This window comes from Eucalyptus grandis, chromosome 5, assembly GCF_016545825.1.
Source record: "Eucalyptus grandis isolate ANBG69807.140 chromosome 5, ASM1654582v1, whole genome shotgun sequence".
Classification (NCBI taxonomy): domain Eukaryota; kingdom Viridiplantae; phylum Streptophyta; class Magnoliopsida; order Myrtales; family Myrtaceae; genus Eucalyptus; species Eucalyptus grandis.
The window spans coordinates 44479571-44551659 of NC_052616.1; the positions used below are offsets into that span (position 1 = coordinate 44479571).

At 39.4% G+C, this 72089-nt stretch overlaps 1 protein-coding gene across 1 annotated transcript; it reads left to right on the forward strand.

The window, feature by feature from the left end:
• The first annotated feature begins 37504 nt into the window (after positions 1-37504).
• Positions 37505-55099, forward strand: LOC104446866 (glutamate receptor 2.9). Its single transcript, XM_039313753.1, has 5 exons — positions 37505-37811; positions 38407-39674; positions 39973-40282; positions 40375-40772; positions 54713-55099. Exons 1-5 carry the CDS (start codon positions 37505-37507, stop codon positions 55013-55015), a joined length of 2586 nt encoding a protein of 861 aa, XP_039169687.1. The 3' UTR covers positions 55016-55099.
• Positions 55100-72089: the final 16990 nt, after the last annotated feature.

Below are 72089 nucleotides of genomic sequence, written 5' to 3' on the forward strand. Positions count from 1 at the left end.
CGGAAGTTGTGCCCTTCTATTTATAGGCAAGGAGGTCCGGTCGACAGAGGGACTCGGCCGCCGGTCTTTGGCTTGCCGAACGGACTCCGCGACCAAACCGGTGTCTCATCTCAGCATTAAAGGCACGCATTGAAGGCGCATGCACGTCGTCCTCTCCTTCGACAACCTACCTCCGTGCCTCTCTACCGTAGGCTGCCCTTGAGCGCGTCGCCAGATGCAGAGCCGTCTGAGGAAGAAGAAGACAAGAGGAAAAAGAGAGGGGGCTTGCAAGAGAGAAAAGAGGGGGAGGGGCTGGGCTTGAAGGCCCACCCCAATGGGCTGCTTCTTTTTCTTTTGTTTTTTTTTTTTTTTTTTTTTACTGATTTTTTTGTTGTTTTTATTATTTATTATTTATTATATGAAAAAGGAAAAACAAAGATTAAAAGAGACTAAGGCCTAATTAAAAAGACCTAATCAAAATTTAGGCATCAACAACATCTTCGACGAGACACATCATTTATTCTAAAATAGCGCCACATGTGATTTTCAGCAACACAAATGGCCGTTGTCACTTGAATAATCAATTTTAAAAGTTATGGTACTTAAATGGTTGTTTAAAGAATTACAGCACCAAAGTGAGCAACATCAGAAAGTTATGGAGCATTAGTGTCTTTTTTCCTAATACATCTATGCAATAACACTTTGGTTAAACGTTTAAGGACTAATTAAATGATTTAGTCGAGATGAATCAATTCAAGACATTATAAGGTTTGAGCTCAACTGGACTCCCGCTATCCTCAACTCTTCTCTTGCTTTTTTTTTTTTTGGTCGGAAAAACTGATATATTATACGAACATGTGCATACAACCAGCAAGTAGTGCATCTCGTAAGGACAATATTCGGGAAAGCAAAAGGAGTAAAAACAAGCGGTTTGAAACAGATCCATTGGCCCGATGGGCTTTGGCGGCCCGATCTGCAGCTAGGTTGGCATCGCGAGAGACATGATGAATCGAGGCATTAGGGCATTGAGAGAGTAGTTCGTGAAGAACGGCAAGAAGATGTCGCTCTGCCATGGCTGCGGCTGGTGATGCCGAAGGATCTCCACCAAGAAAAGGCAGTCCGATTCAACCAGAACTCGATGGTGCTGATGTCTCGCTTGATCAGGTGCTGAAAGGCCCGAATCATCGCGAAGATCTCCGCTTGAAAAGCCGATGTGGCCGGAACAGTACTGGTAAACATATCGGTAAGCTCTCCTTTAAAATTTCTGAAAATACATGCGATAGCGCCCTGTTTACTACCTGGAATGAAAGCCCCATCGATGTTGCATTTGATTGTGCCTTGATCGGGGTTTCAGCGATGATCGGTACTAATATATGTGTGTGAAAACCTAGGTTTCGGTGGTTGAATACTCGGAAGATCTGTCTGGGCGAGAGCATTATCCCTTTGCTTGGATCGGGTGGAGTTTCTTTGTCGGAAAGTAGCATTGTTTCGTTGACGCCGAGATCTCCCATAATAGATTGGCAATCGCTTCTAAACTTGGGGAAGAAAGATGATGGGTGGCACGGGCCGCCAACCAGGCATCCAGTCTCTTGATTGAGGTAGGTGAGATGTAAATTCTGATCCTGTCATTTGCCCAGATCGCTTTTGTCCATTCACAGTAAAAAAATAAGTGTTCAATGGTCTCCGGGGTATGCTGATTACATAGGGTGCAGTAGGGATTCGAAGTGATGTGTCTGGAATAGAGATTTGCTTTGGTTGCGAGGGCATTTTTACAAGCTAGCCATAAGAATACTCGAATTTTTGGAGCTATTGCCATGTGCCATATTTTGTTCCAGAGTTGATGAGGAGGCTGATAGGATGATGAGGCACTGGTGGGTAGGTGTTGTTGCTTGGATAGTAAGTAGTAATAACAAGTTTTAACAGAAAACGATCCCGATGATGTGGCTGTCCAAATCAACTGATCGGAACAAAGGGAGGGGTTTATAGGGGTGTTTAAGATTGCTGAGCATACTGTTCGCGTGAAGAGAGGAAAGATAAGCTCATGTTTCCATGTGGCCGTAGGTAAATCAATAAGTTCAGCAACTTTAATGGGTTCTCCTGCAGCTGCATTTCCTCCGATTTTTCCAATTGAAAGCCAATAATCTGCTCTGATGTCAATTCACGACCCATCCTTCACCATCCACCTAGTGTTAGGAAGAATAGCATCCCTGCCCTTTAAAATACTACGCCACCCCCATGATGGTCTATAGCGGAAGTGGCTTGCTGAAAGGAAGACCGTTTAAAATATAGACCTTTAAACAAGCGACTCCAAATTGCAGTAGGTTGCTGTAATAAACGCCACGCTTGTTTACCGAGCATCGCTAGATTAAAAGAAATAAGATCTCTGAATCCCATACCCCCTATGTTTTCGATTGTTTGATCTCGACCATTTTATCCAATGTATGCCGAATCACTCTTATTTTTGCTCCACGAGAATGCTGAAATTTTACTTTCCATTTGCCTGCGAGAGAGATAGGGAAGCATAAAGAGGGACATCGCATACCGAGGTAAGGCTTGAGTAACTGCTTTTAATAAAATCTCCTTGCCCCCTTTGGATAAGAACTGTTCCTTCCATCCAACTAATTTCGCATCCATTTTTGCCAGGATCCAAGAGAACATCTCCCGTTTAGATCGCCCCCAATCTGATGGAATGCCCAAGTACTTACCATATCTTCTCACCACAGGTACTCTCAATTCCCTTTGTAAATTATCCTGTAACTGCATTGGACAATTCTGACTGAAGAAAATTGCTGATTTATTTCTGTTGAGAAGCTGACCCGTTGCCGAGCAGTACTGGTTTAATAGATTTGATAGGTTTTGACACTCAGAGATGGAAGCTTTGAGGAAGAAGACGGCATCATCAGCAAAAAATAAATGGGAGAGCTGAGGACATGCACAATTAAATTTGATCCCCTGTAAGTGACCTAGACTGATAGCTTGATTGATCACTTTGTTGATAAAGCATTAGCCATTAAAATGAATATGTAAGGGGATAGGGGTCACCTTGACGAAGTCCTCTAGTAGGTTTAAAGGATGGTAGCAATTCGCCATTGAATCGAATAGTAAAGGAAAAACAGTTGTGATGCATGCCATTACTAGCATTACCCATCTATCCGTAAACCCCAACTATTTTAAATAAGCTGCAATAAAGTCCCATTCAACACAATCATAAGCTTTCTGCATGTCTGTCTTGAGAATGAGATTGAACTTTTTTGATTTGGATCGGATCTTAAACTGGTGTATTACTTCCTGAACGACCATGATATTATCTTGAATCTGTCTTCCACTAACAAAAGCTGCCTGTTCTGGAGTGATTAGTGTAGGGAGCCAACACTTCAATCTATTAGCCATAACTTTAGAGATAATCTTGTATGCGAAGTTACAGAGACTAATAGGTCGATATTGGTCAATGCTTTCGGGACGATGAACTTTCGGAACCGAGTCAACACATTCGTTTAAATTCGGAGGCATATGACCAGATTCAAAGAAGTCTTGCCTTGTTTTGATAATGGTGTGTTTGATGGTGTTCCAGTGGTGCCTGTAGAACAGACCAGGGAGGCCATTTGGACCGGGGGCCTTTGCGGCTCCCAACTGAAAGGTAGCATCATAGACCTCTTTTTCAGTAACTGGACTCATAAGATGTGTATTAATCTGAGGAGTCACAATTTGTGGACATTGTAATAGGAATGGATGAAAAGCTCTGTGTCCAACTGAGTGATAAAGTCCAGTAAAATAATCCATGGTCATTTCTTTAAGCCGCTCTGGCTCTCGCTGCCAGTTCTGATTTGCATCTTTTAATATAGAAATTCTGTTTCGTTGTCGCCTTTGTACCGTGCAAGCATGAAAAACTTTAGAGTTCTTATCTCCCCATGATAACCAGTTAAGCCTAGAGCGCATCGCCTAGAATTGCTCTTCCTGACTCCACATTTGCTGTATTTCAGTTCGAATTGTTGTTGCTAATTCTTTATCTCCCTGCTGATAGCATTTTCTATTTGTAATGGTCTGTAGCTGTTGCTGAAGACACTGAATTTGCTGCCTGGCATTTGTGAAGCGAGCTCGACTCCAGCTTGATAACTTATGAGATACTGCTTGCAGTTTAGATGGTAAGGAAGAGTGATTCCGTTCCCATACTGATTGAATTACTTTAGTACATTCACTATGTTGACTCCAGTAAGCTTCATAATGAAAGTTCTTTCTTGGCTTGACAGATTGAAAATGAGAGTTCAGCACCAGAGGGCAATGATCCGATCCGATCGAAGGGAGGGCAAACACCATGGAGGATGGGTATGTAAAGCTCCAATCCAGGGAACAGAAAACATGGTCGAGCTTCTCTTTTACTAATTCATCTCCTGCTCGGTTGTTTGACCAGGTATACTCACACCCTTTACTATCCAGTTCAATTAAAGCACAATCATCAATAATCTTCCGAAATGCTGCCATCCTGGAATAATTTGCTGGTCTTTTTCCCATATTCTCCCAGGGATGAAGGAAGTCATTGAAATCCCCGATACACATCCACGGAAGGTTAGTAGATGCGTGAATCAATCGAAACGTGTTCCAGAAATCCTGCCTTGCAGAGAAAGAAGCAGGAGCATACACACAGGTAACGTGCATAGAGGTACAGAGCCTAGTATCAAAAACTGATATATTAATAAAATTCGACCGAGGACGGAATAGTAATGTCAAGGAGGTCGGTCGAACGAGCAAGGCCGCCGGAAAACCGGCGGGAGTCCTCAAAAGAGTGGTCAAAATGGCAACGACGCTATAAGTTACTGCAGCCAAAACTAAATCTGCATTCTTTGTTTCCATTAGAAACACTAGGTCGGGCTTTTCAGAGGCTATCATAGCCTTTAGAGATTGAATTGTCAGGGGAGTGCCCAACCCCTGACAATTCCAACTTAGTATTTTCATTTGGACTGTGGGGGTTGTTTAGGGCTAGCCGCCAAAGCCCAGGAGGAATGATCAGGAGCTTCAAAGACAGGTGTGTCGAGTAATTGGGTTTCATCTAATTCAGAAGTCTGATCTGTGCGAATCTCATAAGGGGAGTAGCGTTTAGGTTTCTTGCTGGAGCCCACTACTATCTGTGATCGGGGAGTCTTTTGTTTTTTTAGTTGCGGAGAATCATGGGAAGAACGTTGAATACCCTTTAACTTGGCATCTGCAGGAACCAAATCAGTGGTTATAGTGGCTGTATTAACAGGAACAGGAGAGATAACCTTGGACCGTTGGGGAGTCTCAGGAGCAGGAGTTATTGGAGGTAAGGCTGGCAGAGGGGGGTGTGTAGGAGGTGGAGTTTCAGGTATAGTCTCTTCCATGGGTTCTGAATATGATGTGGGTTTATAAAAGGCATCCCAATAGGGACTATGTTGTTTAATCTCTGCCCGTAGCCAAGGTCCATATACCATTGTATCACGTCCCTCAAATTGTGATTCATCATAAGGGTAGTCCTTGCATGATGTAGCATAATGGCCTAATTCCCCACACGAGTAACAATAGTGGGGTAGTCTTTCATACCTAAAATCAAGCCATAGGGGTTTTCCAGCAATGCTAATGAGTTTCCCTGATTTTAATGGTTGATGCAGATCAATTTCGAGGCGAATTCTCCCGGATGTATCTGTTTTACTTCAAGCACGCGACCCATCTCGGCTGAACTGCCCGACTAAGAAGTTGAGGAGTGTTCCATTCCAGAGGTAATCCTATAACATGCACCCAAAAAGGGCATTTGGAAAAGTTGTAGCAATGGAGAGGGGTATTGGGCTTCCAAGGTTGTAAGTTAACGAGATGACCGGAGAATAACCAGGGGGTTCCATCTAATGCCCGTTTTTTTTCTATCTCATTTCGAAATTTAATAATGTAGATGCCATCATCGCTAGGCGATATGTCCAGATAATCAACACGCCAAGCTTTCTTCATTGCAATCTGAAAAGCAGGTAAATTGATAGAAGGGTTTGTATAGATATTACCCACTAAAATGAGGCGACACTCTTTGATATTGTCCGTTCCTTGTAGATTTTCCCAGACTTCCAGTTCTTGGTCTGAACAGAGCCGTCCAAGGCGGTGGCACAGAGAGGCAATACGAGAGGAATCGTCTGTGTCTTCCGAAGCCATGAATAAATAGATGGAGTAGAATCAGTGTTCTAGAGATATACCCAGACGATAATTCAGTAATTCAGAGGTTGCATGTCCATGATCGGCGACATGCAAAGGTAAGGATTGTTCAAGAGAAGCAAGCGTGACCACTGGAAATCGTAGAAGTGACGACAATTGAAGGAAAGAGGAAGCGAGGACAGTTGAAGAAGAAGGGAGAAAGTCTACAAAGAGAAATGGACCCGAAGGTCCGGAAGAATCTCGAGCAAGTCGCGAGAGAGAAACTCTAGCATAAGCGAGAGAATAACCGATAATTGCCGAGCCATTGATCGAGCAAGAAGGCTGCAAATTCTCACACCGACTCTTCTCTTGCTTGATTGACCGACTATCATATTCTATGTTTGATTCTCCATTCAAAATGATTAATAAAGATACTTGGTCTCAACTTGGTTCAATTTCATTTAAAGTGCGATCCAATGTGGTCATCTCATTAAAATCATTGATGGAATCTGCTGACATGAATGAAATGCGCCATTTAATTTATGACATCACTATCTGTGTTCAATTTTAGATAATAATCAGCGGAGTTTATCTTTAAAATATTTATGACCGTCATCATGCTTAAGCAAATGCTATTAGAGAGAAAGAACAAAAATATAATAGTTTAAGAACGAAACTGGACAAACAAAAAAAATTCAACGATGAAAGTAAACGATAAAAAAGAAAAAAGAAAAAAGAAAGATAAGTTAGTAACTTCAAAGGCTATGTCAGCAAATTACATTCAATCTTTAATGGAACGACCGCATTAAACAACATTTAAAAACTTAAGGGACGACATTGAAAAAGAAAAGTTCAGGCATGTCATTGAGCGATGAGGAAAATTACAGTGACTACTGATGTAACTAGCCCTTATTTATATCCCAAAATTGTCAAGTCATATCTTTTAAGTACATAAAAGAATGAAAATAATCTTGATAACAAGTGTGCTCGAGGCACTAAATTAACCATATTTAATAAAGAAATGTTTTCATTTTTAATTCACTGCTATACAAAATGTGAGATAGATAGTGCATTAAAATTGACAGATTTTCTATACTAAGATGTTTAACTAGTGCTTCTGTTGACCAAATTCAAAAGCTTAAAATGAAAAGGAAAACAAAAGTCTACATTTGAGAACACATTTCATAGAGAAATACTCTTTTTCAGTGGACTCAATGGTGAGTCAATCTACCTACTTTGATATTGAAGAGATTTGAATTGACAGGAGAGTTCAACGAATCTAAAAAGTACATGTACCAACCCGCTACCTTCTAGTATAGCAGGAATATCATCTTTGGAAACTTGCACCCAAATCTTTTTAACGTGAAAGAAGCTCTAGGATGGGAAGACTCCGTGTACTTTGAAAATTTGAGAGCAATTATTTTTTTTCCGGTCAAATTTTTTAGAGCAATGTTTAGTAATCTAACAACTACTTGGTCTATCCTCAAAGTCAAGGAGAATTTTAGAAACTTCGTATAATAATATATTACCAGGTGAGTGGAATATATGCTTTAAAATGCATTTGGACCGTCGGATATTTATGAATTTCAAGTAAAATGCGTTAGATTTTGATAAATTAAATGTTTTTTTATAACAAAGATCCCTCCCATAATCATTTTCCCTCAGCAGGGATGGGTTTAGAGGTCGAATCTTGAGGAAGCCACAATACAATATCGATCAATTGTTCAAAATACATAGAATGGAGAATTAAATTTTGTTCCGTTTTCCATTTACCCGTACAAGAATTCTTTCAAATACATAATATGAGTTTACAATTTATTTAAACGAGTTTCATATGAGATTAGCTGGATTTTGCAATGGCTTAAGCTTCTCTCCATTTAAAAAAGAAAAATTGTTCCGCTAGACACGTATTTTTGGGAAAATAATGAAGTGCAAAGCCTATAACGCCACACAAAAAAAAAATGTTACAGGATCAATAAAAATTCATATTTGCGAGTATTGTCAATAAAGCGTAAATGAAATTCAAATTTGAAACGATAAAGAGATTTTTGCCAATTTTTCGTTTCCTTTCTTTAAGACACAAAGAGAGTAGGTTACAGATTGCATTAATATCAAACCAAGAATAAATTATCATAGGATTAAGTAACTCCACACTTGATAAATTGATTGGAGATAGATAAATGGAATTATTACTAGAATCATCAAATGTCATAATCTCCAAAATATAAAATGTTAACTAATTTAGCTGATAAATTACTGCTGTAAATTGAAATGAAAACAGAAGACGCAAATGCGAGCCCGGGGGATTCTTGGTATAGGACTCATTTTATTTCACTGAAAACATTTTCTCATTTTCGGGTCTTCGGTTCGTTTAGAAAAATAAGCCAACATAAAATATTTTCCCAATTAATGAAAAACCCATGCGTAAATTCAAGAAAATAATTTCTTCTTTGAAAAATCCGAAAAAACATTTTCCAAATTATCGGTGATTGAAACCGAAACTCTATGCTTGGGTACGAAAACTTCAACATTGGTTCCCAGGTCCCTGGCATTCAAGACTAGGTCTCCGGTGCCTGGCCCAAGTCCGTGAGGCCGAGCTTGGGACCCGATGCCTAAATCGGAAGCCCTGGTGGCTGTGCTTGATGTCCTAGCACTCAAGCTTGGGTCCATAAATGCCATGGTTGAGCTCTCAATCCTGACACTTAGGCCTAAGTTTACAAAGGCCATGTGCGACTTCTCAACGCTCGGACTCGAGTCTTGATTAATGAAACTTCCGTTCTTACAAAAATATACTTTTAAAAAATCATTTTTTAAAATTGTTTTGACCAAAATACTATTTTTATTTTTTATTTTTCCCTTATTTCTCAGCCAATGGCCGACCATGATGATAGCTAGCAAATGGCCACAAGCAAGGGATGAACTCACCCAAGGCTGGCGAGGCTTGAGCTCGTGAGAGGTCAACAAAGTCGAGCTCGCCTCAACTTATGAGGCGGACTAATTCAACTGCTCAATGCCTTTCCCACTTCTTGCCCTCACTCAACCCATCCTTTCCAATCGCTCCCCGTCTAGTTGTCGAATTGCAGTGCAGATCGGATACCACGAGAATCACCTTCCTTCATAGCCAGAGAGCTCCATTAGCAATGAACTCTCGTGAGGTTTGTTCGCCACTCTCCCGAGGCCGGCGAGCTTGAGGTCTAGTGAAAAATTCATTTTTTTTTTTCGGTAATTTTCATATCAAATGGCAAAAAAAAAAAAAAATCTAGTTCATTTTCAGGTTTGAACCAAATATTGAAATATATTGTCATTTTTCTAAAAAATGGCTTCCTGAAAATAATTTCCAAAAATATCACATTTTTCACGAAATAAACGGAAGGATATATCTATACCAAGAGTGAGGGGGCCAAAAGATTGATTGAGATTACCTAGTATAGATAAAAGTGTGTACCTATAAAAAGATTGTTTGAGGAGCTGCCAAAAGATTCATTTGTTAAGCGTACACTAAATGTGATTATTAAGGTTCTTATAATATGGAAAAAGAATAAACTGGGTAAGGCGAGCGTGCCCTTTGGCCCTATCCCCTTTTGTGTTGAGAAATTATTGCATGACTTTAGTATATGTACTAAATTCAATTATGAATCATTAAATATTAATAAGTCTCATATGAATCCCATGTTGGTTGTACATACGTCCTACCAGATTCGACGGTCCAGATTTAGTTCAGTATTGATGATATCAGAGTTTGCGTTTGTCTGATTAAGCAAATATTATCTGCTTCGGCCTGGGGTCTCACGATTAATGATGTGGAACTTATCGTCCCTTAACACAATTCCCTGGTCAAAGGATGATTATGACTTTTAAGAATGGGCAGACCCTCACCTTACGAGAGCCCTTTTGATGAGAACAAACTTGAGGTCTATTGATCAAAACGGGCAATACATCGTTACGGGACCGGCACAATTCTTTGACGTCATCAAGCGTGTAATAACTAATAACTACTCCACCCTCCCTTGCCCATGGAGAACCTTCGTCTCAGTCCAAGAAAGACCAAATCGACTTGACTTTTTGTTACACTATACATTTCCCGTAGCCATTTTCTCATCTTGTTTTCATGGAAAATCACTTCATGTCACCAATCCCTCCCCACCCCCCAATATGACAAACATAAAGCAATAGTGGACCTCTTCAAAGCTTATTTACAACTTAATATTGAATTTGGCATTGGTAAATTCCTCAAATTGTGGGTAACTTGCTATAATAAAAGCGGGTGTATGTTGGTCATTTGCTTATTTTAATTGTAAGTTACCCAGCTTCTATTTTATTTCTAATAGCAAGTTTCTTACATTGTTGGTAAGTTATTAACTTGCAAGCAGACTTACGCTGGTGAGTTACTAATTTCACCGCTAGATTTCATATTGAGGGACAACATTTAGGTTAATAACTTATGTTCCACTTGAATTTGGTAATTCTTATTTTGTATGTAATTTACTACCTCATAAGCAGAATTAGTTATTTCCGCTCAAACTTTCTAATTTCGCCTCTACATTTTTGCTTGAGCTGCAACTTTCTAAAAAGACCGATAACTTACTATTGCATTCAACATTAGTAGATAGCTAATGTCGTTGATAATTATACTATCAAAGTACTTGACCTAACAAGTCACTACACCGTTACATTTTTGCAAACAAGACTTAAACTTTACTAATCATATTAGAAAATTGCCATGCACAAATTTGTTCCTTTTTTGGCAAACAGATAATTAGAATTGTGCTTTAGGCTAAGGAATAGAGCGAGAGGAAGGTGGACACCACTATTTTTATTTTTTATAATTTCAATAATCTTTTATCAGAACTTGCCTAACCGAACTCTCTGGGGATCGCTTTATATCAAACTCGTGACTCAAGACCATTGTGGTTAAATTTTAGATTCAACTCAAGAGAGAGAACGACGGTAGCAAATGTGAACAATAACTTGTAACGTGAAGGTCATGTTTCCAAGTGGTACGATGATGGTGGCAGCCGCCAAATTGACAACAATTATATATAAATGGGTTAGGATCGGAATACTATATGAGAGAATAAGGAAGTATAAAAATTGACAAATCTAAGAGTACGAGAAAACTTAGTTAATATAAACATCTATATTTGTTTGGACGTTTGTTTGGATTATATCTGATTATTAGATATTGAGTAGATTCAGATATAAGAGCTAAGAAAGGTATAGGTTCTATATCTTCTAGATTTACTTCTACTGGTATAATAAGATTTATTATTCTAAGGAGTTCTCTGAATGTCCGTAGAATATTAGAGATTAACTATATAGTTAAGACTATGACTATGAAGTTGAATAAAATTTCGAACATGTATGAAGACTAAATAAAGTCTCGAGAATTAAAAATAATATAAAGAGCAAAAGCAATATATGAAATATAGTGTAAGAGTATACAGAAACAAAAACCAACCATGTAGGAAGTATGAACTTGTATTTATATAAACTAGAAGTTACATGTATTAAAAAGTGCAGAAACTAAAATATCAAGTCATCCACTAGAGCGGTAATCTACACTCTAGGGAGTATTAAAATCTGTATTTGAATCTAAACGCAGCAACAAGAGCTGCTATCAAGTAGCATAGGAGGAACATACCATATCGCTCGGAAGTTGGAACCAGTCAGCGGCATTCTTAAACGCGAATGAAGGCTCTAGGATGAGAAGACTCCGTGCTTTGAAAATTTGGGTCCAGTTGGAATCTTAATGCCATCAAAACTAAGCACTGACTTGGTCTAGTCTCCAAGCCAACGAACATACAAATCTTAGAAGCCCGCAAGAATACCGTCCGTGGATTCTCCGCCTCGGTTCAAGAATGACTCTGCGATAAAACAAACAAAACTCTAGTCTCGGAAAGACCAAATCAACATTGACTTCTCGGTACACGCACCTCATATACTTTACGTATACCTTTCTCTCCCTCTCCCTCTCTCTCTCTCTCTCTCTCTCTCTCTGTGCAATCATTTCCTATCCCTAGTTTCTTGGAAATTCACTTACATTGCACTTACGTTTTCCTCTCTCTCTCTCTCTCTCTCTCTCTCTCCACTATAAATATGTAGGATTTGTGAAATGGGAACCTTTTATGACAAATACAAAACAACCATTTGCAAGGCAAAATACTTCAACAATTAGTTTAGCTTTGAGGAGTTATTAAGGTTTTCGAGATGGGTTTTGTTCAAAGCTCATTGAGCAGGAGTGCAGGACACATTTTGTCCACTTTAAAGCTGTTTGTCTTGCTCTTGCCACTCCTGGTCCTGAGCTACACCGGTGCAGCCACCAAAGCCGTAGATGAGAGGAACGCATTCAAAGTGGGCGTGATTCTTGATTTGGACTCGCTTCTCGGCGACCAAATGCGTATGGCAATCGAAATAGCATGCCAAGATGTGAACACCATATCATCATCAGGAAGTCATTACATAAAGCCACATTACATAAACTCCCATGCAAAGCCCCTTCGAGCAATTTCTGCCGGTTAGTCTTTCATTACCCTTCCTCAATTCAGTGGCTGCGTCTGCAATAATTTCTTCTTTGTTTGTTGGAAACGTGTTAGTTGCCATGAGCAGTAATAAATAGTCACCCCAAGTCTGCTTTGAGATCATGTACATCTATATTTTCTTCTCAATTTTTCTGCATAAGCTGAATGTTTACTAGAAGTTCTACATTCAGTAATATTTGAAATACACAATGAAACCCTTACAGAAACCTTTTGGGTATCTAAGAGACCCAATGATTATGTTAAATCATCAAGTGAAAAAGTTATGGAATTTCTTGATTCATTTACTATTTCTTGCAGAAAACTAGCAACTCTTTATTCAAACTACGTGATCATTTCATTCGATATTCAATGTAGAAAATTGGCTTTTTGCTAATAAATAAGCAGAGTATTTATGTTGACCAAATAATACTTGGTATCCATTGTGGATCCATGACCAAAAGCTTAAGCTTTTTCATGAACGGTTGTTATAACAACTGTAAATTGACGTTCTTCCATCTAAACATGCATCTCACATAATGAACGTTAGCTGCAATAATCTCTTCCAAGAACCCAACTAATAGGGGTAAATAAGTGCAATTAGTAGAAGAAATTCATAAAGAAAATTGCCTTGAATCCTGAAGTTTAATATCTTCATTTCCTTTATTATGTTTTAACAGCAGAAAAACTGATCAAAAAGAAGAATGTGCAAGTTATTATTGGCTTGGAGACATGGGAGAGTGCAACTTTAGTGGCCGAAATTGCTAATCAATCTCAGGTGCCAGTCATATCCTTTGCCAGAGACCACATAACACCAACAATGATGGTGCAAACTCTATGGCCTTCACTGTTTCAAATGAGTACCGATGAATATGACCATGTTAGATGCATAGTAGATATAGTTAGTTCTTATAACAGGCAAAGAGTATCAATAGTATATGAGGCCGGGGCATACGATACTAAGTACTCCAAGCTGTTAAATTATTTGTCTGAAGAGCTTAGAAAAATTGGCTCGACAATAGAGGACCAGCTGATTCTTCAAGCATTCTCATCTCCGAGTGGAGCAGAAGTGTCTTTGGAAGAGAAATTAATGAAGTTGAAGGGAAAAACATCTCCCATCTTTATTGTCCTAGGGTTGTCAGCACGGGGAAGCGCTCATTTTCTTAAAGAAGCAAAGAAGATGAGACTCTTCTATGGAGATTCAATTTGGATATTTGCTGAAAAACCATTCACCAATCTCCTAACTTCAGTAGAACATCCAGCAATCGCCTCCACCGTCAAAGGTGCGATAGGAATAATCACGTACCATCCCAAAACCAGGCATATAGAGAATTCAAAGCCAAATTCTTGAATATGTTCCATCACAAGTATGGAGAGAACTTCAAGTTCGAGCCCGGAATTGATGCTATTCGAGCATATGATTGCATTATGACCGTTAAAAATGCGATAGATGCAATGCCGAGCCATGATATTATGCCCAAGTTTTTGCTTAATAGAATATCGCGCACTAGACTCATGGGTTTGAGTGGGGCAATACGATTTGAGAAAGGTCAGTTGGCACGTCGACCCAAATTCCAACTTGTAAGTGTCGAGGGAAATGAATATAGAGAGCTTAAGCTTTGGTCTCCCAATTTCAGTTTCTCAAGGAGTTTTGTACCAATGCAAAGTTCAAGAAGAAATACTTACAGAATTTCAGATATAGTGAAGACCCAAGAAGGACAAACTTCAAGTGAGAAGGTGACGTTGGTCATCGGAGTACCTGGTAAAACTCCCTTTGATAAGTTTGTGAAGGAGGAAATGGACGACACAACAGGGAGACCAAAGTACATTGGCTTTTGCATAGATGTTTTCGAGAAGGCTATTTCTCATTTTCCTGATGGTTTGAAGTATGAGTTTTTTCGTCATGATGGAACATATGAGGAATTGGTTAACAAAGTCCATGATAAGGTACGGGACCACATCATCTCTGTTCTTGCATGATTATTGCATCATTGCATTATAGAGTATTAACTATTACTTTCTCTGGTACATTAACCATCAGAGCCTGAGTAAACTAAACGAAGCAACAAGTTCATTTCACACAGATGTCAATTTTGGCTCACAAGATTGTGTTATTTTGCATTAGTAGATTCGTCAAAGTCTCACATCCTCTTGATACAAACGTTTTGCTTCAATGGTGCAATTTCGGTTCCTATTTCTAAAGTGGATTGCTTTGATGTTGTTCCATATTATGACATTGATGAAGACCTACGATGCTGCAGTCGGTGACATAACTATTCTGGCCAATCGCTCACTGTTTGTTGAGTTCACACAACCGTTTATAGGATCAGAGCTTTCCATCATAGTCCCAGCAAAACCAGACACAGACAGGGCATTGATCTTTATCGAGCCTTTCACTCTCGCAATGTGGATTGCTTCTGGAGGCATCCTTATATACACCATGTTGGTAGTTTGGTTCTTGGAGTATCAGATCAATCCGGAATTCAGAGGCCCTTGGACGAATCAGCTCTCCACTGCTCTTTGGTTCACTTTCTCCTCTCTCTTCTTTGCTCATAGTAAGTAACTTCCCTCTCTTGATTGTAGTTCATGTACACTCCTTTCGGCCCAAATTTTCAACAAAAAACTAATGCATCGGTGACTTTGCAGAAGAGAGAGTCTATCGCAACTTCACTCGAATTGTGCTGGTGATTTGGTTCTTTGTAGCATTGATCTTGACGCAGAGTTATACTGCTGGCCTCACCTCGCTGCTCACTCTCCAGAACCTCAAACCAACTGTGACCACCGTTGAATGGCTAAGAAGTTCTAAAGAAAGAGTGGGTTGTGACCCGGATACTTTTGTTTGTGACTATCTGATTAACGAGCTGAATTTCTCGAAGGAAGTCATCGTCCACACAAGGAACACTTCAAGCTATGAAGATGAATTTAGAAGAGGCAGCATCTCTGCTCTTTTTCTGGAATACCCATATGAGAGAGCTTTCTTCACTCAGTATTGCTCTGGATATGTTGCCACTCATGAAAACTACAGATTTGGCGGTTTTGGCTTCGTAAGTATGGCTCAGTTATTCTGCGTAGACTTGATTTTTTTGAAGTGCTAATAGCGTCATAAATTTTTGTGTTGCGTCTCTTTAGGCTGGGTCAAAAAGAAAAAGGGGCTTGAGCTTGACTACTAAAATACCACATCAGAGTATGACATAGGGTGAGGACTATTATATAACTGGACGGATTTAGTCTTTTAAGCTATTGTGAGAATAATAGCTTATTATAAGTTATAAATTCTTGAAGGAGTGGACCTCATAACAATTTATAATTATTTATCAGGATCTCGTTAGTATAACAGTCTTTAGACTACTATGAAAATAATAACTTGTTGCGAGTCACAAATTTTTATAGAAGTGGGCCCAACAACAATATATAATTATTTGTTATTTGATTTTTGTAGTACGAAATAGAGTGTCATTCTTAAAGTAGATTAAAGATTGTTAACTGATAATTTCTCTATTTGTTATTTGGTTTTTTGTAGTCCATAACATACTGTTATTCTCATATTAATTTAAAGATTGTCATCCACTCATTTCTCTACACAAAATCCCCATTAGCACTTGAATATTCCTTCTAGGAAATGAATTGATCCATGTATTTCAAGTTAAGTTTATAAAAATGGTATAGAGGAATAACGACGCTCAGAAGATGAACCCTCGGTATTTATCCACATTAAACTTACTAAATCAATTAGTTCGCGAACTGGGTATTGATGCAGTGGCATCAAATTACTCTCCGCTACAGAAGCAGCACATATGCAATTCCCTAAGGAAGAGCACAATGCTTGATGTTCGACTGCCAAACTCAGTTCGTGTTACTATAGCCAACAAGAGAAAAATGAAAGGAACTGTACGAACATCAAGTAACTAATAGTAGCTATGCAAATGCTTTTCTTTTTTACTTATCTCTCCTTCACTGCATATATGCAGGTGTTCCCGAAAGACTCTCCACTGGCTGCAGATTTCTCTGAGGCCATTTTGGAGCTTTCACAGAGCGGTGAGATGAAAACTTTGGAGAACAAGTGGTTCTCTCCCGAGTGCACGATGAAGAACATCACCAGCGAGAAACGAAGGTTGGGCCTCAACAGCTTCTGGGCGCTCTACGTTTTCACCATCGCCACTTCCACTGGTTGTTTGCTTTTTGCATGTCTCTGCACGAGAAGGAACCGTCAGGATCATGAGCAAGGGAGTAACAGCGACAACATGAGCGTGACGGAGACGAGTATTTTCTAGTGTAAATCAATGTCCAGTGGCATAGTTTCAGGCTCGGTGATAAGGGGGGAACAGACTATTCTTGAATCTTGATCAATTCAAAAGCTGTCTTCTTGCACATTTTCATAGATGAAAAGAGCTGTAGTCATTTGTCTATTGCTATGGGCCATTTGGTTTGGCTTTGGGGAAATGCACTTGGAGAATGCAAATACTTTTGAGGTAAACGAGTTTTCTAAAATGCTACACCGTTTGGTAAATTGTAGTCTCAAGTAGCATTGAAATGTCACTTTAGCTGAAATACCATTTAGCAAAACTCATATTTGCAATGAGCTTTCGCTTATATTTTTATTTTTATTTTAAATCTGAAAATCCAATCCGGCAGTTGGATGGCCAAATCTCGCCGCCTGAGGTCACAGAGGCTAGATTTGGCAGCCTGAGGTTGCGCAAACCCAGGCGGTGTCGTTTGGTTCGCGCGGAACCAGGCGATGCCGCCTAGGTCCGCGCAACCTCAGGCGATGCCATCGCCACCTAGAGGTGTGACCTCAGGTGCCTGAGGTCGTAGAGGCCAAATCTGGCCGTCCGGCGGCCATATTTGGCCTCTGACCACCGGATTTGGTGGCTCGAGGTCGCACGGACCCGGGCGATGTCACCTAGTTCGCGTGGAACCAGGCGACGCCGCCTGGGTCGCGCAACCTCAGGTGAGTCGCGACCTCAGGCGGTGTCGCGTGAGGTCCGCATGACCCAAGCAACGCCACTTGAGTCGCGGGTTGCACCATCCCCAAGCAGTGGTCACTGGGGACGTGCAACCCTCGGGCGCGGTGGCGGCTGCCGAGAAGGTGAGGAATAAGAAGATGAATAGGGAAGAAGAAGACCGGCGAGAAGAAGAAGACGAAAGAGGGAAGATAATATGAACAGTACGTGGTGATATTTCCCAAATGCTCAATGCCCAAAGCAGCCCCTCCCCAGCTTCCAACATTTGGCATTCAGATTGCTCATATTTGGGCAAATGAGCTTTCAAAAACTTAGCCAAACACAAAATTTTTCTCAAGGGGCTTTTAGGCCCGAAAGCCCCTTGGGAAAGTCTAACCAAACGGGGCCTACGTACATGTGCTCATCTTTCGAAACTACAGGATAACGGTTGAGATCTTCAGGCCATTCATGGATCGGAACCCTTCACAGATTCGGCTTTCTAGTCTGTTCATACTGTCGAAAAAATTATAATATGTGTGGGAAATGTAGAATCGATCACAGCAGCTATGGGGACAATCGATGCATACAAGCACAACTGATCCTTGCTTTGAGGCTTAGGATAACAAATGTCACGTTCAAATTAGGCTTTTGAGGCTTTAGGCTCTTGCATAAATTATTGAAGACTGGCTGAGAAAATATACACTAGAAACGTCAATAATAATTTCATTGCATGTAAGCTAATATCGATTCAACATAAAGGACACATAATATGTGGTACAATTAGAAAGTATCGTAGCATTAGGGACACATGTATGCAAAGGCTCACGCAGATAGATTGTAAGGGCCTAACGGAAAAGATATTCCATAAAATAGATCGATGGAGCATGAAGCATATCAGTTACACAAGAAGATTTCAATTGGTCAATTCGGTACTTTTGTACATTTGCACTTACTAGATGCAAATTTTCTCCTCCCAAAGCATACTATCGATGACATTGAAAAGAAAATTAGGTAATTCTTACGGGAAGGAACTGCTGAAACTCACAAATTCCACCAAGTTGCATGGAAAGTAGTATGCTCATCGAAAAAGGATGGTGAACTAGGCTTGCTCAATCTGAAACTCTAGAATAAAGTATGGATGGGCCGCATGCTTTGGAGCCTCATTAATCATCCATCCTCATCCCAATGGAGTACTTGGGTCATCACATTAAATGTAGAGGTACTCTCACTATGCAACTCAATATAAATGGCAATATTTCTTGGGGTTGATGATGTATTCTCAAGCTAAGACTTGCTCTAACACCTATTATCTCTAGCCAAACATATTGTTGCAAAGAGATATATAAGGAATTCAAACTAGAGGGACAAGTGTTGATTGATATCAATTAATTTGGACCAACGGTATTAGCAAACAAAATTTTATTAGCTGGCTTTTTTGTAGAGATAGGCTACCAACAGCGATAGCCATATCATAGTGATTTTCTTCAATAAATACTAAGTATAACTTTTGTATACACACATAAAAGACAGAAACCACTTATTTTTTTAGTGCACTTGGAAAAGTTGTGTGTGGCATAATATTTTGGCATAAAATGAAATTTGGCATTCTGGAAGAGGTTGGAACTCAAAACTTCAATTGATCGGCGAGGCCACGAAGGGCAAAACTTGAAGACGAGACTCCTCTAGCTATCTTTCTTAGCAACTATCTATTGTATCTAGATAGGACACAACCACATATGGTTTCAAAGCAAGTCAATTGAGCCTCATCTTTTATTGGTTATGATTCAAAAGGTTGTAAGAGGCAGGCCGTCACTCTACCAACAATGTAGGCCTTCCCAGTCAAATGTTTTATTGGCTATCATATGGAGACTTCCTTCTTCCATCTTCTCACACAATTAGTCTCTCTAAAATCTTAGAGGATTTCCCTAAGCTTTTGCACCTCATTTGATTAATGATATTCACATAGTTACACACACACACAAAAACAATTAGAGAGTATTAAAATCTCATATTCTAATGCATTATACAAAAAAAAAAAATGAATATTTTCCCATACTGTTCAATTTTAATATGAATTAGTAAGTTACAAAGCATTTGTAAAGAAAATGACAAGATTTTTTTTTTCTAGATACAACAAAATAACCATGTGCAAATGAGCAACTTTTGTACAAATAATCAATTTTATTTGCATAATATACCAATGCTTCAAATTTTACTAGCTTTGTTAACACTTGAATCCCGACAATTTGAACGCACATTTTTGTAAAAAAAAAAAAAAAAAAACATATAAATATAAACATAAGACAATATAAAAAAATAAATAAGAAATAAGAAAATAAGAAAGCACCTAGTCCGAATTCGAATTGACCTGGTCGGCCCAACTTATTAGCTCGTCAAACTTCAGATCCATAAATGTGGCCCACTAGCCCACCAATGGAGATCTGTAATGGCTCTTTAGCCAAGCCTATCCCAGAAGCCCATCAAAGAAGGCCCTCAACTGAATCTACTCTTTCTCTCTCGCCCGCTCTCCTCTAACAAATTTCTTTCTCTCTTCACAATGAGATGAACTCACACACTAAGCTCACATCACAGAGGAGACAAGAAAAGGAAAAAGAAAAGGCCCATATAAAGTTGAGGAATACACTTTTTATATCTTGAGAGAGCATAACGAAGACAAGATGTCACGCCGATCCTCGGGCACGCACACATCCTTCTCACTTGGTCGATTTTATAATGCGATATCCAGGACTATGTATCGACCCTTTCATTTATTAAGCACATGCGGAAGCGGTTAAAATCCCCATACAATAAAATGATGGGATAGAAAAGCAGGGCCATATTTTTCATATTGAAATTTATAACCAAACTTTTATACAAAACACAAACCACTTCATAACTATTCACTTCAAAATGGAATTCTCAAAATAAGATAGACTCTCAGTCCATCCGGGTTGTACTCAAGGCTCCTCTCAGGATTATCTTCTTCTTCCAAAATCCTTCTCCTCAGGTTTTACCTTCGAGTTCTCCTTCCCAGACTTCTCCTTCTCAGCTTCTCATCAGGATCCTGAAATGTTTTCCCCAAATTGGGATGAGACTACGTCTCAGCGAGTTCTACCCCACTAAGCCCGATTAGTAAACCATTATACTATAGGCTGTCTATACACGCACAGGGCAGAAGACGTACCTTGGCCTCAGATCCCCCCTGCAAGTCAGTACAATTCATAATAGGCACCCAAGCAATCATATCACAGATCGAAGCATCGATCAAATCAACCTAATCAATTACAAGCCAACAAGACCACTCCCGGTCATTTCCATCCAATCAATCAATTCACAGCATCATATCAAAGCAATGACCCATTCCATACTTTCTATAAGTCTGATCAACATCCAAGACTACTCACCCTAGGTGATATATAGATAGCATGTTATCTTATCTCCATACGACATATAGAGTCATCGAGCTACCAAATCATACCGTACTGTCTCCAAATGCTCCGTAGAGTCATCGAGCCGGTAGATCATACCGTCCTGTCTCAAGATGCTCCGTGGAGTCATCGAGCTGGTATACACACAATTTATCATACCGTACTGTCTCCAGATACTCCGTAGAGTCATCGAGCCGATATACATGTCATTCCAAGCAAACAATCAAATAACAAGTTTTATCATTTCCGATAAAATGCCATGAGTGGGTACTCGATCGGCCCTAGCCAAAATATAATAATCTCCTTTTTATAAATCCCACCATATTCTGTATTTCACTAAAACATTTCTGGTATCATTAATCGATACCCGGTTAATTTCCAATTAATTTTCCAAGATTACTTAAAATAATTCCCAAATAAATCATTTTCGCACAAAATAAAGCTCAATTAAATAAACGGACTACACGACAATCAAGCATAAAATTCGGTTAGGACCATCTCATTGAATTTTCGGAAAATAAATAATTATTTAATTTAATTCCGAAATTTAATATTTAAATACTAAAAATTTCACTTAGGCCCGAAAAGCCTAATTGAAGCCCACTAAGGGTCGGGAAAAATCCCGAGGCACTTCCAATAATTAGTAGACCACGTCTACTTGCTAAATACACAACCAAAATATCTAACATGCATCACAATTGTCTAATAATCATTAATCTACTCTAATCTAACCACCTAATTGCATTTAATTAAACCTAACCAACCCTAAGGATAATTAGTAAACTAAGCAGGATTAGTGAGATTACTCACTTGATTAAAGATTTGATCGGATCAAATCGACGACCACGCGACAAGGCTCGATTCTCTCCAAAGCGATTCCGACAACCGGGGTCGAGACGGCTCAAAAACGGGCCACGGGGTCTTCAAACCCTTGCTGGAAACTGAAGAAATAGACTGCTGAAATGGGTTGCCTTCTTCCACTCAAACGGACCTCATAGAAATGAATCGGTGTAGACGTGGGTTGGGCCGAGCTACTGAAAACAGAAAGGTCGAAGTTGCTGCCGAAGGGGCCACGACTTCCATGTTGGAGATGAGTCCCACACGCTGGAGGGCTGACTGCCAAAGTGGGGGCGTCCGCGACTTCTGTGGAGGGGCAGACTAAGCACGAAAAGGGACAAACAACCGCACAATCGAAGGAAGCAGCGTCGTCGATTCTGGTGGACCACGCTTCGACTGATTAAGGAAAAAGACAGCACGTGAAGATGGGAGAAGTCATGCGAGGAAGTGGACAGCAACCGCACCAAAGGAGAGAAGACTCCTTCGGTCTTGATGAGGGAGACGGCGAACAGTGCAGAAACCGAATGGGACGTTTGTCCACGTCGCCAAGAGAAAGAGAGAGAGAGAGATATTTATTTATGGGATAAGCAAAGACTCGGTCAAACAGGGAAATTGAATTCTGCAGGGAGAGACAGTCGGTGGGGCATGAACCGAGAGGGAGAGGATGTGCGGATGGTATTCACGCACAAGGAAAAGTAAAAAGGAACGTGCGTGGAAGGGGGAAGGAGAGAGAGAATAAGTGTGCGGGTGAGACGGGGGCAACGTCGGCCAGAGGGGCACACGCCAAAAGAAAAAAAAGAAATAGGGAGATGAGAAAGAATTAAATATTCTTGCTTGAGCTTCGGATGATCAGGAAGCATGCACGATGGAGAAGAGGTATACATGGCCGAGAGTGTCCAAGGGAAAAGGAACCAAAATGCTGAATAAAACACTTTATACTCACCTTCAATTAACATTATTGATTGGTCATCCTAGACCAAATTCTTCATCAATTGTACATTTGAAATCTAATTGAAAGCGGTCCTTTAATCCCACGAATTTTCTTCAAATCTGACTTTTACCTCGCTTTTCTTGGCATTCGATATTCTCGAACAAACAAATCCGTTTGAGGTCCAATTCGAATCTAGAAAAAGCCTAAACAACTTTCATTTACCGATTTGCCTACACCGGATGCCAAATATCTCTTCGAATTGGCCAATCCATATTTTCATTTATTTTCCGAAGCGTCCATCTTGATTTCCCGAAAAAAAAATCCCGATTCTTCAGAAATTCCTCAAAAGGTGAGTCGTCGCTCTTAGAATGACCCATGACACGACAGGACTTCCAATTTTCGAAATTGAATTCAATCGCGGTTATTTTCAATCAAACGTGCTTTTAGTGTGACCTTACCTACCGGGTAGCTTTTAGAGATTTTCTTGTGCAATTGACCCGTGGTTGATTTTCTTCAAACCACAATGAACCCATTCGACACATTGGTGACTCTCGATGTTCGTGAAAATCTCAAGGTTTCAAATACGGGCACAGGGTACCCAAAACAACAGAAAATTGGTTTAGTGCCGACCGATGAGAATTTTGCAATCAGATGGCATCACCCACACTTAATCACACGTCTTAGTCGAATCGACATATCTCCGATCTCTAATCGATTTTGATAATGTCGTAATGACCCTTGCAGACTAGCACAATCGAGTAGTTGATTCATAGTCGAATTCTCAAGTCTATTGCGTTTAAAATCCCTGAATGGCTTCACCGAATAGGCCAATTATTTCATGAGTGGCCAACTCAGAGAAAAACACTATAGTAACATTGACGAAAGGCCCATCTTATCCAATCGAAATCAGAACATGAAATTCAGGATGTCACACAAGAAGTTATGGAGTAGCCTTTTGAATTGTAAGGACCGATCTCTAGCCTCACCAATGATATCATTGGCTTTGGGTTGCAGGACTCAATTGCCCGATGCCCTCACGAATTTGTTCCTTTGAGCTTCGCCTAGAAAATGCCTTGTTGGTAGTTAAGAGTGGTTTTACTCCTTATATATAGCACATTACCTCACCATCCCCAGGAGATATAAGATTCGGTTCATTCCTACCCTCTTGCCATCCTTGAGGCGGAGCAACACTCCCATCCCTCACAGGACCAAGCTGTTACACAATTCCTCCAAGAGTTTGCACTAATTCTTTTGATGATTTGAGAAGTAAAGTGCATGGAAATGGCTTTTATAAAGGGGTGGAAATTAGTGGAAATATTCCCTGAAATGCTCTGCTGCTCCTCATGGCTTTTTGGGGGCCTTTGGAAACAACGTGACAGATGCTTTTTTGATCCCAAAGATAAATCTTACCAGCTTCTAGTTCATCAAAGTTACAAAATTCTGCAGCTGTTTGCGTAGGGAATTGTTGACACCTAATTTTGGAAAAATAAAATTGCATTTTGAAAAGAAAAAATAAAAAATGGGAAAATTGATTTGATTGATTATGCATGGAAGTTTGAAATTCTGATGAGCATTCAGATTTTGATAAATGTAAAAACAATTGAAAAATCGAGCGAATTAAGGGCAATGATTTCGATTCAATGGAAGGAATCAAGCAAAATCGAACTGATTGCGAAATTACGCTCCAATTTGCAAGCTTGATTTAATGCAACGGAAGATGGAAACTCGGAAAATACCATACAAAGTGGCCGTCTGGAATCACTATAAAAGAGAGCTACATTTTTCGTGACTAGGGAGAGCGAATTCAGAAAAATCTTTAAAGAGGTGATTTTCGAAAAATGGAGAGAGAAATTTGAGAAGAAAATTTGTGCAAAAAAGGCCTTCGTCCATCTTGGTCAGAGAAAGCATTTCTCTTTTCTTTCTCTGACCAAAAAGGGAAAAGTCAAGAAAAGTGCAGAAAGAAAAAGCGTGAGAAAGAGTGAAAGAAAATAGGAGACAAGCCTTTTCCGTCCATTTGAAGTAATCATTCTCTTATCCTTCTGACAAGCTGCAGAAGGAAGAGAAGGAAGATTGCGGCAGGAAAAGTCAATATAGAGAGATAGAAAGTTAAAAAAAAAAAAAAAAAGAGGAAAAGGGGAGGGTCTTCTTCTTCAACAATTCTTCGACCGGCGCTCCAGCTTTTTGCAACTCCCGTCCGTCACCGCCTGCACATCCCGCGAGCACTACAGCATCACCTCCGAGCCTCCTTCCGGTGAACCCAGCGACCTCCGCGCACCAGCACCCGCAAGCCTCGCCGCGCAGCAACCTGTGACCCGCAGCAACTCGCGCACACCACCCGACGACCCATCGCGACCTGCTGCTGCCCAGCCGACACCGGAGTTCCGAAGCCTGCCGCTCCCGATCTCACCGCACCAGCAGCACCGGACGCCAGGCGCCCCGACGACTACGCTCTCGCCCTCGCCGACGCCGTGCCGCTGCAACACCCCCGCTCCGCCGCGCCTCCGCACCGCCGCCTCGCCGGTTCGCTCGCCTCCGCCACGCCACGCCTCGCCCACGCCTACGACGTCCGCAGCTCTGCCGCCGCGCCTCAGCCCGTGCCCCGTCGCCGCGACCCTCCTCTGCCCCGACGTCCAGCGGATCCGCTGCCCGACGCTGCTGTTCAGCCCCTCGCCGGCCTGCTGCCCCGACAGACCCCGCACCGCAGCCGACGCCACCACCTGCAGCCGCTCCCCGCAGGAGCCCCGACGACAGACCAGCGCTGTCCACCGTCGGTTTACCCCCTTTAGGTAGTTTTTGTTCTTTTTATTTTATTTTGTTTTATTTTTGTAGTTTAGTTTATTTTTGTATATTATTTTTATTTTATTTGATAGCATCTTTAAGTTTAGTTATCTAAATTGCAATATTTGATTTTAATATTTGTGAATTTAGTATGCATTATCCACAGGGATTTTGTCCAGAATTATTATAATTATTAATTTGATCCGAGAGACATGGGATCATTTTTTTAATTATTTTAATTGCTGGGCTTTTAGTGAGATTTTTAATTGTTAAATCACAATAATTATTTAATTTGATCTGTAAGACTTCGGATCAGATTTGTAATTATTTTGATCTCTTTGTTGTGATAATTAGGGTTATGATAATCGTTAATTTGACTTGTGAGACAACATGTTATTTTTCGATTATTTTAATCCTTTATTTTGTTGATAGTTTAGATTTAATATTTATTAAATAATTACTTATCTTTTAAAAAAACTAAAATAAAAATCAAAAATCAAAATTCTGCATGAGCATATAGGTTTAGTAAATCAGACATGTAGGTTTAGTAAATCGACTTTCTTAGGATTACATTTTTAGGGTTGCATTTTTAGAATAAGTTAGGATTGGACCTAAGTTAATTTTTAGAGAATGCTCGCACATTTTAATTATCTCATTTTTCAAAAAATAGTTTTCTAAGATAAGATAGGGTTTAAGTCAAATTATTCCCTAGAATAAATTAGAAAATTATCCCTTCTTAGATAGATTACTTAGGATCTTTATAAATTCTGAAATTCAATAAAAAAGAATACAAAAATACTAGGTGCATGTTAACTAGTTCGAATAATAGAGGCATTTAATCAGAATTTGCTCATTAGTAAAATTAGGTCATGAGGTGCATGTTAATTAATTTGCATAATAGACCCATTTAATTATAATTTGCATATTAATAGGATTAAGTCATTTAGTTTAAAAATGCATTTTTATAAAAAGAACTCCAATTTTTTTTTTTTTTTTTTAAAAATGATTGCTTGCTTTGTGTGATGCAATTTATTTATTTGAATGTTTTAAATAATGGATGAGCACTCGTGTGGTCACCACATTTGCATGATAGTAATTTAGGTTAAAATAAATCAGCTGCTTGCAAAAACATTTAAAAAAAATTAAAAAGAAATAGTACCGAAAAGGCATTAGAAAATTCTAGTGTAACCAAGTCTCAGTACCATAGTCTCTGGTCCGTAGGAGTAAAATAAATCTCAATTTATTTTACTTAGGTGTCTAATCGACCTACCATAAACCGATTAGTGGCGACTCCTAATTAATAACCTTTTGCATGTTAAATGTTTGAGCCTTAAGTCGTGAATTGATATGGGCTTGGGAGAGCCCGAGCTAAGTGTAAAAACCTAGCAGTCCATTAATCTAGTTTTAGGTGGTGCACCCAAAAATTAGGTCGCGACAGGAATAAGCATAGATAGAAGGGTGCTTGTTATAACATATCTTGGGAAAAACATGTAAAGATGGATGGCACAAGGTATATATAGATTGAGCAGTGAATTGAGGAGGAAAAAACTGCTGGAAAAGGTGTAGTTAGTTGAGAAAACCTCCTATTTATTTTGAAATTGATAAACCTATCCATGCATTATAGTGATCTTGATAAATGCAAGAAGTGTGGTGCTTTAGGTAATACTCATGCCGAAAAGGTTCGTTATGACCAAAAGATCTACATGAACAAGTGGAAAGTTCATATTAACTTGGATGTAGCAAGTTTTTATCTACACAATGTTACTTCACTATCGTTGACAAGAATGATTGATCATATCTAAGAAGTAAGAAGAAACGAATTGTGTGGATATCAACATGTGAATTGCTTGAATATCAGCAAGGCTAACCTATGAATTAGCTGACCAATTGTGACGATATAATCAAGAATTGCATCTGAATTTCAGTGGGACAAATGCTGTAAATTATTTTAAAAGCTGCTTGGATATTACTATGATTATGTGATGACTGAATATGAGCAATACACTTATTCTACTTACAATGACAATTTTACTACAAATTTCAAGATTATTATGTAATTCCTTCATAGCTCATAATTTGGTATGGATTCCTTTTGTAGAAGATTCTAATTGACCAAAATATCATTACATATCTACTCATTCATGATATCTTGATATTTAATCATCCTGGCAAAATACTTTCTGCAACGAAGCCACTCTACTTATAAAAACCAAGATTTAATTGTATGGACGACTAATTCTACAAGATCTCTGATTGTTCTATCTCAACGGCTATCCTAATCTTATCTTCAATTGTCCAACAGCTAAATTTGGAGATTAATCCCAGTGGAGATTGTCCAACGGGAAGTTTTGGATACCAAAGAGTATAAAAGAAGACCAAGGCATTGAAGAGAGAGATGGATTAAGAGTTAATAATTCCAAAGTCGAAGAGAGCTTCATACTCCTTTTATTGTCTTCAAAAACCTTACAATTATAATAATTTGAGAAATGTTGATAGGGTGTTGGAGTTTGAGGAGAAATGCTTCTGAATAAGCAACACTCACCACTATAATTTCTCTTTGAATTTGTTAGGAGTGAGTAATAGAAACTTGATACCTTCAACCTCGTTAAGAGGGAGCTTAAGTCTAAATCTATTAAAATATCTAGTTAGACTCACATTTGCTCAAAAATTTAAGTTAATGAGTTATGGGTCAATTGGAATATATTTACTATTACATACCACATCAATTTTCTAATATAGAATTTTAGCTCCCCCTTACGGGTGAGCTCCAATGTTGAGTATGCTCCTCCTTAATTAGGTATCCTTCTGAATTAACTTATCTCAACTTGAATCTCCAAGTAATTGCAATGCACCCACAACAAAGCACAAGAACCATCTCAACTGCTAACTTGGGATTGCATCACCTCGTGTCGCCAAACCAACTATCCATAGTCTCTATCTCATGTTGCTAAACCAACTGTCTATGGTCTCTTCTCACTATACCAACTGCAATGGCAATTTCCACTATCTTGAGATATTCATCAAACACTGGAGTAGATTAAGAGCCCACCAATTGACCATTGGCTCTAATGCCATTTGTTAAAAGCGTGCAACGGAAGCTTGATAACTTCAACCGGAGAAATTGTCCAAAGGGAGGTCAAGTCCAAGCTCGTTAACATATCCAATTAGATTCACATTCACTCAAAAACTTAAGTCTTTGAATTATGGGCTAACTAAGATATATCAATTGTTTTATATCACATCAATTATCCAATGTGAGACTTCTCTCTAACACAACTCACACTTGCATCCCAATAGACTTACTTGCGGAATCCACCTAATAGGCTGTTAGCGCAAGAGTGTGGTCATGACGTAGGCTTAATTTAAACTGAATCACTATAAAAATTCATATGCAAAATCTTCTATCTCTTTGCTCATATACGCTTATTATTGAATAGAAGCTCCTACATTGTTGAATATTATCTTAATGCATGTATCAACACTCTATTTCTCACATTCACACCATTATTCACTTGACCTTTTTAAATTTTGGATGTATTTGTCAAGTTTGTCTTTAAATCACATATTCACCATATTACTAGTCATCTCATGATCCGCAATTATGGCAGAAACTTGGTGAAGAAATTTCCAGTAACATCAGAGTGCTATGGTTTTACTAGCTAAAACCTATGCATTGCTAGATGGAATCAAAAGCATTAAGAGCGATCTATTAATTGTTTGAAAACTCATTATATTCTATTTCAACGTTGGATTAATCTTCGTCAAATTTCACCACTCACTAAGAGTATCCTAATAGAATGTAGGACATTGCTTCGAAGATTTAGACGATTAGGATCTTTGGTATGCAATAGTGAGGGATTGCTGCTGAAATGATTCGCTACCATGTTTAACCATGTGTGAAGAAATTTTAGTTCAATTAAACCTTATCTTGTTACAAGGTGACGCATGTTTGCTCTTAACTGAGATTGGAAGTGTGTCATTATAATGAATGTTTTTGTCCTTCATGTTTGACTTTTTGGCTGCCTTTGGTAATCTAGATTTAAACACGACAAGACAACGAAGTATCTTATTTGATGTTTGGTGACGTTATTTAGACCGGATAAATTCAGATATATCCAAATAAAATGTCTAATAAGATGTCTGGAACAGGTATGTGATAAACCCAAATTAGATAAATCAAATTAAAAATAACTTAACAAATCTTGTTATCTTCCAATAATGTAGTGATGAAGTGATGCATCTAGCTATTACTTCACCAGCCACCATACGATCATTGTTGCCTCTAACCATCATTGATCGTCGTGGACCAACCGATTCTGGTCCGACAATTGAGGGCGAAAAGGAGTTTAAAGATTATTGCCGTTGCTTCAAATCACAAGGACCTTACAAGCTGCTAGATTCAAAGTTCCTGACTAATGACTTCGTATTAGTTGCTCACCAACGAGTTTCTAGCTGAAGTTGCTCTTTACTGAAGGGAGAGAAAGTTTTGCTGTTGGGGTTGTGTTCCGCTCTTGGATGGTCCACTTTGGTTTTTGCAAATTGTTTTTCAATAATGTTGTCGCTTCTATAAGACGTTCGGATGGGACTAACTTCAATGTATGGAATTCTATTGAAGGTTTCCCAAAATAGAGACTACTTTTAAGTAGATGAAGAGATCATCGAGAGGTGTCTGCACCTAGATTACACAAATAAAAGGGTACCACACTTCTGCTTATTTTTCGAATTCTTTTGCGGGCACTCTTATTTTGGCGTCAAGCTGCATCAGGTGATGTCCATTTGCAAGTCCTCGAGTGAGCAATTCAAAGATGACCCGAGCGAAAGACTAGTTTTCCAACTAAAAAGCAACCTGGATCGATCCCTTCAAACTCTACCACTCTGTCTCTGTGGCGTAGATAGGGGGTCACAGCCCTCGCACAAGATTTTCAGAGACAATGAGGTTTTCATAGACAAAAGCGGCCATAAGGAAGCCGATTAAGAGGGCGATGAATGGGACAGTAGACTTGGGGCACCGTGAGGAGTATCGAAAGTAGTGAGTGTGGGCCAAAGTAGCTAGACACGAAAGAGGATTTTTAAAGGTTTTCAATTCAATCTTAGGTTACACCTGACATATGGTGAGATTTTCTACAATCCAAATGATTTCTATTGCCACTTTAGGTGCGTTTAGGAACACTTTCCTAAAGTCTCTTAACCAAATGCAAATATGATTTGGCACTTATTTTTGGGAGCTTTGGGGAGATGCTATTGCATTTCCAAGGGCCTCTAATGGATTTTAGCTCAAGGTAGGTCCGAATGTGTTTTGAGCATATTCGAAATGCATATATAATTCGTTCTTTCTTTCTTTCTTTTCTTTGCTTTTTCTTTTCTTTTATTTCCTTCTGTGCTCCTCCTTCTTCAACAAGATTTGGCGCCTACTTCTTCCTTGGTTACACTGTTGAATTTGCAGAAGCTATTGTTGCTCGACTCCACAAGCCATTGCCATTGCTTGTCAAGCTCGTGGCCAACAACCGTTGTTGAGCCTCCATATTTTGGCAAGCTCAGCCACCATCCTTCGTGGCCATCAAGCTTGTGGTCGCCGTGATCTTAGGGAACTTGACAATAGTGTATATGAAGAAGAAATGGAGGCAAGGATGAGCTTGTCGCGTCAATAAGCACACTTGCCGACCCCACACAATTTGACCATTTTCTACAACCAAACCGAAACCCATCATTATATTATTCTTTTAGTTAATTCAAATTTAGCCATCCCCACAAACTAGAAAAAGAACAAGAATGTGATATTCTGAAGTAATGGATATAAGGATACATGGTGGGAGAGCAATCAGCAATTTTAGAGGAGAGAGATGAAAAATGAAAGAGATAAAGATAAGTGTATTGAAAATTATAAAACTTGTCACAAAAATACAATTGAATTATAAAACTTACAAAAAAATATAATTAAGTCCAAAAACTTGTCCAATTTATCAATCGAGTCTTTATGTTAAATCCATCCAATTTAGTTAACAAATGCTAACGTGACTGAAACAACATTGTTTTGGTCCACATTTAATTTTAATATAAATTTTATATAATTTTAATTATGAATATGCTAAATTAAAATAATTAAAAAAAAAAAAAAAAAGGAGGTGTGAGGAACAAGCAACAGAGCTTTGCACAACCCTCACCACCACTAGCCCGCCATCACCTAGAAGGGCTAGGGATGGTGGGGTATGGTCGGTGGGAGTTGTCGGCCTTGACCGGTGGTCGACGACCCTCATCAATCATAGGTGAGGGTCGCCATTAGGGGGTGGATCAACTAAAAGTGGTGACCTTTGCCTAATCTGACCTTGCCCGGTTTGGTGAGGATAGAACCTCGCCTATGGTTAGCGAGGGTCATTGGCCACTAGACAGGGCCATGACCTCTACCAACCATACCCCACCGTCTTCGGCCCTTCTCAATAATGTTGGGGTAGTGGTGGCGAGGGTTGTGCAAACCCTCGCTACTTGTTCCTCACACATTTATTTATTGAACATGTTTTTATTTAAATTATATAAAATGTATATTAAAAATTATATTTGGACCAAAACAATGCCATTTTAGCCATGTATGATAAGAAAAATATTGATAAAAAAAAAAAAAGCAACGTTAGCAAGTTCAATTAGTCAAGTTGGATGGAGGTAGCGAAATTACTTAATTTTACTAATTTGATAAGTTTTGTTTTTGTAAATTTTAAAACTCAATTGTACTTTCCTTATAGAACTTTTGGTACACTTATCACAAAAGAAAAAGCAAATGGAGAGCGCATCAAAAAAAGGAGATGGACCAATCCTTGTACGGTTGATTTTGAGATTATCCCATTTCAATTTTGGTCTCTGGCGCTTCCAATTACAACCGTTAACAAATCGAACACTGAATGCGCTTAAGTATCATAATCATTCCGCATTTCAATGATCGAGGTAGCATGCCGCCGAAGGTCTAGACAGTAGTGGGTCGCAACAGACGGGCAATAGAGAAGCTTTGGCCAAGTACTTACGAGGTTAAGGACGATGAACATTAAGCGCGAGATTGAAGATGATGAATAATAAACGTGAAAGAGAAGGAAAGAAAAGATAAGAGGAGAAAAAAGAAAAAAGAAAATCGAAATCAAATGAAGCAGTCTAGTCGCCCACGAAGCTTGGACCACCTTGTTGGAAATTTCATGCCACCCTTGGCCAAGACGACTTGATTTTGTTTTTACTCAAAGGTTTATGATTATACTTATTCACCTGAAAGGTTTAACACTGAATATAATTCCATACAATAAGTTCAGAACTAAAAATGCAATTTTCACATAAGTTCACAACAATTAAATAGATCTAATACATCAGAGAAAATGACATAAATAGTGTCATAACTTTCATATGATAGTCACTCTGGTGTCATAATTGTTTAAAAAAAGTTCCCCCAATTTATAGATGATCACTTGCGTGGAAATCCCACATGGATTGATTTAATATTAAATGATCTAATGTGGATTGTTGGATAGATGATGACAGCGAAATTGTTCTAATAGGACGCCGGTTTAAGTCCTTTCTTGCCTCCAAGACCACCATTACTTCCTTCACAACAAACGTCGACATCTAACCTTCCAACGAAGCTCAAGTTTAGTTTTCTCACCGTCTTGGTTACCATTGGACGATACAGGTGCCTCACTATGAACAACCAGGTCCGAATGAAATTGGAATTCGAAGCTATAGTTTTTTGGGAAGTAAACTAAACCTAATTTCTCGATTTGGCGAAAGATTTTGGGTTTAGGGTTTAGTTTTTGAAACAATTGAACCTATTTTCTCAATTTGGGGCAAATTTCTATTGCCAAAAGATGTCATTTAATTTATATATTGAGTGTACAAATATCCGGCGAGACATGTCATTTTTCTAAAATAGGGCCACACATGATTTTTGACAACAAAAATGGCCGATGTCAATTATTAGAAGTTACTGCACTTAAATGGTCATCTGAAAAATTATAGCACCATTAGTGAGCAACAAAAGAAAGTTGTGGCAGGCTAGTATCCTCTTTCCTAATACATGTAGGCAATAACTCCTTGGATAAACGTTCAAGGACTAATTAAGTGATGTAATCAGAACAGATCAATTCAAGACATTATAAGGTTTGAGCCTAAATGGACTCCGCTATGCTCAACTCTGCCCGACCTACTATCATATTCCATGTTTGGTTCTCCATATGAAATGGTTAATCAAGATGATTGGTCTCAACTTAACTTGATATATCAGATCCTTATCGTGCTGAATATGTGTAATACATGATATGAACTTCATTCATATAAGATGAGAAAGATATCCATATTAATGTGAGAAGGAGATATAACACTCTTATTTTGGCCATCCTTACTTTCTAAATCTGTTTCAAACCACTCTCCTTATAGTAGGGGCGATTGGTTCCCGCTCCAATCCAATTCCAAGATGGAACTGGGAACTGGATCAAGAGTCCAGTACCCAAAATTGGAAACTAGAGACGAACCAATTGGGCCTAGGATTGGAATCCAAACTAAACCATAGATCCGGTCCAAGGAACATATCCCTTTTTTTTTCCTACTACTTGATGCCATATGTTATGAAGAAATAATAAAAGAAAAAAAAATAGACACTTTTATTTTTAAGAAATTTTTTAACCAAAATATATATAGTTGATTTGATCCGGTTCTCGACCAATCCGCCCGGACATTGGTTTTACTTTTAGGAACCAGGACCGGACCGACACTCCAAGGAACTAGATCCAAGTGGCCAATTCGGTCTGGTCCAGGCAATTTTAGGTTCGGATGGTTCATTGCACACCACTACCGCATAGATATTATAAACTTTGCTACTTCAAAAATTGGCTAACCATAGGGAATTAATTTGCTAATTCTACATAAATCACAAATTGCAAAATAAATAAATAAATAAATAAATAATTTGCTTAACAGCTTATTTCAAAAAGTCACAATTAGCATTTATAAATTGTTGTAGGGCTCGTGACCCCAATAGTCCATGAACTTTTGCTTATTATTCAGTATAATCATTCTTTTATTTTTCAATCTGAACTTTTAAAAAGTGAATCAAAGTAGTCCCTTCGTTAAAATCATTGATGAAATTTGCCATTTATGAGATCATTTTTTGTTGTTCAATTTGGTCCATATACTTTGTTTAATTGCTTCTTTTTGTTTTGTTTTTTTTTTTTTTTAATTCTCTCTTACAAAAGCACGATGTCAAATTTCAACAAGAGTATTTATTAGATAATTTCATAACATTTAAATACAACCGTAACAAATTAATAAAATGTATAACACAAAACAAAACATTCAAGGAAACGGTTACTTGTGTTTAAATGTTGTAAGTATAAATGCAAATAAACATTTCATGTTAACACAAGGAATAAATTAAATTGCTTGACTAAATGAATTCTTTTTTCTTTTTTTTTTTTTTTTTTGTCTTACTTAACCAAATGAATTCAAAAGCATTATAAACGGGTAAAGGGTTAAATCACACCTGGCATATTTATTATTCATCACAGTGAAACTTATACGAACATATTAAGACGCCTAGTATATATGTCTTGTCAAGAGGTGTGTCGAATATTGCTAGTTTTAGATAAGGGCCAACGAAGTTTGTCGTAAAAAAATTTTATGACCATAGTCATGCTTAAGCGGACTTTGTTAGAGAGAAAAAAAAAATCAAAATATAGTAGTTTAGCAACAAGACTGAACAAACGAACAAAAGTTGAAGGACAAAAGTAAACGGAAAAAAAAAAAAAAAAAAAAAAGATAAGTTAGTAACATCAAATGAAATGTTGGCAAATTACATTACATTTTCAATGAAATGACTACATTGAACAAGATTTAAAAAGCTAAGGAACAATATTGAAAAAAAAAATATTGTTTAGGACTACCATTGAACAATAAGAAAAATTATAAAGACTATTGGTGTCACTACCCCTTATTTATATCCCCTAATTGTCAAGTCATATCTTTTTAAGTACATTAAAATGAAAATGGTCCTGTTAATAAGTGTGCTTGAGGCACTAACTAACCGTACCTAATAAAGAAATATTTTCCTTTTTAATTCACCACTATTTATAATATGAGAAAAATAATGCGTTAAAGTGACAACTTTTGTTTACTGACGTGTCTAGCAAGTAGCAAGTGCTCCTCTTAGCAAAATCCGAAAAGCTTGAAAACAAAAGGAAAACAAAAGTCTCCTTTTGGGAACACGTTTCAAAGAATAATACTCTTTTTTTAGTGAATTCAAATGGTGAATCAATCTACGACTTTGATATTCAAGAGATTCTTAAACACGCCACGTTACAATAACGATCAATTGTTCAATACACACAAAATGGAAAGTTAAAATTTAATTCTTTCTCACGAGTTCAAAATTTATTTCACCAAGTTTAAAATGAGATTAGCTGGGTTTTTCATTGGCTTAGACTGCTCTCTTAAAAGAAAAAAAAACTGTTATGCCACGAAAGAAGAAAATTGTTACGGGATCAACAAAAATTAAGTGGATGGAACGAGAATCTGAAGGAGAGAGAGAGAGAGGGGGGTCGACGCTGCTCTGCCTATTTTAGGTGCAGAAAACGTCGGTCCACGTGGCTTTCCATGATTGGTCCGGGACCATGCTGACGGGTGCACCGGGACTAGTCATTTCGTCTTCACCTCAGCCCACAGCCCACAAAGACCAAATCGACTTGACTCTTTGCACGGGCCACATCGCCTGCAGCCATTTTCGCATCTTATTTCTTGGAAAATCACTTTATGTCAACGACTTTTATTAAACTCTCTCTCTCTCTCTCTCAGCCACATGATTCCTTGCTAGTTTTGTTGCGCCAGACCTTCAAACAATTAATTAATAATACTTCGATTTTTTACATATTATTAACGATTCCCTTTCGGATAAAGTTTCATGATTATTATTTTAAAGCTGATATAACCAAAAGTTCAAGTTCAAATTCCTTATCTTACATGTTTTCTATTCTAAAATTGTTAGAACAGTTGCAAATTCTTTTTCACCTTTGCTACTCTCTCTCCTGCACGCATTTTATTTCTACAATACGGAAGAAGTGCTAGTGAGTATGGAGACCATCCCACCATTCAGTCCATCTCCCGATTTCCCCTTCATTCTCGTCTCTCCCTTCGGCTGATATACACGGCCCAACCCGGTGGATGGAGGAGCAGCGGTACGATGATTGGAGATGGCGACACAAGCACGGCAATGGTGGCCGGAGCTCCTCATGCATATTGAGGTTGGGTTTAGGTTGCCTAGTTGGGCCAAGGAGAGAGACAGAAGGGGGAAGAGGGGGTTATCTTTAAATTCGGTGCTTGATGGGCACCCCTACGTGCCCGCTTCAAGATTTTACCAATTTGATTTGACGGGACTAATGAATCTATTAGAGAGTAATCAGCACAATTACCTTCTAGTATAGAAGAAATATTCCGGATCGCTGAAAAGTTGGACCCATTCCACAGCATCCTGATCGCGAATGACGGCTCAGGGATGAGAAGACTGATATCCTTTGAAAGTTTGTCTGCATTGGAATCCTAATGCCATTAAAACAGGCAATGACGTGGTCTCCATTCTCAACTCCACAAAAGTTCGCATCTCAGAAGGGTCAGAGGGTGTTCCCCGCATGAGAACTGACCATTGACTCTTCGCTTCAGTACAAAAGACATTCCGGGAAAATATTAAAAATACTACTTTAGCCCTGGAAAGGACAATTCAACGCTGACTTTTCGGTACGTGCCCCACACGCCGCCAGACATTTGCATGCAACCCTTTTTCAGCCCTATCTTCCTGGAAAATCATTTCCTTTGCGCCTACGTTACCAATCTCTCCCTTAATGGAGGAATTGTGAAATGGGTCGTCCCTTTTATGACAAACACACAACAATTATTTGCAAAGCAATACAGTTCGACACTTGTTCTAGTTTATGAGGAGGAGTTATTCAGGTTTTCGTCATGGGTTTTCTTCAAAGCTCGGGTATCAGAAGTAGGAGACACGTTCCGTCCATTTCGAGGTTGTTCCTCTTGCTCTGGCTACTCCTCGTCCCGACCTACTCTGGTGTACCCTCCAAAGCCGTAGATGAGAGGAACGTGTTCAAAGTGGGCGTGATTCTTGATTTGGACTCACATCTCGGCAACCAAATGCGTATGGCGATCGAGATAGCATGCCAAGACGTGAACGGCATCTCGTCATCAGGAATTCATTACATAAAGCCGCATTACATAAATTCCCACGCGAAGTCCCTTCGTGCAATTTCAGCCGGTTAGTCAATCCTTGCCCTCACTCAGTTTGGTAACTGCAGCCTGCAATAATTTCGACTTTGTTTGTTGGAAACGTGTCAGTTGCCACGAGCAGTGACAGGAAAAAACCACCCCAAGTCTGCTTTGAGATTATGTACCTGTTGTTACTTTTTTCTCCACTGCATGTGCTGAATGTTTACTGTAAGCTGTTCAGTTTAGTAATATTGCTATACAATGAGACCCTTACAGAATGAAGTTGTGTATTTAAGACACCCCATGATTATGTCAAATCATTCACCAAACAAGTTATGGATGAACTTCTTGATTCTTTTACCATTTATTGCAGAAAAGCTAGTAACCATTTCTTTATTGACCAAATTGTATTTGATATACACCAGGATTTAGAAGCTTTTGCACGATTTGTTATAACTACAGTAAATTGATATTCTTCCTTGAAGATTGTATCTCACGTAATGTCCATTGAGATGAAATAATCTCTTCCAAGAACCCAATTAATAGGGGTAAATAAGTGATATGAACAGAAGAAATTGGCAAAGAAAATTGCCCTGAATCCAGAAATTAAGTATAATGATTTCCCCTTTTTTCCGTTTTAACAGCTGAAAAGCTGATCAAAAGGAAGAATGTGCAAGTTATTATTGGCTTGGAGACATGGGAGGGAGCAACTTTAGTAGCTGAAATCGCTAATCAATCTCAGATACCAGTCATATCCCTTGCCAGAGACCATGTAGCACCGACATTGATGGCACAAACTCTATGGCCTTCACTGTTTCGAATGAGTACCGATGAATCCGACCAAATTAAATGCATCGTAGATGTAGTTGGTTCTTATAACAGGCAAAGAGTAACAATAATATATGAGGCTGGGGCGTACGATACTATGTACTCCAAGCTGTTAAATTCATTGTCAGAGGAGCTTGGAAAAATCGGCTCAACAATAGAGGAACAGCTGATTCTTCAACCATTCTCATCTCCAACCGGAGCAGAAGTGTCTTTGGAAGAAAATTTAATGAAGCTGAAAGGAAAGGCATCTCCAATCTTTATTGTTTTAGGATTGTCGTCACCCAGAAGCACTCATTTTCTCGAAGAAGCAAAGAAGATGGGACTCTTCTACGGAGATTCAATTTGGATATTTGCGGAAAAACCATTCACCAATCTCCTAACTTCAGTAGATCATTCAGCAATCTCCTCCCCTGTTGAAGATGCGATAGGAATAATCACCTACCGTCCCAAAAACCAGGCATATAGAGGATTCAGATCTAAATTCTTGAATACGTTTCGTTGCAAGTATGGAGAGAAGTTCAATTTTGAGCCAGCAATCGATGCTGTTCGAGCATACGATTGCATTATGACAGTTAAAAATGCCATAGATGCAGGGCCGAGCCATGATATAATGCCTGAGATTTTGCTTAATAGAATATCGCACACCAGACTCATGGGTTTGAGCGGGCCAATACAATTTGAGAATGGTCAGTTGGCATATCGACCCAAACTTCAACTTGTGAGTGTTAATGGAAAAGAATATAGAGAGCTTAAGCTTTGGTCTCCCAATTTCGGTTTCTCGAGGAGTTCTGTGGCAAAACAAGGTTCAAGAAGAAATGCATACGCAATTGCAGCCATATCAAAGACCCAAGGAGAACAGACTTCTGTTGAGAACAAGCCCATGGTGATCGGAGTTCCCGGTAAAACTCCCTTTGATAAGTTTGTGAAGGAGGAAATGGACGACACAACCGGGAAAGCAAAGTACGTTGGCTTCTGCATAGATGTTTTTGAGAAGGCTGTTTCTCATTTTCCTGATGGTTTAGACTATGAGTTTTCTCGTCATGATGGAACATATGAGGAGTTGGTTAACAAAGTTCGTAATAAGGTATGGTACCGCATCATCTCTATTCCTGCATGATTGATGCATGATCTTATTGTAGAGTATCAACTGTTACATTCTCTGATGCACAAACCATCAGAGCCTGAATAAATTAACCCAAGCAACAAGTTCATTTCACGCAGATATCAATTTTCACTCACAAGATTGGATCACTTTGCATTAATAGACCGTCAAAGCCCCACATCCTGTTAATACCAATGTTCTGATTTGATAGTGCAATTTTGGTATCAATTCCTAAAGTGGCTCGCTTTGATGTTGTTTCATGGCATAAAATTAATGGAAGACCTACGACGCTGCAGTCGGTGACATAACCATTCTGGCCAGTCGCTCACAGTTTGTTGAGTTCACACAACCGTTTATGGCATCGGAACTTTCAATGATAGTCCCCGCAAAACTGGACACGGACAGGGCATTTATCTTCATGGAGCCTTTCACTCCAATGATGTGGATTGCCTCTGGAGGCATCCTTATATACACAATGTTGGTAGTTTGGTTCTTGGAGCATCCGACCAATCCGGAATTTAGAGGCCCTTGGACTAATCAGCTCTCAACTGCTCTTTGGTTCACTTTCTCCTCTCTCTTCTTTGCTCAAAGTAAGTAGCTTCTCTCTGTTGATTATAGTCCGTGTACAAGCTTTCGGGCCCAAACCTACAACGAAAAACACATTTATTGCCGACTTTTGCAGGGGAGAGAGTCTACCGCAACTTCACTCGGATCGTGCTGGTGATTTGGTTCTTTGTAGCATTGATCTTGACGCAGAGTTATACGGCCGGCCTCACCTCTATGCTCACTCTCCAGGAGCTCAAACCAACTGTGACCACCATGGAATGGCTGAGAATTTCTAAAGCAAAAGTGGGTTGTGACCCTGACGCTTTCGTTTGTAAACATCTGACTGACACGCTGAACTTCTCGAAGGATGTCATCGTCCCCATAAGCAATACTACCAGCTATGAAGACGAATTCAGAAGTGGCAACATCTCCGCTCTTCTTCTGGAGTACCCATATGAGAGAGCTTTCTTCACCGAGTATTGCTATGGATATGTTGCCATTCGTGAAAACTACAGATTTGGCGGTTTTGGCTTTGTAAGTATGATCCTGAGTTTGCGTGTTGTATCTCTTAAGGCTAGGTCAAAAGGAAAAAGGGGGGGCTTGATAACTAAAATACCACACCAAATCCCAACAGTGACATAGAGTGTGGACTGATATATAAACAAAAACCCACTTAGCACTCGAATATCACTACTTCTCATGGTGTTAGTATAGCCAAAAAGAGAAGAAAGAAGGGAATTGTGGAAACATAAATTAGATATTAGTGGTTATGGAGTTGCTCTTCCTTGTTACTTAAAATCTCCTTTCCCGTTCATGTGCAGGCGTTCCCAAAAGACTCTCCACACGTTGCAAACTTCTCTGAGGCCATTTTGGAGCTTTCAGAGAGCGGTGAGATGAAAAGGTTGGAGGACAAGTGGTTCCGTCCTGAGTGTACCATGAGGAACTTCACCAGCGACACACCGAGGTTGGGCCTCGACAGCTTCTGGGCTCTCTTCGTTTTCACCATCGCCACTTATACGGTTTGTTTCCTTTTTGCGTGCCTCTGCATGAGAAGGAACCGTCAGTATCATGAACAAGGAAGCACTGGCGATGAAATGAGTGCGACGGAGATGAGTATTTTGTAGTTTAAATCGATGTACAGTGGCCTAGTTTTAAGCTCGTCGATATTCTTGAATCTTAGTCAATTCGAAAGCTGAATCTCCTATTGAAATAAAATAAAATTGATTATTGGACAATGGTTGCTGGATGAGAAACCTGCAAGCATTGAAGAAGAGCCATAAAAGCTTTACAATTGGCAGCATGGACTTCAAAAATGAAAGTTATTGGAGACTTATATTACTTTATTTATACGTTTTGACTGTGCTTATGATTACCGTGTATGGACTTATTTTGTTTTCTTCATTAAACTCCCATCATTGACATTTGTGGGTTGCTATGTCTTAAATGTAATCATTGGCATTTGTAAACTTCAATTCCTATATAAAGGAATGATGTTGTGAGTTGTAAATCAAGTCACGAATCATAGTCCACGAGACACAAAGAAGAGAAAGCATTCTCAATAAAAAAGTTCTCCCCAATTCCTAGTGTTCTTATTCCAAGTTTGCAAAGTTTATTATCTTTGTTTTGGTTCCAACATCTTCTTGCACAGTAAAACTAGTAAACACATGTTTGAAGAAGAAAAGGGTTTTTGTAAATCTGCCAATTGCTCATTCTTCGCCGTTTGGCTTTGAACTCTGTTCGTTCTCTTTCAAAAACTATACTGTGTGTGGGAAATGTAGGATCGATTACAGCAGCGAAGGGTGAAATTTGCGCAAACGAGCGCTGTTGGTCCTCGCTTTCAGGCTTAAGTTACTGAACATAGAACAAAAAATCATGTTCAGATTAGGCTTTCGATTCTTTAGGCTATACTGCATAAGCAATTAAAGATAAGACTCCAAAATAACCCACCAGAAGATCAACAAAAACTTCATAACATTGTAAGCTGATAGCAATTCGAAATAAGTAAGGTACTCATAGTACTTGGCACGATTAGAGAGTTTTAAAATAGCATATTTCTAATGTTTTGTGCCCACAGATGCAGACCTTTTTTTTATCGTGCCGGTAAATTTTAATTAGCATTGGTGAGTGTCAAGAGCTATTGATAAAAGAATCAATAGAGATTTTTTTTTCTAAGTAATTTGTTGGTAACTTATCAACAGTTTTATAAGATTTGGATAACTTTTTTAGTTGGTGTACAAATTAGCAAACTACGAATTTTTATTTGTTTAACTTTTCAATAGTTCGAATTTACCAAGGTGAATTTGCCAATCTTAATTAGAGTGATTTGCTAACTATTGTCAAATTAAATTCCCATTTTAAATAAACATTTTTCTATTGGTACAATTCTTATTTGTCTTGTTTAACAATCCCATCCTAAGCAAGCATGACTCACCAAATTTTCTCCAATTAAAGTATCACATAACATTATATTTTTAATTATCATTGAAGTTATTTATCGACGATATATCATTGCCATGACCTTAAAGGTCTCTACGTGACCCCCCGATCTAGTGTCCCATCATTTGATTCAATAGGAGACATTCTAAGATCGAGAGGAGCAATTTGATTATAATTTCATCGACATGAGACTTTTCCTCTTCCACCTAATTTGTGTCGATGGTGCGTCCATCTTTCGCATCAAGACATCAAGCATCTCACTAGTTATTAGGGCCTACACTTGCTTGGTAGTGTCTTCATTTCTCTCTTTTCACTGCCGAATCGACTTCGGATATCCTCTTTGTTAAAATATGTCTTAAATTTGTGCCCATGAACGAAATTTGACTTTTAAATATTTTCGCCAATATTTATCACGTTAGATATTTTCACTCGGTTGAAGGTCTTTTGGAGGAGGGATAAAGTTCTGAATGATTTGTTTTTATATTCTTTCTTGGTTATATTTCGTATTGGAGTTCGATTTGGCGTTGGACTTTTCAACGTGAGAAGAAGACTCAAACAAGGAAAGTGTGATCTGACTGTGACCAAGATCTTTTGCATGGTTCACATGTAAATATTCCGGTTTTGTTAGAAGGCGTGGTTAAGCAGCGTGGTCTCCTCGCCGTTGTTGACATAAAGAACAGATCTTGAAGCAACCGTTTGTTGAGTGCTTGAGAGTGGGACCGTCTTTGTAACCGTGAAACCTTATGACAAGATTGGTGAATATATTCATGAAATCGGCAGATTATTTTACGAAAAAATTCAAGTTAAACACAGAGTATTTTAGTGATTCAGATGTGATTGTAATAAAATTTGTTGGTGTTCTCCTGTAGACATAATTTACTATAATAAAACTATGCAAATTTGATATCCGATCTATTCTTTCCGTTCTGTCTTTTTTTTTGCTCGCTTTCCGCTACACTCTTTCTCTCTTGGAAGATCCAAATTGGCCATGTGGCGCGAGGTTGATTGATCACGCATATTCATACTTCTTCTAGCCTATCCATAGATTCTCACTGGCTTTTCACTCGACACTCTGGGATTAAAGGGAGATGGTGCCAACTGATCGCGAGGTAGACTGATCACATATATTCATACTTCTCCCTATACTAGCCATATATTCTCACGAGCTTTTCACTCATCACTTTGAGATTAAAGAGACGTTCTTTGGCTTTTCGAACGTTCCTACGCATTGAATTCGGATTGAGCTGCAACTCAACCTTCCTCAAGTGAATTTCTCGTTTGACCAGCTCGTGGCTCCATACACTCTACACATCACAGATAAGAAAATCCCTTTAGGGATGGATTTTCGGGATCTTCTGACGCTCAAGTCAATATGAGGTTTAGCGAATGTTATTGGGACGGTAACGAGTAATGTGGGACAAAAGTCTCTTACCTCAAATGGTTAATTCTGGGTATATTTATACTTAGATAGCCCGGGGCTTCTGTATTATCGGAAATGTGATATTGTGGGACGATATTTCCCGAGCATGAATCTGGACTCCACTTCACCCCTTTAGGATTCTCCTCCTCATATTTTTATGGATTAATATCACGACAAATCCCAAACCAATATACTTATAATAAATTTATCCCAAATTAATTTTTTACAACCAAAGATCCCAACATCCTTTAGTTTCAGTTAAATTAGATTAATATTATGAAAAATCACAAACTAGTATACGTGTGTCAAATAAAAAGTAAAATCCGAAACCGGTACACTCATCAATTAGCTCGTATCATCCGACTTATAAATTTAACAGTAAAATTTAACAAAAGCTAAATGAGGATAAATTGGTCATAACTGTATCAGTTTATGATTTTTATTACTCAAAAGATTAGTTTATGGCAAATTTATCACATGTATATTAGTTTTGAGTTTTCATGTTGATAACTTTTTCTTTTCTTTCAAACCCCATTATTTTGTTGACCTTCTTCACTTCGAGGCTTTTAATGAATCACATGTATGGGCTCATTTCAACTATTGTTGTATTTTGTGCAAAATTGGTGCTATGAAAAGAACAGATCAAAGTCATTTTACAGCTTCTCTCTGCTACGTCCATAAGTAGGACTATGAAAATAATTGGTAGTCGAAAGGAATATGCAGGCATGGACAATCACTTAGATTCAATTTAGTAGATCGACTCACTCTCGATATGAAGGCCTTCGTCAGCAAGCTTCCCCACTAATTCCATTTCCATTTTGATGGGATTTTCAATCTTATCTTAGATGTAGCAGATAAAAAGATGGGACCCCCGAAAAGACTGGCTCGAGAAACTTGCTTATGAGGGAACGGGTTATATGTGTATTTTGACAATTTTAAAAGATTGGTAAATTTCACATTATTTTATCATATCTCAATCCAAATTCGGACAGCCAAACTCAACGTGAATTTACAACTTTTCTTTGAGCTTAATGGTTGCTGATATAAATGTATGTAAGTGGAATTCCACTTCTCTGAGTACCTAACTTTCTAAAGAAATTCAATTTTTTTCATATATAAGAGAACGAATGTTATCATAAGATATGAAGGGTGGTCCTCCTCCTCAGCTTTACACTGAAGACAGACCAGAGAAGCGCAGTGGGGGAAGGCAATGGAGTCAAATGGCCTGAACCCTTTCAAGACTAAGTGAAGAGAATCTCGCCATGTGTGTGATGTCCTTCCCTTTGCACATGCCCTGCATTTAAGAAGCTTCACGCTTGTATGGCGTTTTTCTGGTATTCAATTGCGCCCACCAATCAGCTTTTGCAGCCTTCTATTTTAGAAACACTACCGAACATTTTCCAGATAGCCAACCAAATTGTCAAAACTACCGTCTTATACAACTTTGCACTGTACATGGTTAGCTCTCAATCGTTGGATGACACTGCTGGACAAAAAAAAAAAAAAAAATCAACTATTCCATGAATCTCAATTGCTGAACGACAATCGTGTATAGTATGCTCTTGTTCATTTAAAAATTCCCTTCGGTGATTTTCTTCTTCACCGAGGCCTGAGTACGAATCAATGTGCTATCTTTTGAGGTCATCCTCTCAGGTTTTATGAGAATGGACCTTCAGGCTTTAGCAATGTGTAAGATAGGGAGATTTATACGAAAGGAGTCTTGAACATCCTATCACTTGGAAGAAGAATGCTCTCCTTTATTAATTGCACGAGATTACAAATGCGGCGAAGTTCTAAATACAGCAAAGAATCTTGTGAATCCTCAATCATGATGGTATGATAATTGGCTGAATGATTAGACACGCTTCATGCAAATGCAATAGTTATTTTCTTGTTAGAATTATGTCTTTCTCTTAAAAAAAAACTTTAAATGCAGGTGCCTTTTTATACAGAACCCGATGCACTTGAATGAATGAATTTGCATTCTTTGCCCTTGAGCGTTCCGAATGCCATATACACAATCCAAAAAACAAATTGACAACTCGTTAGCATCACCATGTGCTATATGATCAAGCATTAAGCATTACATCATAGACTTTTTCCTCTTGCTGTCATCCATCCCTCATGATTTTCATTTACATTATTGATTTGTGTACAAGCTCTTTTACTTTATGTCTGTGCTTCACGGGTCTTGATTCTCCTCTCTCTCTCTCTCACTCTCTCTCTCCCATGGGTATTCTGTCCCACGAGGCAACAAACCTTCACACTCCACCTTTGTCAACAACTTCAATGTCCTTCCGACACTTTTCTCACTGATTTGTCCTCAAGCTGCGCTCGGCAACAAACATGCCCCATCTCACTTCTCATTCTTCCCCTCTAACTTGCTCATCGACCCTTTTCATCGCCCTCATCCTCTTATGCAGCCAACCGAACCGATCCACCACAGCTGCTCCCGCCAATGCCACAGGCCGCCACCGCCAGACGTCGTTCGACTACTACGCCAAGTCGTGCCCCCAGGTCAAGCAACTCATTGGGTCGGTCACGAGCCAGCAGTTCAAGGAAGCGCCGGTCTCTGGGCCGGCCACCATCCGGCTCTTCTTCCATGACTGCTTCGTTGAGGTAAAATCTCTCTCTCTCTCTCTCTCTCTCTCTCTCACGTGCATGCAATAGCAGCAGAGGAAGTCGATATTCAGGCAGATGCTACTAGCAGTTGAGCAACTGCCCACATTTTGAGCATCTTTTGTAATCTATGGTGACCGAATCCTTGCATATTCTTGTTTCTACACGAATGAGTCCGTATACAACATCACTAAAAGAAATTACAATTTTCATCGGCTAATCTTACCAAAAATTCAATTCAACCCTCCGGTGAGTGTTTCGTGTTTTGTTATTGCATTCCCCGAACCCGCCATTACTGTCAATCAAAGTCGGCCACGCATGGGTCCCGAGTCGATAATTCTCTTCATTTTTATAGCAAGCGAGAGAATCTACCATGAAAAACATGGAGAATCATCAACTAGCGAGATTACTATCGGTAAACGCCGTTCATTTGTTAATCAATCGAGTAGGGCGATAATCCTGGCGTAGAAACTACTGACTCTGCATGAGTTATGACCGATGTGAAAGGGATGTGACGGGTCGATATTGATATCGAGCAAGCCCGGAAGCAAGGAGCTGGCCGAGAAGGACGCGATTGACAACAAAGATTTGAGGCGGAGGGATTCGAGACAATTGCAAAAACCAAGTCCTTCGTGGAAAATAAGGTGCTGCATGAGAACATTTCTCATTCTCATAATTTATGTTCTTTAGTTCCTTGGAACAAAAAAAGAACAGAAACCCGTTTGGTAACGCCAAGTTGTTTTTCTATTCCCCGGAATAGAAAGTTAGCCGGGAATAGATTTGAAGAAGAAATGATAAGCAAAAAAAAAATTGCTTCGTTCACGGGAACAATTTCTAGAAATAAGCTACTTTTCTTTTTTATTTTTCTTTTATTCCTCTCTCTTGCCGCGGCCACCTCCGATCGCTGAAGCCACCGCCGACCGCTGCCGGTCGCCGCCGCCGCCGGGTCGTCGCCGATTCTTGTCGTCGTCATCAGCCGCCGCCACCGGTCTCCGTCACCGGGTGGCGGCGGCAATCCGTGAACAAGAATAAAAAACGAATAAATACAAAAGAGAAATTGTTGCATTAGCAAACGCATTTCTATTCTTTTTTATTCCAATAGTAGAAATTTTGTGTAGTTACCAAACGGATTCTTTTACTTAGAAATTGTTCCCCAAAATAGAAATAGAAAATAACTATTTCTGAAGAAAAAAAAAAAAAAAAACTCTTCTCCGTACCCAATAAGCGTTACCATTCGCACCCTAAATGCCCCGGCATCGTTTCTTGTGCTGACATTCTCGCCATCGCTACCAGAGACTTTGTCCAACTGGTACTTCCATCAACCTATCGTCCTTAGTTTTATTTATTTATTTACTTATTCGTTAAATATAGGGATTAACGGTGTGAAAATGTGATGATTATGTCCAATCTAAAAGGACAATCAACTTCTCCATAATACTTTTATTTTTAAATATTAATTGATTACATTAAAACGAAAATGGTCCTGTTAATAAGTGCGCTTGAGGCACTAATTAACTGTACCTAATAAAGAAATATTTTCATTTTCAATTCAACACTATTTATAATATGAGAAAATAATGCATTAAAGTTGACAACTTTTTTTTACTGACGTGCCTAGCAAGTGCTCCTCTTATCAAAATTCGAAAAGCTTGAAAACAATAGGAAAACGAAAGTCTCCTTTTGATAACACGTTTCAAAGAATAATACTCCTTTTTTAGTGAAGTCAAATGGTGAGTCAATCTACGACTTTGATATTCAAGAGATTCTTAAAGACGCCACGTCACAATAATGATCAATTGTTCAATACACACAAAATGGAAAGTTAAAATTTAATTCTTTCTCATACATCGTGTGCGTTCAAAATTTATTTCACCAAATTTAAAATGAGATTAGCTGGGTTTTTCATTGGCTTAGACTGCTCTCTTAAAAGAAAAAAGAACCAAAAAAAACTGTTCTGCCGGTCATTTATTTTTGGAAAAATATTGAAGCGCAAAGCCTATAATGCCACGAAAGAAGAAAATTGTTGCAGGATCGATAAAAATTACGTGGATGGAACGAGAATCTGGAAAGGAGAGAGAGAGAGAGAGAGAGGACCAAGAGGGATGGGATGGAAACCGATGGATCACCGGAGGGTGTCGACGTTGCTCTGCAGGTGGTTGTAGAAATGGGCCAGCTCTGACGGAGGAAGCGACAGAGCAAAGACCGAGGAAGTGACAGAGCAGAGAGCGAGCGAGTGCCATAGTAGAGACCGAGCGAGTGTCGGGCGACGGCCGGGAGCAGCCACTTGACGAATGCCGGAGCAGCAACGACAAGCGTAGAGTAGCAAATGAGAGCGAAAGCGGAGATTCAAAATTTGAAAGCCTTCGTTCGCCGCTTGAGAGAGAGGAATGACTTTCCTTCTTAGAAGGAAAGAACGAAGAAGAGGGGAGAGAATAGAAGCAAGGCGTGCAGACTCTGCAAAGGAAAGTGAGAGAGAGCGCAGGCCACCATGCAGGCTGCATGAGAGAGAAATATGACTATTTTAGGTGTCGAAACTCCATCCTGGCAAGCCGGTCCCACAGCGCCACGTCAGTCCACATGGCGCTCCATGATTGGTCCGGGACCATGCTGACGGTTTCTCCGGGACCAGTCATTTCGTCTTCATCTCAGCCCACAGCCCACGAAAGACCAAATCGACTTGGCTTCTTGCACGGGCCACCTCGCCTGCAGCCATTTTCGCATCCTATTTCTTGGAAATCACTTTATGCCACCAATTTAGGGGTGCATGACAAACCAGAATTTCAATTCCAAAAATAATTTTTCTATTCTAAACCTGTTTCTAAAATAGAAATTCATTTGATAAACTTATTATGTTTTTCTATTTATGGAATAAAACTATTAGAAATAGATTTGGAATATAAATCGAAAGTTTAAAATTTTCTACTTCTCGATTTCTAGAACAGAAATGAGAAATAAAAATTTTCTCATTGTTTGTCAACCGGTCCTTTATCCATTGCCGCCAACCACCGTCCATCGGTTACCCGCCGCCCGCCGGTCATCCATCGGTCGTCCAAAATGAAGAAATTTTGTATCGTTATCAAACGAATTTCTATTTTTAAACTGTTATTTTGCTTAGAAAGTTTTCTAGAAATAGAAATAGAAAAATCTATTTTTATTCCATAAATAATAATTATTTTTAGAATAGAATGGTTGTCATGCGTGCCCTTATTAAACTCTCTCTCTCTCTCTCTCTCAGCCATGTGATTCATTGCTAGTTTTGTTGCGCCAGACCTTCAAACAATTGATTAATAATAGTTCGCCAAACCTTCAAACAATTAATTAATAATAGTTCAATTTTTATATATTATTATTGATTCCCTGTCCGATAAAGTTTCATGATTATCATTTTAAGACTGATATAACCGAAAGTTCTAGTTCAAATGCTTTATCTTGCATGTTTTCTATTTTAAAATTATTAGCACAGCTGCAAATTCCTTTTCACCTTGCTACTCTCTCCCCTACACGCATTTTATTTCTACAATACGGAAGAAGTGCTAGTGAGTATGGAGACTATCCCACCATTCATTCCATCTTCCCATTTTCCCTTTACTCTCGTCTCTCCCTTTGGCTGATATACACAGCCCAGCTCGGTGGATGGAGGAGCAGCGGTACGATGATTGGAGATGGCGGAACAAGCACGGCAATGGTGGCCGGAGCTCCCTGTGCATATCGAGGTCGGGTTTAGACTGCCTAACTGGGACGAGGAGAAAGACAGAAGGAAGAAGAGGGGGTATCTTTAAATTCGGCGCTTGATGGACACCCCTATGTGCCTGCTTCAAGATACTACCAATTTAGATTGACGGGACTGATGAATTTAATAGATAGTGACGAGCATAATTATCTTCTAGTATAGAAGGAAATTCCGCATCGCCGCAAAGTTGGACCCATTCCACAGCATCCTAAATGTGAATGAGGGCTCAGGGATGAGAAGACTGATATCCTTTCAAAGTTTGGTTACATTGGAATCCCAATGCCATTAAAACAGGCAATGACTTGGTTTCCATTGTCAAAGTCCACGAAAGTTCGAATCTCAGAAGGATCAGGGTAGGCTCCCCCCATGAGAACTGACCATTGACTCTTCACTTCAGTCAAAGAAACACATTGCGGGAAGAAATTAAAAATACCACTTTAGTCCTGGAAAGACCAATTCAACACTGACTTTTCGGTACATGCCCCACACGCTGCCAAAACATTTGCATGCAATCATTTTCCTAGCCCTATCTTCCTGGAAAATCATTTCCTTTGCACCTACGTTACCAATCTCTCCCTTAATGGAGGAATTGTGAAATGGGTCGCCCTTTTTATGACAAACACACAACAATTATTTGCAAAGCAATACAGTTCGACACTTGTTCTAGTTTATGAGGAGGAGTTATTCAGGTTTTCGTCATGGGTTTTCTTCAAAGCTCGGGTATCAGAAGTAGGAGACACGTTCCGTCCATTTCGAGGTTGTTCCTCTTGCTTTCGCTGCTCCTCGTCCCGAGCTACTCTGGTGTAGCCACTAAAGCCGTAGACGAGAGGAACGTGTTCAAAGTGGGCGTGATCCTTGATTTGGACTCGCATCTCGGCAACCAAATGCGTATGGCAATCGAGATAGCATGCCAAGACGTGAACAGCATCTCGTCATCAGGAATTCATTATATAAAGCCGCATTACATAAACTCCCACGCGAAGTCCCTTCATGCAAGTTCAGCCGGTTAGTCAATCCTTGCCCTTCCTCAGTTTGCTAACTGCAGCCTGCAATTACTTTGTTTGTTGGAAACATGTCAGTTGCCACGAGCAGTGACAGGAAAAAACCACCCCATGTCTGCTTTGAGATAATGCACCTGTTGTTACTTTTTTCTCCACTGCATGTGCTGAATGTTTACTATAAGTTGTTCAGTTTAGTAAGTTGTTCAGTTTAGTAATATTGCTACACAATGAGACCCTTACAGAATAAAGTTGTATATTTAAGACACCCCATGATTATGTCAAATCATTCACCAAAAAAGTTATGGATGAACTTCTTGATTCTTTTACCATTTATTGCAGAAAAGCTAGTAAGCATTTCTTTATTGACCAAATTGTACTTGATATACACAAGGATCTATAAGCTTTTGCACGATTTGTTATAACTACAGTAAATTAATATTCTTCCTCGTAGACATTATCTCATGTAATGTCCGTTGAGACGAAATAATCTCTTCCAAGAACCCAATTAGTAGGGTTAAATAAGTGATATGAACATTAGAAATTGGCAAAGAAAAATGCCTTGAATCCGAAAATTAAGTGTAATGATTTCCCCCTTTTTTGTCCGTTTTAACAGCTGAAAAGCTGATCAAAAGGAAGAATGTGCAAGTTCTTATTGGCTTGGAGACATGGGAGGGAGCAACTTTAGTAGCCGAAATTGCTAATCAATCTCAGATACCAGTCATATCCCTTGCCAGAGACCATGTAGCACCGACATTGATGGCACAAACTCTATGGCCTTCACTGTTTCGAATGAGTACCGATGAATCCGACCAAATTAAATGCATTGTAGATGTCGTTGGTTCTTATAACAGGCAAAGAGTATCAATAATATATGAGGCCGGGGCGTACGATAATATGTACTCCAAGCTGTTAAATTCTTTGTCAGAAGAGCTTGGAAAAATCGGCTCAACAATAGAGGACCAGCTGATTCTTCAACCATTCTCATCTCCAACCGGAGCAGAAGTGTCTTTGGAAGAAAATTTAATGAAGCTGAAGGGAAAGGCATCTCCAATCTTTATTGTTCTAGGATTGTCGTCACCCAGAAGCACACATTTTGTCAAAGAAGCAAAGAAGATGGGACTCTTCTACGGAGATTCAATTTGGATATTTGCTGAAAAACCATTCACCAATCTCCTAACTTCAGTAGATCATTCAGCAATCTCCTCCCCTGTTGAAGATGCGATAGGAATAATCACCTACCGTCCCAAAAACCAGGCCTATAGAGGATTCAGATCTAAATTCTTGAATATGTTTCGTCGCAAGTATGGAGAGAAGTTCAATTTTGAGCCAGCAATCGATGCTGTTCGAGCATACGATTGCATTATGACAGTTAAAAATGCCATAGATGCAGGGCCGAGCCATGATATAATGCCTGAGATTTTGCTTAATGGAATATCGCACACCAGACTCATGGGTTTGAGCGGGCCAATACAATTTGAGAATGGTCAGTTGGCATATCGACCCAAACTTCAACTTGTGTGTGTTAATGGAAAAGAATATAGAGAGCTTAAGCTTTGGTCTCCCAATTCCGGTTTCTCGAGGAGTTTTGTGGCAAAACAAGGTTCAAGAAGGAATGCATATGCAATTGCAGACATATCCAAGACCCAAGAAGAAGAGACTTCTGTTGAGAACAAGCCGATGGTGATCGGAGTTCCCGGTAAAACTCCCTTTGATAAGTTTGTGAAGGAGGAAAGGGACGACACAACCGGGAAAGCAAAGTACATTGGCTTTTGCATAGATGTTTTTGAGAAGGCCGTTTCTCATTTTCCTGATCATGTAGATTATGAGTTTTCTCGTCATGATGGAACATACGAGGAGTTGGTTAACAAAGTTCGTGATAAGGTATGGTACCGCATCATTTCTGTTCTTGCATGATTGTTGCATGATCTTATTGTAGAATATCAACTGTTATTTTCTCTCATGAACAAACCGTCACAGCCTGAATAAATTAACCCAAACAAGAAGTTCATTTCGCACAGATATCAATTTTCACTCACAAGATTGGATCACTTTGCATTAATAGACCGTCAAAGCCCCACATCCTGTTAATACCAATGTTCTGATTTGATAGTGCAATTTTGGTATCAATTCCTAAAGTGGCTCGCTTTGATGTTGTTTCATGTCATAAAATTAATGGAAGACCTACGACGCTGCAGTCGGTGACATAACCATTCTGGCCAATCGCTCACAGTATGTTGAGTTCACACAACCGTTTATGGCATCAGAACTTTCAATGATAGTCCCAGCAAAACTGGACACGGACAGGGCATTGATCTTCATGGAGCCTTTCACTCCAACGATGTGGATTGCCTCTGGAGGCATCCTTATATACACAATGTTGGTAGTTTGGTTCTTGGAGCATCCGATCAATCCCGAATTTAGAGGCCCTTGGACTAATCAGCTCTCAACTGCTCTTTGGTTCACTTTCTCCTCTCTCTTCTTTGCTCAAAGTAAGTAGCTTCTCTCTGTTGATTATAGTCCGTGTACAAGCTTTCGGGCCCAAACCTTCAACGAAAAACACATTTATTGCCGACTTTTGCAGGGGAGAGAGTCCACCGCAACTTCACTCGGATCGTGCTGGTGATTTGGTTCTTTGTAGCATTGATCTTAACGCAGAGTTATACGGCCGGCCTCACCTCTATGCTCACTCTCCAGAAGCTCAAACCAACTGTGACCACCATGGAATGGCTGAGAATTTCTAAAGCAAAAGTGGGTTGTGACCCTGACGCTTTCATTTGTAAATATCTGACTGACACGCTGAACTTCTCGATGGGTGTCATCGTCCCCATACGCAATACTACCAGCTATGGAGACGAATTCAGAAGTGGCAACATCTCCGCTCTTTTTCTGGAGTACCCATATGAGAGAGCTTTCTTCACCGAGTATTGCTATGGATATGTTGCTATTCGTGAAAACTACAGATTTGGCGGTTTTGGCTTTGTAAGTATGATCCTGAGTTTGCGTGTTGTATCTCTTAAGGCTAGGTCAAAAGGAAAAAGGGGGGGCTTGATAACTAAAATACCACACCAAATCCCAAAAGAGTGACATAGGGTGTGGACTGATAAATAAACAAAAACCCACTTAGCACTCGAATATCACTACTTCTCTTGGGGTTAGTATAGCCAGAAAGAGAAGAAAGAAGGGAATTATGGAAACATTAATTAGATATTAGTGGTTGTGGAGTTGGTCTTCCTGGTTACTTAAATTCTCCTTTCCCGTTCATGTGCAGGTGTTCCCAAAAGACTCTCCCCACGCTGCAAACTTCTCTGAGGCCATTTTGGAGCTTTCAGAGAGCGGTGAGATGAAAAGATTGGAGAACGAGTGGTTCCTTCCTCAGTGTACCATGAGGAACTTCACCAGCGACACACCGAGGTTGGGCCTCGACAGCTTCTGGGCTCTCTTCGTTCTCACCATCGCCACTTCCACGGGTTGTTTCCTTTTTGCGTGCCTCTGCACGAGAAGGAACCGTCAGGATCGTGAACAAGGAAGCACTGGCGATGAAATGAGCGTGACGGAGATGAGTATTTTGTAGTGTAAATCAATATACAGTGGCCTAGTTTTAAGCTCGTGGATATTCTTGAATCTTGGTCGATTCGAAAGCTGAATCTTCTGTTGAAATAAAATAAAATTGATTATTGGACGATGGTTACTTTATTGTGCATTTTGATTTTGCTTATGATGACTGTGTATGGGCTTATTTTGTTTTCTTCATTAAACTCCCATCATTGACATTTGTGGGTTGCTATGTCTTAAATGTAATCATTGGCATTTGTAAACTTCAATTCTAGTAGAAAGGGATGATGTCGTGAGTTGTAAATCAAGCCATAAATCATAGTCCACGAGACATAAAGAGGAGAAAGCATTCTCAATAAAAAGTTCTCCCTCCAATTTCTAGTGTTCTTATTCCAAGTTTGCAAAGTTTATGATCATTGTTTTGGTTTCAACATCTTCTTGCACATGAAAACTAGGAAACACATGTTTGAAGAAGAAAAGGGTTTCTGTAAATCTGCCAATTGCTCATTCTTCATGGTTTGGCTTTGAACTATGTTCGTTCTCTTTCAAAAACTATACTGTGTGTGGGAAATGTAGGATCGATTACAGCAGCTAAGGGTGAAATTTACGCAAACGAGCGCTCTTGGTCCTCGCTTTCAGGCTTAAGTTACTGAACATAGAACAAAAAATCATGTTCTGATTAGACTTTTGATTCTTTAGGCTCTACTGCATAAGCAATCAAAGATAAGACTCCAAAATAAACAACCAGATGATCGTCAAAAAACTTCATAACATTGTAAGCTGATAGAAATTCGATATCTTTAGGTATTCATAGGACTTGGCACGATTAGAGAGTTTTAAAATAGCATATTTCTAATGTTTTGTGCCCACAGATGCAGACCTTTTTATATCGTGCCGGTAAATTTTAATTGGCATTGGTGAGTGTCAAGAAGCTATTGATAAAAGAATGAATAGAGATTTTTTTTCTAAGCAATTTGTTGGTAACTTATGAACAGTTTTATAAGATTTTGATAACTTTTTTAGTTGGTGTAAAAATTAGCAAACTACAAATTTTTATTTGTTTAACTTTTCAATAGTTCAAATTCATCAAGTTGAATTTGCCAATCTTAATTAGAGTGATTTACTAACTATGGGAAAATTGTTCAAAAATTCCTAAACTTATTGCACATTTGCCAATTAAGTCCTAAACCTTTTAACTTTGCCAATTGAGTTCTAAATATTTTTTCCTTTTCGTCGATTCAGTCCATCCAGCCAATTTTGGCTGGAAAATGCTAACGTGGACGCCGGCGGTGCCACGTAAGATTGCCGGCACTAACGTTGACAATTTTTAATAATATTTTAATAGTTTTATAATTCTTTTGAATTTTATTTTTATTTTTATTTTTTTCTGTTCCCCCCCTTTTTTTTTTTTTTTTTTTGGCTTTTTCCTTGGCCTTTTCCGTTGGCCGCCACCGGCCTGGGCGACAACCGGCCACCAGCCACAGCTGGTTGGCTAGCCTCGCCCACCATAAGCGAGGCCTAGCCAAGCAAGGAGGAGCCCTGGCGAGGGGAGCCCTCGCCCAAGCGCGGCCCAACAAGGGTTGCCTGGGCAAGGCCGACCCTCCCCCAGGCTAGGGTGGCCTCTTCGAGCAAGGCTACCTAGCCCCGGCAAGGGCCGGCCCTACCAGATCCGGCAAGGGGAGCCCTCACTGGGGCTCGCCCCGCCGGGCGAGCATCAGCCTTGCCGGACTAGATCTAAGCGAGGCCGGCCCTCGCCCCTGGCCGGGTGGGCGTCGGCCTGTGGCCGGTGGCCAGCCGTCACCCGCCCAGCCGGGGCGAGGCCGACACTCCCGGGTGAGGGTGAGCCGGCGAGGGCTCCTCGCTAGATCTCGGCAAGGCCAGCCATTGCCGAGGCCAGGGCAACCTCACCCCGGTGTTGTTGACACTCGAGATAGGCCACCCTAGCCTGGGGGAGGGTCAGCCTCGCCCAAGTGACCCTTGCCAGGTGTTGACACCTAAATTTTGGCTACCCATTTAGTCATTTATTGCATTAAGAAATTAGGGTTTAATTTTATCAATATATATATATTGATCGCATAGCATATAGATTTAGGTGCATTTTATTTTAATTTGCATTTTATCTATTGGATCGGTGGCGGATGAATTCGAATTAGATGGATCAGGCCCACGAAGTGAACAGGTTGGCCCAAGCCCGTGTTTTTTAATAATTAAAAATTATCTCGTAGGAATATAAAATTTTGAAATTTTTCCGGGATATGAATTTTTCTGGATAGGGCAAGTGTAAACGAATATGGCGTCCGGAAAAGTGAATATTGCATTTGAAAAAAGGATCTTCATGGATATCGATTTGGAAAAATTAAAAACCCTAATCGGTGGCCTATAAAAAGGTAAAACACGTAGGGTTTTGGGGAGGAGGCTACACATATTGATACACGGCCACAAGAGAATTGAGAGAAAAATCCCTTGTGCGCTATCCGAAGCTACTGCTGTCCATTATTTGCTGCCCAATACGTGCTCGATATCCTTAACGTCCAGCAGCTTTCAGTCGCAGCTTCCAGTGAGCGGCTCGAGATGGTTCCGGCGTTTCAAGCCCTCTCGATTTCCTGAGTCTTTCACAGATTTCCCGGCGGACCTAACCCAACGCAAGCTGTTGCCCTTCATCACCGCCTCTGCTCGTGGCTACCTCCGGTGCCCGTGGTGCCGATCTTTTCCATGATCGACGAGGTGCTGCTGTCTTGATCCAGTCCCGCGACTATGTTCTGACGTAAGCTCGACGCTGAGTAGAGCTGCTCCCCGTCGTTGTGCGGATGAGCGACACTGTCCTTTGACCCGGCATCAAGACGGGTTGCTATTTCATCGATCTCTGTCCCGGCGTTCTTGCATGACCAAACCGGTTTTGCCACGAGCTATCTTTCCCGACGTGGGTTATAATAAATTAAATTTTCTTTTCTTTTCTTTGAACGATTCGCTCGAGTTTTGTTGCAGCTATTCTACTTGATATCCACGGACCGTAAGGGTAGGCAAGTCAAAAATTTGACTGTGGAGCTATGAAAGTCAAAGTTTAATATTCAAAGAATATTGTCACCAGAGTGACCAGAATTCGATCAAAAAGCCGAGGGATTTCTATAGTTACTGTGTGCATTCAGCAAGCTCGACGTCCACCAAGTCAAGCCGAAACACCGGCGGTAAGGAGATTCGAGGGTTTGGGGTCTAATTATTTAATGCTATATGTTGCGTTGCTCCTCGTGGCGCATTTGTTTTGATTTTGCTGTCAACCGAGCACCACACCGTGAATTACCAGCTCGAGCATCCCAAGCTGAGATGCCTTGCCGGCTTGCTCTGAAGCATAGTTGGTCATCACAAGCTAGCCGCCGTTCGAAGACCAAATTTGGAAGCAAATATTTGGAATAGGTAAAAATTTTGGCTATTTTAATTTCTGAAAATTTTGTTTCCTTATTTGATATATTCATTGGTGCACATGATGGAAATTCCCGATATGCCATGATATTCGCAACTCGAGTTTCGCAACGTGCATATGATTGACGGTCCGATTTCATGCTCGAAATACGACCCGCAATCGCACGGAAAAATCACCAATCCAATCTCACGCTCGAGATATGATTCGTGACTTTGTTTGAAATTGGCCAATCCGATCTCATGCGCGAGATACGATTCGTCAATTTATTTCTAAAATGGACATGGATGATATCTCGCCTGATTTGTTGCCTGTTCTTGATGTCTTATTTTGATTGCCCTCGTAAAAGAAAGGAAAAATAAAAAAATTCAAAAAAAATCTTAATTAGGATTAGGTTTGTTGTCATCTTGCATATTTAGGATTGCAATCTTATTATGAATTTTTAAATAAAAAAAATCCAAAAAAAGAAAGTGCAATCATTTAGGTTGTTAGTTTTTTTATTTGAATTGCATGTTTAATTATGTGTTAGTTTTAATTTCGAATTTCTTAAAGAAAAACACAAAAAAAAAAAAAAAAAAAATCATTGTGCATATTAGATTGCGATTGCATGTTTCATTTTAAATTTAGATAATCTTTTTTAAATAAATTGCATTTTAGATTTAGATAATGTCTTAGTTTAAATTAGGATTTAATATGACTTAATTCCTAATTTAAATTAGATAGAATCTTAATCTAGCTAGATCTTTTCAAATTTCATAAAATCTGTCTTAGGATAAATTAGTTGCAATTTCTAGGATAGATTGCATTTTTTAAATAAAAAACGTCATTTGCATGTCATATAAGATTAGGTCCATGAAATGCACGTCATTTTAATGATTTTTGTTAGGTGCATTTAATTAGAAATTGCCCGTCATTAGAATTAGGTCATTAGATTAATTTAGATTGCATATTTAAATGTTGCATTTCTTTAATTTCGAATCTCATAAAAATACAAAAAAATTATTTAGAATAAATCATCTCATGCTTAGGATAGACTACATGCTTAGTTATGTCATATTGCTTAGGTCATGTAGCTAAGTCATGTTGCAATGTTATATCATTTCATGTTAAATTAGTGGCATGCATTGCATATTTCATGATTTTCATTAATTAAGTGAAAACAAAACAAAAATTGCGTGTTAATTAGAAATCATATTTACGACTGCTGATGTGAATTCTAAACTAACATTGCAGATGCTTTCGTTGCTTTAAGGTAAGTTCTACATCATTTATTCATTTGCTTTCTTGAGTGCTAAATTGGTGGTTTGCGTACCTGCATGGTCACCTCACATGTTAAGAAATTAAAATCAATCCAAATTGCTTGCCAAACATTTTTCAAAATAAAAAGAAAGGTACCGAAAGGGCATTAGAGAAATCTAACGTAACCAAGTCCCCGTACCCTTAGTCTCTGGTTCGTAGGAGTAAAGTGAATCTCCCATTGCTTTACTTGGGTTTCTAATCGACCCACCAAAAATAGATTAGTGGCGGCTCCTAATTAAAAATCAATTGCATGTTATAAACTTGAACCTAAGTCGCGAATTGGTATGGGCTTGGGAGAGCCCAAGTTAAGTCTAGGCTTAACAATCCATTAGCCAAACCCTAGGTGGTTCACACCCCGAAAAATTGGTCGCGACAGCTTGGCGACTCCGCTGGGGACTTGAGTTAAAACTCTTAGTGGACTTAGGCCAATTTTTCTTTTCTTTTGAAAAATGTTTTTGTTTGGCAGCGAGGATCCCAGGTACGTCCCTAACATTTAAGGTGTTAAATGTTTTTGCCGATTTGGAGATATAAGGGGAGTAGTCTTTGCTAACCCTTGCCTTGCAGGTTGGCGTTGGGGATGAATGTTTTAAATTCAAACTATTGAAGTGTTATTTGATTTAAATTATTGTGCATACCCTGCATTTAGCACTACACTATTGCACCCACAACCTGCCGCCGAACCTGGGCCGCATAGGATCATTTAGGATGGTGTTGAGATGGATACCACTCCGACCGCATGCTCGCGGTACGAGTCGCCCATTTCAATTCCGGTTTCTTTCATGGTGTCAAGAGTACCCACCTCGGTCTGCATGCTCGCAACCCGGGTCGGCTCTTTGACCAAGCCAGAGTCATGAGGACCCGACATAGTCCACAAGCCCGTGGCTAGTCCGATCATCCTTGTGGCTCCACCTTGATAAGCCTTATAGATTAGAAATCGAGCCACTTACCATGCGCATGTCTATGTGATTGCCATTAATTTTCCTTGGCGAAGTAAGTCTCCTATCCCTATACCATGCAATTTATTTGTCATATTCTTGGGTTGGTCCATGACAATCTAGGTCAATCATTGATTTGATTCATTTGTCAATTGGAAATGAAATGAGAAATTGCTAGGAAATGATGCATTTTGAAAAAAAAACTTTGGAGAATTTGTTTTCAATTCATGTTTAGGAAATTTGGTCTTTTTAGGGTGTCTATCTTTATTTTCCTAGTCCATTTTTAGGAAATGCCCTTCTTGGAAGAACTTTTCATGAATAAATGAAAAAAAAATGGAAAAATTGATTAAATCATTGTCATGGATCGACTTTCTATTTACCCTCATGCTTACATGTTCCCGTTTATTTGAATTAGGTGAATATGGAACGATCCCGCTCACCCATCTGTTCATGATTGAGAGCTAAAATGACAAATAAAAGAAGAGCTTATCTCGTCAAGCAAAAGTGCTGCGATTTATCTTTAGTGAGAAATTGCAACTCCAAAAAGAGAGCCAAGAAGACCTTTTGAATCGTCTCATTTTCCTGAGGTAGTCGAATTTGATGCCATCATGAAGAGGGTAGCAACATATCTATGGAAGAATATCAAACCTGAAGGGCTTGCATCACAAGATCAAGAAGGGTGAAGAATTCAAGTACACAAGATTCATGGTCTTAAGTAGTTCGATTTCCTCGGGGCATGCACCTTCCCCTGCATGGGAATTCTTATTGCTTTTAAGGGATTGATTTCAATTTATTCTGTGCTTGAGCATCACATTCCAATAAATGTAATTTGATTGATGGATATCAATAGAATTACAAGTTTTGTTTTGAGGACATGATGGGGTATGCCAAACCAGTCCAATGAGGATATCCAACAATAAAAAGAAAATATCATCAAAGGAGAATTTTGAGGATTGGGCTTCTTCATGCTTCCTCATCCAAAATAGAATAAAAAAAAATCATTTTTTAAGCCATTTCCAAAAAGCATGCGTTAGATTAGCCTTGTTTAATTTTCTGACTCATTTACTTCATGTTTGAGCATTACTTTCTTGACCCGATAAGAAAGCATCTGAAAAAGGCACATCAGGTTGCAATTGGTTCAATTGTTACTCAACAAGTTTCTAAAGAGTTAATGTCGGTCACATCTCGATACTACTTGAAATTTCCATCTTGAAGGGCCAAACAAAGTGTGTTCCATTTCCATGCTTGACGGAATTTTCATTCTCGCCCATTAAATGAGGGGCAAGTTAAAAGAGGATCATCCATCTTTGGTGAAAGAGGTACATCTCGTCTTTGAACATAAATATTTTGGGAGATGACGCTTTGTTCTTTTCCTTGCAGATGACGAATTGGGGGCACTACATGATTCTAGTAGTGACATGACGAGACAAAATCTCGATCCGAGCCAAAATGGTTGTGCAATTTGAATTTACTTTGAGTTGCATAGTATCCTATTCATGCACGTTCTCTTGTGTAGGGGCAAAAGCAAGAATGGAGCATTCATCAAATTAAAAAGCGGATTTTCAATTTAAGGATATCCATTGCTGAGACAATCCCTCCATGGGACAATTCCTTCAATGAATGCTAAAAACCATGTTTTGAGTGCAATAAATTGTTTGTTTTGAAGTCACAAACACTTTTCATGCTTAAAGTTGCTGGACTCTTTTGAAAAGAGAATTTTCATATTGATTTAGCTAACCAATTTCATGTGGAGATTTGTCAAGATAGACAATTTAATGGAGTGACTTCAATGCTTAAGAATGCTGAATGAGACGTATCAGGATGATGAAAGGCAAGCCTTATCCTATACACAGTCCCATACTTATACACTTGATACACTTGTGAGATGAGTGTAGGAAGTTCCATATCCGTTCTCTCGCAAAAGGTACGATAACCAAAATGATGAGGGGCAATTCATTTCTCTATCCTAAACACAACAGGTGATCCATTGCTTAACCACTTTGAGCCTTATACACTTGTGAAGATTTTTCAAATTACCCCTGTCAAGAACCACCCCACATCGGGGCAAATTGGAGGTAAGATAGCACCATAAAGTGAAGAAATGGATTGAAATTTTCTTGCTTTCACTTGCATCAATTTTCAAGTTATGCTATTACATTGAATTCATGTGGTAATTTAAGTGCCTTAGGATGACGAAGAACATTTCTTTCTCTATCCTACATACTTATATCATTTGCACAGCCCATTTGAGCCTGCAATTTTTCATTTCTTTAAACCTAGTTGATGATCATCCCCCACATTGGGGCAAGGCAAAAGGCAAATGAAGACTCTTGAAAAGTTCGAGTGTCATTCAAAGTGCAATTGCTTGACGCATGCATTGTGTACAAGAATTGAATTCAAAATAGAACTAAGGGGCATGAAAAAGCAGTGTGCCTGGTAAAAGCAAGGCCAATGCCCATGAAAGAAAAAAAAAGTGAAAAAAAATGAATAAGAACTAGGGGTATGAAAAAGCTGTGTGCCTGGTAAAAGCAAGGCCAATGCCCATAGATGAAAAAGGAGTCAAGATAAGTGACTATCAATTACAAGAATTGAATCCCAATGGAGCAATAGTCAAGGAACTCAAATGCTGAGTTTTTACAATCAATGGGGCATTTCATGAAGACAATCCCCGATGGTGAAAAAGAAAACTGGTGGCAATGCCAAGATGATCATCAACTCTCACCTTTTACACACGTTTTGAGCCTAATGATCCTTTCATTTCTCAACCCATGAACCCAGCCTACGTTACGTCCCTTACAAAGTCTCTTCAAATTAGGGCATTTGAATTAACGTAGGAGTTCATATGTTTATAAGCATCGCTCGAAGAAGTGCGAGCAAGATTATTTCATTCTCATTTTACAGGGTTCTTGACTTGTAAACCCGGAGATGATTATAGAATTGGTTTTCAATTGCCTTGACTCGAAGAGTCCCTTTGTTAAGCCATTGACCAAGCCCACATTATGGTCCCTATTAAAGACCTCTCAGATTGGTAAGATCGTACCACTTGCGAGAATACTTAGACTCTTGTTGGTGTGATGATAGTGAGATGGAGCGATTCTCATAAAATAGCCTCTAAATGAGAGTGAGTGAAAGTCCTTTCTAATTGAAGGTCCCTCATTTGGTATTCTTAAGAAATCCATGTCATGAGTGAAGATTGTCTTGAATGATAATTCTCTCCAGTGGAAATTTGGGTGATGCAAAAGTCATTATGCATGAACCCCGATTAAGTTGATGAAAACCTTATTGAATTTTGAAATGTGCATTCTAGAATAGCTCAGATTGTCTATCTCTTTGATGAATGCATATTAGTTTTTGCTCTAAATCATGTCTGACGGGTAATTCAAGTTCCTTTCAGAATGTTTCATGATATTAGGAGATGAGAAACCTCCACCATGAGGTGAAAGACCTCCACAGGATATCTAAATTCCAAAAGACATTTTTCTCCAAGAATCAGAGATATCACCAAGTAAGTATATCTCTACCATACTCTAAAATACTTGTCATTGTGCAGGTATTCTCTCTTAAGTACATCGACACTTGACTTGATCAAGCTGTCCAGTTATATTGACCTGGCGTGCTTTCGTAGCCCAGAGTCTCTTTATCGACTCGGCGTGCTTTTGTAGCCCAATGTCCCTTTATATCGACCTGGTGTGCTTTGTCATAGCCCGAGTCCCTTTTGAAAACACCGACACTCGGACCGAGTTGTCCCCCAAATATTTTCCTCCATTCAATCTGATTAAGGCGACCAAAGAACGGTTCGGGTCCTAGTCAGTTGACCTCTGTTGCAAGGCTGGGCGACCGAAGAATGGTTCGGGTCCTAGCTAAGCAAAACCTCGTTTAGGCAACCGTAGAATGGTACGGGTCCTAGACAACATTTATTGCTCTAACAGGCGATCGTAGAATGGTACGGGTCCTGGAAAGCAATTTCCCCATTCAGCGACCGTAGAATGGTACGGGTCCTGAAAAATCAATTTTCCGTCAAGGCGACCGTAGAATGGTACGGGTCCTCGACAATACCTATTCCCTATCTTAGGCGACCGTAGAATGGTATGGGTCCTAGAAAGTGAATCCCCGTTTAGGCGACTGTAGAATAGAACGGGTCCTAGACAAAACCTATTTCCCTATTCAGGCGACCGTAGAATGGTACGGGTCTTGAAAGGTAAATCCCCGTTTAGGCAACCGTAGAATGGTACGGGTCCTAGACACAATCAAACATTGTCATACTGGGCGACCGTAGAATGGTATGGGTCCTAGGAAAGTAGTGTCTTTGCAAAGTCATGTTACTATTCAAGCGACCGTAGAATGGTACAAGTCCTGGACATGTAACACCAACTATCTTGAATTACTCTACCCTCCTTGAAGGTAAGATATTCCAGGTAAGTTTCTTTATCATTTTCCAAAAATTAGACATCTCGTTTGGATCGGATGTCTCCATTCTTTTCATTGAACATTTCACTGGATGTGAATGTTCTTCTATCTTTCTCGTTATATCTTAGTTTGGATCTAGGTATTTCGAGTTTTAAAAAATCATGACATCTCTCCCGGACCCGGATGTCTTGATTCTTTTCATTGAACATTTCACTGGATGTGAATGTTCTTCGATCTTTCTCGTTATACCTTAGTCTCGGGATCTAGGTATTTTGAGCTTCCAAAATTTTGACATCTCGATGCGGATCCGGATGTCTTAATTCTCTTTGTTGAACATTTCACTCTGGATGTGAATGTTCTTTGATCTTCCTCGTTATACCTTAGTCTGGATCTAGGTGTTTCGAGCTTCCAAAATCATGACATCTCTGTCTGGACCCGGATGTCTTGATTATTTTCGTTAGAGCATTTCACTCTGGATGTGAATGTTCTTCGATCTTCCTTGTTATACCTTAGTCTGGATCTAGGTATTTCAAGTCCCAAACTCTTGACATCTCAGTCTGGGCCCGGATGTCTTGATTATTTTCATTCAAACATTTCACTCTGGATGTGAATGTTTTTCAACTATTCTTGTTATACCTAGTCTGGATCTAGGTATTTCGATTTCAAAATTTCGACATCTCGCCCGGATCCGGATGTCCTAATTATTTTCGTCTAAATATTTCACTTTGGATGTGAATGTTTTTCGACATTTTTCGTTATACCTTAGTCGGATCTAGGTATTTCTGAATTCAAAACTCTTGACATCTCAAGTATGGATCTGGATGTCTTAATTCTTTCGTTGAACATTTCACTGGATGTGAATGTCTTTCGATCCTTCTTGTTATAGCTTAGTTTGGATCTAGGTATTTCGAGTTAAAAAATTTTGACATCTCAGTCTGGATCTGGATGTCTCAATTCAATTCTTTGAACATTTCACTTTGGATGTGAATGTTCTTCTCAATCTCAATGTCTCAACCTATTACCTGTTACACGCTTCAAGGAACCTGAGTGAGAGTTAGGTACTTACAGAGTAAATGGGGATTTATCATGTACCTCAAGATGCTTTACCGCACTGATTGGTAAGAAATTGCAGGTACGTCTTTTCCTTTCACATCATGCATTTGCATTAGCATTTTCATGCATCATGTTAACTGCATTTTAAAATGGAATTCATTTTCCAAAAAAAAAAAACAAAAACAAAAACAAAAAATCAAAAATCAAGTCATTCAATGCATGCTGTTGACACCTAATATTTTAAAAATAATAAATTAAATAAAATTCGGTTTTGAAAATCTTTGTTGTTGAAAATATATTCTCATTTCAAAATTTTAAAAAAATTAACCGTTTGATTTTTGGAGCCATTTCTTTGTTGAAGAAGTTGAGTGAATATCGCTGGATCTTCAACAATTTCAAGTCTTTCCTCCATAAAAAGGAATGCCAGGTTTCGGAACCGAGGGGGAGGAATTCGAAAAATTCAGAGCCAAAAATTCTATGGTTCGGGGTCTTCTCTTCGTTCGGCCGAAAAAAGGAAATCGAAAGAGAGGGAATAGAGCTTGGTTCTAGGGCTTCTCTCCGTTCGGAAAAGTAAAAAAAAAAATAAAAGTCAAAAAGCAGAAAAGGAGAACTGCAGAGGAGCAGAAAGTGCTGTAGAGAGTGGAAGTGTGAGCGGGGAGGGGGTCTACGCGAAAGAGGTGACCGATCAGCAGAGAGAAAAAAAAAGAAGGAAAAGCAGAAGAAAAGTTTAATTGGCAGGGGGATTGGACATTTACTGTTCATCCTCTTCCCCGCACTCGCCGATCATTTGCTGCCCGCAGATTGACGGCTCCTCCTCACCGGTGCACCACCGGGCCCGCACCTTGCGTCGCTGAGCACCACCGAACGCCCGACACCCCAAGCAGCCCGCCGTCCAGTAGCTTGAGGCCACAAGAGACGCACGCGACACCTGATCGCCGCGCTGCTACTGTCGCCCACCATCGCTCCGCGGCCCACTGCACCAGCACCGCCGCTCCTGTTCCGTCCGCGACCACCCGGTGCCTGACGCCCGACGACCGCGCCTCTGCAGCCCTCAACCCAGCACCGTCGCGCCCTACCTCATCGCGATCCACCGCTGCTGAAACCCCTCGCGACGCCGACATTGCGCCTTAGCCCGAGCCACCATTGCTGCGACCTGCGACCCTGCCGTTCGCCGGTCATCGACGCCGCATCTCCCTGCTGCTGCTGCTGCCGCTCAGTCCTCACCGGAGCTCCGATTCCGGCCCGCTCCGACGCCGACCAACCTTCATCCGAAGTTGTCCAGCAAGTTTAGTACTGTTGGTATCATTTTCTTTGTGCAGGTCACTTGAGGCTTGAGAAGGGTGAACTTGGCTTCATTCCTCACCGGTTTCCATCTTGGAGATAATTTTTCCGAGCTAGGTAAAATTTTTAGGCTAAATTTGGTTCGAGTGTTCAGGCTCATAGTTTTTTTACTCTAACATTGATTTGCTTTGATCATTAGAAAATTTGTCATATTAAGTTATGATAATAAAAAATATTGACCCGCGAGACGTCGGGTTAGATTTTTTATTATTTCAACTTTTTATGGCGAAATTCATGAATTTCTTTGCATCATTGATTCATATTAAAATGCCATTGATTTATATGGATGGATTTTTATTTTAGCGTGTTATTATTTGCTCATCACATATCATGCATCATATTAGATATTTAGGTTTATACTCATTTCACATTTGAAGCAACGTACTTTAGTTTCTTTAAGATTCATGTAGAATTAGGATGATTTTCCTTTAATAAAACCAAAACACAAAAAAATATTAAAAAACAAAAACAAAAAATGTTATTTAGGTTATATAGATTTTATAATGCACACATTACATGTTGCGTTTTAATTAGAAGGTTATAGGTTAATGTTTTAACATTCTCATCATGTAGTATTTTTTTATAATAAAAATAAAAAATGCCAAAAATTAGCATTGCATCATTATGTCACCTTTTTTTTTTAATGAAAATTACTAGGTCATTTCAAATAAAAAAAGAAAACACAAAAAGTTTTTTACCCGGTTAATTAACAGGTTAGTTCATAATTAATCCAATGTCATGTCATCATTGTTTAATATAGGTTGCATATGTGTAATAAAAAATCATTAAAAAAAATCACAAAAAGAACATGCATATAGAATTATTATGTCATTCATCTCATGTCATGAAACACATGCATATTTAGGATTATATAAATAAGATTGCATACATATAGTGATAGTTCTAGTTAGGCCATACGAATTGCATGTCCATATCATTAAAGTAAAATCCATGCATATTAAATTTAGATCAAGATTGCATATAATTAACATTTTTTTAACAAAAAAAGAAAAAGAAAAATTAGGTGTCCAGTTATTAGAAATCATGTTCAAGGCATGCATTTTTATTAGCATTTTTTGTTGAATGTTATTTTATTGATTATGCACCCGCATGACCACCATTTGCATGTTAGTAGCTTAAGTTAAAATTAATCAACATTGCCTGCAAAATATTTTTGAAATTAAAATAAAAGGTACCGAAAGGGCGTTAGACTAATCTAGCGTAATCATGTCCCCCGGCCCTACTGAATCTCTGGTTCGCAAAAGTAAAAGTATTCTCCCATACTTTACTTGGGTTTCTAACCGACCTAATTGGTTAGTGGCGGCTCCAAATTGAATATAATTGCATGTTTAAATAGATTAATTTCAAGTCGCGATTGGTAGGACTTGGGAGGGTCCGAGCCAAGTCTTCGAACTTAGTAATCCATTAACCTAAACTTTAGGATTGGCCCTGAAAATTTTAGGTCGCGACAGCTTGGCGACTCCGCTGGGGACTTAGAGTTAAAACTCATAGTGGACATAGGCTTGTTTTATTTTTTTTTTAAGAAAAATATTTTGTTTGGCAGCATGGAAACAAGGTACGCTCCTAACATGAAGTGTTAAATGTTTTTGCAGATGGGAGGTATAAGGGGAGTAGTCTTTGCTAACCCTTGTTTTGCAGGTTGGAGTTAAGGATGAATGGTTGAACTATAGAAGTGTTGTTTGCAATTAAACTGTTATGCATGTTTTATTATTTTTAGCACCACACTATTGCACACACAACCTGCTGCCGGACCTGGGCTGCGATAGGATTCTTAGGATGGTGTTGAGAAGGATACTTCCTCTAAAGCGAGACTGCTATATAGAGGTTGACCTTCTTTTCCCCGAAAATTCTTCATGGTGTCGAATGTGTTTGTCCATATTCGCGAGACCGCGTGATATTAGACATTCCATTCGACTGAGCCGGGGTTAGGAGGACCTGACACGTTAATGCGAGACTGCAACGGTCAGATCATCCTCTTAACTCCATTTTGTTAAGCCATCTAGATAGAAATCGAGCCTCGCATTTCATGCGTGTGTCTATGTGATTGTCATCCATTCTCAGTGAAAGTAAGTTGTTTAAATTCTCACTTCTGCAATTTACTTACTTGCATTTTTGTTGGTCCATGACAATAGGTTTCGTGGTCAATCTTGTTTTATGTGCAATGGGGAAAACCAACGTACAATTTATTTCCTCTCCCAAAAAGAGCTCAAAATGTGGTTGGACCAATTAGATCAAAATGACCAGGTCTTACGTCCAGTGGTCCCTGATGTGACTAAGAAGCCCATTCAGCAAGCACCGATTGAGCATCTTGAGCGAAAAATGGAAATGATTGAAGTTGAAAATAAAAAGCTTCGCAAGACATTGGGTTCCAGAAAGCATATATAAAATGTTTTGGTTTTTGTTTCTTAGTTCAATGTTTAGAGACCTTGATTTCAATTCAGTGCTTTCAATCTTTAGTTCAATGTTTAGGGACTTAAATTTCAATTCTTAGTTAGAAAATTTTATTCAAATTCCAAATAAAATGAGGCAATTAGACCGTTGTCATGGGCCAATCTCATTTGTTATGATACTTACTGCATTATTTTACATTGATAGGTGACAACACGGCTAATCCAAGATCACCAATCCGTACCCGTTCTAGAGCAACAATGGTGATAACACCGAACAAACGCATGTTGCTGAACAAGCTCGCGTTACTGCCCTTGAATCGGAGATGAAACAAGTCATGAATGTTCTTGAGCGGCTCTCTAAGCAAATCGATTCTCTCCAAGCAAACACTGCTCCAACAGCCCCGCAAATTGAAGTGGTGTTACCACAACAGGCTCCCATGGTTGATCCAAAAGATAAAGGCAAGAATAAAGTTGATCCGAGAGATAAAGGCAAAAATACATCCACAAGTGGCCCATCTACCTCTGATGATTCCTCCAAAGAGAAAATTACTGACGTGCCTCAAATTGTTGTTAATGATGAGGTGCAAGTGATACCTTCAGCTGTACCAAAACCGAGCGGGAAAAACGCTTGATAAAAATCGAGGAGAAACTTAAGCAATTGCGGGGGTTCATTTAGCCAAGACCCGACTGATCTGTCCCATTATGCAAAGATCAAGATGCCAAAGAAGTTCAAAATGCCAGACTTTGAGAAGTATGATGGCACCTCTTGCCCAAAGATCCATCTAGACTTATGTGGTCGGGATGACCCAATATGTTGATAACATCCCCTTGATAATTCAACAATTTCAAGCAAGCCTGACAGGACCATCGTTGCAATGGTACATCATGAAAAAGATTAATCTGCTGGAGACTTGGGAGGATTTAACAGATGTCTTCTTCAAGCAATACAAGTATAATATTGATGTCACTCCTTCTCGAGAAGATTTACTTCGACCGAGAAGAAGAGGATGGAATCTTTCAAGGCATATGTCACGAGATGGAGGATGTAGCCGCCGATAACTCAGAGCCGGCGTAAAAGGAGCTGATGGATTTGTTCATGAAGACACTCCCGCCCGAGTATCGAAATCGAATCTTTGGGATCGATCGCGAGTCATTCAATCGGCTAATCCCCTCGTTGGTGAGCAAATTGAAGTAGCATTGCGTGATGGATGGGCGTCTGATCAAACCAGCTCATATGGAAGAGTCTCAATCAAGAAGGATAAGGAACTTGTAGCGGAGGTTAATGCAGCTTATATGCAACCACCTTGCCCTACCCCGAACACCCATCAAGGAGGAGCACGACCATTCTTTGGCCAGCAGAAGAACTCTTCCAGGCGTCAATTTACACCTCTTCCTAAGCCATTGTCAAAGATCTTGCCAACCCTTCAAAAGAAAGGATTACTCGCTAAGGAGCCGAAGCGATCTAATCCCGAACGTTTCCCCAACTATGATCCGTCCAAGACATGTGCTTATCATATGGGAGAGGTGGGGCATTCTGTTGACGATTGCCATACGCTGCAACACAAAATCCAAAATCTTTTGGATGCCAATGTGGTCTCATTCCGCGATGCACAGCCGAACATCCAGAATAACCCACTCATTGACCACCCAGAAGCTGTGAATGCCATTTTCAATTTTGATGCTGAGCCCACCATGTTTCAGATGATGCATAAGGAAGCAGAAGTGATGGACACCCTGGGGCAACCAAGTGGCAAATTCGATTACTATGTAAAGTATTCAGCTCCTTCCAGCTCCTACCTCAACCCACATGATATCATCCCAGATGGATGGGGTGGCATAGATGATCCCGCACACACTTGAAGGAATGACTCGAATTGTTCATCGATGAAGCTCGAGAGTAGGACACTCCTCTGAAAAAGAGTCTTTATTGCTTTTCGTATTTGCATTTTCAATTCTAGGATTTCCCTCATTTCAGTAATGTAATTTGCTTTTCATCTAATAAAACGCATGGAGATTTTTCATGTTTTAAGGGCATGTTGAAGTATACCAAACTAGCCCTGTGATGAAATCCTACCAAAAGAAAACGGCAAGGAGCTAATTCTGAAGGCTGGGCTTCTTCATGTTCCCTTGAAAAAAAAAATTCAAAATAAAATAATTTTCCAGCATGCATCTAATTTACCCTGTTTGTTTCTTTTAATTATCTGCTTTATGTTTCAGGTGCAGCCCTGCGCA

Coding starts and splice junctions, on each gene's coding strand:
- LOC104446866 (XM_039313753.1), top strand. CDS start 37,505: ATGGGTTTTCTTCAAAGCTCGGGTATCAGAAGTAGGAGACACGTTCCG. Junction 39,675..39,972: donor TTAACAAAGTTCGTAATAAG/GTATGGTACCGC, acceptor AATTAATGGAAG/ACCTACGACGCTGCAGTCGG. Junction 40,283..40,374: donor CTCTCTCTTCTTTGCTCAAA/GTAAGTAGCTTC, acceptor CGACTTTTGCAG/GGGAGAGAGTCTACCGCAAC.